Below are 72,089 nucleotides of genomic sequence, written 5' to 3'. Positions count from 1 at the left end.
GTATGATAAGTGTACTGATTTGGTTATCAAACAAACAGAAAAAAGCCCTGCATGTTTTTTGCCCTGCCCCAAGTGTAAAACAAAAAATTCTCTGACAGCATTGAAAATACGTGTTTTTCTGCAGTATTCCGCAGCAAACGGCTTCCTAGGATCCCTGGTGATGTCTATATCACAATTAGACTGTATGGCAGTTTAGTTTACAAAGTGGCCAGAAAAGCAGTGAGGAGGAAGCAAGCCTGTGTGTCTGCAGGTAAAACTTCCTTAGATAATGTCAACACTAGAAAGACAACAATGTCTGGTTTCTGATGAGGTAGAGTGCCCAAAAGGCTACATTATAGAATAATACACAATAGTACTGTGGCGGAGTGTCCCGCTCCTTGGTTTGTTATTTATTTATATTATGATTTATGTTTTATATTACGGTGAAAGCCGATTGTTATTTGTTATTATTTTGTATTTTAAAAACCTTGTGAGGATGCGTGACTGATCAGCTACTGATTATTTAACTAGCTGACAGTCACGCATCCTTACTAAACTTGTGCAGACTATGGCCGAGGGGTAATAATTAATTAATGGCTAGTTAACCCCTCGGCCAGAATATAAAAGCCTCCAGCTGTCTGCGCTAGAGGGGAGAGGGTATTAGGAGTTAGAGCGGAGAGAGAGAAAACGAAACTTAAAAATAACTGCTAAGTGTGCTGGTTTACACCAGCATGATACTTATTTGTTTATTTGTTTGGCCAATGTGCCATTTTGTTTCTGTCTTGTTTGTTTAAATCTTTTGGTTTATCATTTAATAAATATGCTGAGCGCCGTAGCACTCAGTTTCACCCGCCCATTCATTGTTTATGTGTCGTTCCTTCCTGGTCCGTGACGTCATCGCAGCAACAGCTTGGCCACAGTACACAATCACCATAGGAATAATATTGTATTGTAACATTTAACAGAGATTTAAGTTGCCACCTCCAAAGGCATGTTCTACGAAATAATTATTTAATTTATTATAAAATTGGCATGGGCTTTTTGGTATGATTCCTCCAGGTGACCACTAGATGGTTTCTATGTCCAGTACTTTTGTCCATTTCATAACTATTCTGACGTCAACAACAAAAAAATAAACATTGCTGGGCCCAACACTAACCTATTTTTCATGATTGAGCTGTATTTTTCTATTTGTAGTGACACATAGCAAGCCAATGTGCAAATGTTTTTTCCCCAGGTAAAACTATACAAAATAAAGGCAAGAAGGAAACATTTTGGCTAGAGCTTTTCCTCACTGTTACTTTGTCCATCTGGAGCTGGGAGTACTTCTGCAGTGCTTAATTTAGTTCCTGTACACGTGGGAAATTCATAGGCTTGACTTTTTTTTATGAGTGTTCTTACATGAATACAACTATCAGGGTGATCTACCACTGTCTATAAACCGCTAAGACACAACATTAAGTGTGAAGCTAGTCTTGACTTATTGTAACCTTGAAATGTGGTTCAGGGGGCAGGAGCAGGGTTCCTCCTCCCATTCTGTTCCCGTCAAACTATTTGTCAAACTCCCCTATTTAAAAAATAGGTCACATCCTCTTTCCCCGACTCGCTGTTCGTTTGGCCGTGCTTTTCGTTATGCTCCGTGTTTACCCAAACTTTGACTTTAATATAATTTGAACAATAAATCAAACACATCCATCTGTCTGTGAGTATTTTGCTACTTTTGATTTACAGACAAAAACTGTTTGCTGTCTAATAACTGCATTATGTAATTAAAATGTAACAATAAAATGGATACCTGCGTCACCCTTCTCATACAGATCTGAAATCTCAATATCGTTGAACTCCATGATGCAGTTCTTCTAGATCTTAGTTACTGCACTGAACTTTAACAACTATTTTTAACATTCTGTAAACCTAGCTGCTATTAATGAATCTAACCTTTGAAGGTGCTTGAACCACACTGTGGTCTCCTTGACTTACTGACTGTGTGCTACAGAAAGATAGTTAGTAATCAAGAGGTCTGATAAGCTTGCCACGGTAAATTTAACAGATTCATGGTTATACGATGCATTTACCATAGTTTACCATAGCTTGTCATGTTTTTTTTTTATATTCTTTGCCATACTTAGGTGGTCTTTACAGTGCTTATCAATGCTTTACCATGCTTTCACTATGCTTTATTACACTTTGCTATGCTTTTACTATGGGAAACATTTATAAGGGTAAAGGCAACAAATGCCCCATGCTCTAATATTACAAATCAAGCAGGTACCCCAGTATAGCCATATAATAATATACAATTATTGGTTTAACCCAACCACGGCTTACCCTGCATAGACCTATTACATTCAGCTCCTTGCGATGTATCCCCAGGCTTTGTGATAACAGTACATTAGATAGAAGGCCTGACTGTCCTGTTTGTTTGCACAATATATTTTGTGAATAAACAAGAAAGGAACCATTATAACACATAGCTCTTGAGCTAGCTGACTTTTAATACATAAGTTGTGGGTCCCTTATAAAAGTTTCCCATAGTAAAAACATAGCAAAGTGTAATAAAGCATAGTTAAGCATTGCAAATCCCAGAGAGGTGCAGTAAAGCATATTAAACACATGGCAAACCATAGTAAACTATGGTAAATACATAATATACCCAAGGAAAAAGCATGTGAAAATTACATATTTACTGTAGAAAACTTTATAATTATATGTGCGGAATATAAAGATTGGAATAAAAAAAAAGACGAATATAAGGAATTAGCAAATACTTTCAGGAAGTCACCAGTGAAGGTATAAGACAAACTGAAGAACCTCCGAACTCAGTGCTGTGCCTGTTTCTGCGGCACAGACACTCGCTGGTCCAAACTCGAGTTTTTCTACGTCAACGTCTTTTCAAAATTATTCTAATTACTATAGTAGCTGCTGAGACAAGTTTACTGCACACAGGCACCATCTTAACATTGTTTAAATGAATGGTCAATGTTCCAGTGTGCGTGTAGCGCATTAGCAACAGCAATTCAGTGTCAATTTGTTGTTGTCAACTAGAATTGATAATAAAAACTGCATGTGTATTTCTGGCCTAGGGGTTACATCAGTAGTTTTGTTTTAAAATAAATGGTGAGTGGCCACCTATAGAAAAGACATGAACAATGGCTACTAAGAGTAAGGAATTAGCACATGCACACTGATCCAATGAGAACTCCTACTTCATTACATAATCCTTTAATGATAAACTGGAGTGTGATCAAGCGATAGGGGCTAACTACCACCCTTATTAATGGCAGGTAAGTCAACTTGTTTCAACTTTTATTTTAAACTATATAATTATGTTGAGACCTCTCGTGTTTGGTACATTAGGAGTAGGGCTGCAACGAAGGGTACATTTTGACCTTCGAAGGTTTACTACTACTAAAAATATTAATACAGTATTAATACAGTACTAATAATAATATGAACTTACACTTGTCAAGTGACCCCAGAGATTGGTTATGCCTCCATGATACGAGTCGCTTGCACATTTTGCATTCATCTTTTTTTTGGTCGTTTGGGCATTTAACAAAACAATCCCAAACAGCAGAGGGGTTTCGAGACATTTCTTTCAGTACAACTTACGCTATACAACGCTTTGCTGTCGAGATGAAGAATGAAGAAATTAAAGGTTTGCCTCTGAATAACACAAGCTGGAGCGGGGAGGGGCGGACAGTGCTAAGTTTTCAAAATTAAAATTATTAGTGTTAGTGTATATTTTGTATGTTTCAAACATATTCTAACATACAGTAGGCATTCAGTACATATTTTACTGAAGCAATACAGCCACTGCTTTGGATACTATACCCTGCTCCATACACGGCAGCGGTGCTAGAGTTGCTACGTATAACGATTTGGTAGCAGATTTTAATAACAACATTTGTTTATGTAATATGCATGACACAAATCAAAAAGATCACATTTAGCATGTGAGTGACATTTAATGTGTGCTTTATAGTATTCACACATTGTCAAACAGTTTCTGTTAACAGGAAGAAAAAAAAAACAGTGCATGAACCCGTCTGATGAACCTTCGAAGGTTTAAAACAATCTTCGAATCCCTGGCTAGCAAACGAACCTTCGAAGCTTCGAACACAGCCCTAATTAGGAGAGAATAAAACGATAAGACCTCTTGACAAAGGCACTGCAAAGCTTAAGACAGCATAAGATTATTATAATTCATCATATTGTAACTGAAACTTAAACGACTGTCACAAAGCAATATAGCACAGAAACAGTTTGAGGAATAGCTGACAAATTTGGAACCAAATCAAATAGAATTACTAATGTTTATCTTTTAATATTGTCCATTCCACAGTCTTCCTTTTCACTCACCTCTGCTGTGGGCTGTACCATTCAAATGGGGTTGCGAGACAAGAAACTGAATAACATTGAAAATTGCTGAACCGCCTAGCCACCCCACTAAAATCTATCTTCTTTACTTAGCCTTAAAGCTTGTGTTATTGTGTTGCACAAACAAGCTCCTCCATCAGTCTGCCAGATATTGTTGTTACCTTGCTGCCATGATGTATGTGATGCATCCTTTCCCTCTTCCCATTAGGATAGGGGCTTTCAGCACTGATGGCTGCTACCAAATAGTAGCACCAAATAGTTGACTAGTCAAACAGCAAAGTCACAGCCAACCCCAGAAACATAACGAACTGTACATTATTGTGAAGTAATTGTGATGCTCGGGATTCAGATCCCACCATCCCTTCATGTCAAAGTGAGACTAATTTGAATTATTCTCCAGGGTAGCCCCAAATGTGTCAAACTATAGGTTACTTTGGAAAATTGCAAAGTTAAATAAACAAACAAACTTAATACAACAATGCTGAAGTTGGCTTCTTATTTGGCCAGCTTCTTATCCATATGTATTCTTCCCAGTCTAACATTTGCTTTCCTTTGTTATCTTGTCTAATAACCCATTTTTAAGTTTCGTGCTTTCGCCATTTAATATAGCCGTTGTAACAGGGCGAGGAGCCCTGTACGTATTATTTGTTTATTTATTTTTAGAACAGGGTCTCACCTTCCGCCCCTGTGCAATTTATTGTTTTGTATTATGATTTATTTATTTATGTATATATGACGGTATAGTGTGGGTAGCCCCATCCACAGTAATTTAAAAAACTTGTGCATATTGTTGTAATAGAATAATTGCCAGCTAGTTAAACCCCTCGGCCACGGTATAAAAAGCCTGCAGCTCTCTGCAGTCGAAGTGGGTGTTAGGAGCGAGAACGAGAGTGGAGAGTGAGGAGAGAGAAACTTATTTAAAATTAAACCTATAGGGTCAGTGAAGGCGTTTGCTCAGCCTGACCTGGGTTGTGATTATTTGTGTTTAAACTTTTATTTTCGCTCTGTGAGTAAGTCTTTTTGTTAAAACATTTTATTTATTTTTGTTGTATTTAAATAAACGGCGCGCAGCGTCTTTTGAACTGCAGTACTACCTGGTGTCAGAGTTTTTTGGTTCCTGTTTCTGGCCTGACGTCACCACTCGTCCACCTTGTCACAAGCACACACAGAGCTGAACAGGAAAGTCAATTTAACAAACCATTCTGGAGGAAACTATAAGGTCTATAAATATACTACATAACTAAAATGTTATTTAGGGATAGAGATTGACGTTCAACAATGATACAGTGTACACATTGCTTTGCACTTATACGTTGATATAAGTTGGGCTTAGAAATGAAAACTTCAACCAGGAAAAAGTGCTTTCTGTACGGTGCAGAATAAAGTTGTAAACTTGGACACAATGGTTTGATAAATTGACTATTTCCTGCTGCTGTTTAGTTTTAAGGAGGATTTCTAATTGAGTGTTTAGTTGTGGATGAACATACAATAAATACAATACATTCCTTAAAGTAAGTTAGCTTTCATATCTCTTCAGGCTTCAGTTTAACAATACCGTATTCAGTATTTCGATGCATATGTGCTACTTGCTGTACCATTGTGTTTTAGCACTGTTCCTTTTTTTAGTGCATATTTATGATTTTGGTATGTTTTGATATTATGCTTGTTGCAATATTGACAATAATTAAACATTACTTTGCCCTTCTGAAATATATAAAGAAATAAATCAGATGGTTTGATGATTTTATTTAAAAGCATATGTCTGCAGTGCGTTTATTTATTTATCTATCTATTTATTTATTTATGTATTACTTTTAAATTTCCAAAGTATAGTTTGACACATTTGGGGCTACCTTAGAAAATAATTCAGGCTAGTCTCACTTTGACACGAAGGGGTGGTTAGATCTTGTTCTGGTATTCGTTCTTATTCAGGTCAGCTTTGGTAAAGTAAATTGTCTGCACAAGCCAAATAAGATTTCGGCTTTCTAAAAATGTCAATGAATGGCCCTGAAGTCGATGGGGTTGACCCGATCCCGATGGGGTCGCATTTCGACTTGGGATCATAACATAAAAATGCAACAAATAAAAAAACATTTTTATGGATGTACACAAAAGGTTTACATGAATAAAAAAACAATTTATTTCAGGACATATTAGACTAAAGCCCGTCTTCATCTGTGTAGAGAGAAACAATTAAGCGTCCTGAAATAAATGATAAATTATTAATTTAAACCTTTTGTGTACATCCAAAAAAAAAAACTTTTTTATTTATTTTCATTTTTGTACACTACAGTTATACCTCCTTTCAAAACAACTTTGTTTGTTTGTTTTATGTTGTCCTAATTAAACAAGCAATTGGTAAGACTGACTGGAAATAAGAATTTGCCCTTGTGTTTGCATTTGCATTGTCACTGCAAATGCAGTCCACTGGTTTGGTACAATTTTCGATTGTGTTTATGTAGCATTTGCTAACACAATTGAACCGGAAGTGTTATTTTGGCAGATAAAATGGCTTACAGTGCCTTGCATAAGTATTCACCCCCCTTGGACTTTTCCACATTTTGTAGTGTTACAACCTGGAATTAAAATTGATTTAATTAGGATTTTTACCATTTGATTTACACAATTTAACACTTTGAAGGTGCAAAATATTTTTTATTGTGACACAAAAGTTAATTAAACAAAAAAAAAGACATTTGTTGGTTGCAAAAGTATTCACCCCCCTGAGTTAATACTTGGTAGAAGCACCTTTGGCAGCAATTACAGCTGTGAGTCTTTTTGGGTAAGTCTCTACCAGCTTTGCACATCTGGATCCTGCAATTTTTGCCCATTCTTCTTGGCAAAATTGCTCAAACTCTGTAAAGTTGGATGGGGACCGTTGGTGAACAGCAATTTTCAAGTCTTGCCACAGATTCTCAATAGGATTGAGGTCTGGGCTTTGACTGGGCCATTCTAAGACATTCAGGTTCTTGTTTTTAAACCACTCCAGTGTAGCTTTGGCTGTGTGTTTAGGGTCATTGTCCTGATGGAAGGTGAACCTCTGCCGCAGTCCCAGGTCTCTTGCAGACTGAAACAGGTTTTCCTCTAGAATTTCCCTGTATTTGGCTGCATCCATCTTGCCCTCAATCCTGACCAGTTTCCCAGTCCCTGCCGATGAAAAGCATCCCCATAACATGATGCTGCCACCACCATGCTTCACCGTGGGGATGGTGTTCTTAGGGTGATGAGCAGTTGGCTTTGCGCCACACATAGCGTTTTGCGCTAAAGCCATAAAGCTCAATTTTGGTCTCATCAGACCAGAGAACCTTTTTCCACATGTTTGCTGTGTCTCCCACATGCCTTTTGGCAAAATCCAAATGGGATTTGATATGGGTTTTTTTCAGCAATGGCTTTCTTCTCGCCACTCTTCCATAAAGCCCAGCTTTGTGGAGCGTCCGGGTTATAGTTGTCCCATAGATGGTTTCTCCCATCTCAGCTGTGGATCTCTCCAGCTCCTTCAGAGTTACCATTGGCCTCTTGATTGCTTCTCTAACTAATGCCCTCCTTACCTGGTCACTGAGTTTTGGTGGACGGCCTTCTCTAGGCAGAGTCGCGGTTGTGGCATATTCTTTCCATTTTTTAATAATGGATTTAACGGTGCTCCGGGGGATGTTCAAAGTTTGGGATATTTTTTTATAACCCAACCCTGATTGGTGCTTCTCCAGAACTTTATCCCGGACTTGTTTTGATAGCTCCTTGGTCTTCATGATGCTGTTTGTTTAGATATGCTCTCTCTGCCAGCCACAGGGGTCGCTGGTGTGCAGTGAGCCAAGGACTCCCCAGCCGACCTAACCCCTTTCCTGCCCGGCAGCGCTTGGCCAATAGTGCGCGCCCCCTCGGAACTCCCGTCCACGGTCGGCAGTGGCATAGCTTGGATTAGAACTGGCAATCTCCAAGCTATAGGGCGCATCCTGCATCCTGCATTTTACTGGATGTGCCACTCGGGAGCCCCCTCAATTAAAATTATTTAAAATAATCCATAATACATTCAAATGTGTTGCTCTGTTTATTTTTGTTGCACTTTCACATCTAAGTTGAAAAAGTCTGTTTTCTAAATTGAAGTATTTTTTTCAGCTAGTCAGATTAGTCAGTCACGATTTCTTCAAGTGAGTCATAACCCTAAATCCAGCTGTCTCCAGAGTCTACCCTTATTACCTCTCGCTCTGCAGGGCACTAAGAGTTTCAGGATTAGGAGAGAGATTTGGGACGTGCTTGTCACTTTACAGCCTAATCTTGCCTCCCACTCACACCTCATAAAACAATCCATAACATTGTCTTTAAACACTGCAGAAAGATTACAATCCTTCTCTATAAATCCATCAATGGGGCCTCATTTTTTAGACTTTATTTTTTTCAGTCAAAGCCCTTGTGGTGAGTGTATCTATTGATCTAGCTATTGAACCACTGATGGTTTTACATTTATCCATACTTAGTGCTGACTAAAAGCACTGAATCAAACCGAGTGACTAGCTATGTGCTGTAAATATGAATGTTCACTATACATTTTGAATTTATGGCCAATTAATCCCTTTCTCAACTGTACGACTCTTCTTCAGTTTGGCTTTAGTATGCAGCTTTACAAGAGAAAAGCCATCTTAAGTCATAAGCAGCTGGAACATGTGTGATGTATTTCTGAGATAGAATAGATTACAAAAAGACAGGGGCAGTGATACTGCAATTCTCTGACTGATAGTCCTGTGCTTTGTGATGGTGAGTTTTAATTTTTAATTGATCAAAGCTTTTTTTGTGCTATGTTCAAGAAAAAAAATGAGGCAAAATGACAAACAAAAAATGAGGCAAAATGATAAATCGGCCAATCACCGTAAAGGATTTGTCTAAATGACAATAAATATTATCTTGTTTAAATAGGTCACTCCTAACACTTTTTTATGTTTCGTAGCAGGTCCCGAGTTCAGTCTTCGTTTGTGTGGTTTATTAAAGTTAACGCTTAGTGTGTCAGGTGTCACTTCGAACAGAAATCATTGCACACAGTTTGAGCAGTAAGAACTGCACGAGATGACATCTCTTATAATAATCAGAGACACTGACACATTATGATTCTACTGTATGTTAACATGGCAAAAAACCCTAAATTCGAAAAAATAAATCATGGTATTACGTATAAACGTGACTAATACGAATAACCCTACCTTCTCACTTTCTTCAGTGTGGAGTGCCTGCGTGGGTTGCTGTATGTCTACAGCTGCCATATTTATCAGTATTTAAAACAAGCACTGTAAAGTGGACAATAATAGGCTACATTCAAAACAAGGATATGGACAATTTGAAAAAAAAAACCGCGCTTCACACCATTGAAAGAAGAATTTAAATAAATGTTTTTAAAAGAGCAAGAAAATGTAAGAAGAAAAACACTTTGACATACACCTCACAATCAATGCATTTACATGGCCAGTAATACTCCACTAGTAATCGGAATACACGATCTGCATATATATTCTGCAAAGTAAATATTCGGAATTGAAGAGGAATATTCCACGGAATACTAGTGGAATATAAAGCCATGTAAACAACATGTTCCGACTATGAAGCGTAACCCACAACAGACACTTCTATTAAGGATTTTAAAGACTCTGTGTTGTATTCAATGTGTTATTAAGTGTAGCACTGTATAGTACTAGTAAGAAGCAAAAATTACAAAACAAAAAGGGAAAATGTATTTATTATGTAAGGGGTTACCCTGACCAGCTGACTGACAAGACTGAAGGAAAATAATACACATGCGCACACTATTTGCTTTATCTATGTATTTACTTTGGTTATTATTCTACTTTACATGTGTTTACTGTTGGCTCTGTTGATGATGTGCTTGGCTAAATGGGCAACTCATCTTCAATCTGTCTCCTTGTTATATTAATAAAGACATAAGCATGCATGTCTGCGTGAACACAGTGCACTAAATTAAGACCCACAAGCATCTACACAATCTCAAAATATCAGCTTCCATATCTGAAAAAACAAAAAAATAGGAGAAATATATGTCCACACCATCAGCTCTTCACAATAAACAAAAAACTATTCTACTACAATCAGCACTCTTGGTTTGCAGTGGGAAGCAAGGTATTCATGTGTTAATGGCATACAAGGAATATTCCATTTACCATGGAAACACAGAATATGAAAGGAATAAGAGATTTCCGCTATATGTATACAGAGCATTCGGAATGTTCTAGCATTGCAAATACTTCATATTCTGAATACTTGTGCCATGTAAATGTACTGATTGTATTTTGTGTTCAACAGAGGGGGAAATAAGAGAATTTCAGCAGCTACCTGAAAAAGACCTGGACATACACCTTTGAATTGTTATCATCAGTAAAAAAAAGAATAAATGGGGGTGACTTTAAACCAAGTTCTCTAAGAAGCATAGCATAACCTGCACAGACATAACTATGAATGCAGCATTTTCTACAGCAGCACGTCACAGTTTACACAAACAAAATGAAACCAGAATGTAAGAAACATAAAATATATAAAATATTAATGTGGGTCAGAATATATTACCACACAAAAATATCTCATGTTATTTTTGAGCTAGCAATGCACTCGTGGCTATACCACTCGCTGGCTGTACCTCCTCTATGCTCCCCTGCCTCCAGAGCCCGCTCCTTCTCCACCCTCGCTCCGCAGTGGTGGAATGACCTTCCTACAGATGTCAGGACTGCCCAGTCTGTGACCACCTTCCGACGCCTCCTCAAGACTCACCTCTTCAGACAGCACCTGCAGAACTCCTCTTTTCCCTCTGGACACTTATCACTCTTCCTTAAATGCACTTTACTTGCTCTTATCTGCTCCATATTTTACTGCATTTAATCCTGTACTTTAGAGTACTGTAATATGTCACAAGTGTTATTTAATCTGTAGTATTTTGTAGTAATTATATCCTGATGTAACTATCACTGACACTGTTATCTGCTCTGTTATTGAATCGTATTTTGTCATATACTTGTACTTGCTAGAACCAAAGTCATTGTATTTATCTTGCTCTTAATTGTATTAATACTTGTACTGTGATTCTTGAAATGTATTTTTGTTTACGACTGTAAGTCACCCTGGATAAGGGTGTCTGCTAAGAAATAAATAATAATAATTAAGGTTCAAAACCAAATCGAGACATATTATTGTGTGGTAATATAGTCTGACCCATATATTATCCTCTATAAACAAGGATAAAGACATTGGCTGAAAAAATTCTGCATGACGTATTTTCTTATAAGTTTAAAATCTGTTGAATTTAATATTTCATTTATATTTTATTCAGTCAAGCTGCTGATAAATAATCAGAATACCTCCTACATGTCAGAAAATAACACATGCTAAAGAATGTAAGAAGACTCCTGCAGAAAAAGAAATGTCTTGATACTTTATTCCATGTGTCTCCTACTGATTTGCAATTTCAATCTCTTTTACTGTAGGTTTTGCTACGGTTTGCCTGCATTTTGTTTTTTATGGTTTATAGACAGAAATATGAAGCTTAAAAAGTAAGACCTGTTAACTACTATTGACCCTTCAAATCATACACTGTCAAATCGTTCATGTATATAAGAAAGATAACGATAGGTTTCGGATGCAACCCCGGTTCCCTGAAAGAGAAAATAACCATCAAGGTATGGGATATTGCCGTCAGACAGTAGGGATTGGCTTAGCTTTATAGCAAAGCTGCCGATAGTCCTCTGCACGAGCTGCAGTGTAAGCCCGCCCCCCTGGGAGCTTACTACACGCAGCGCGCAGAGACTCTCTTCCTCTTTTGCTCTTCAGGCCGTGAAGGCTTCCGGAGCGACCTCGCGGCTTGATGGTTATTTTCTCTTTCAGGGAACCGGGGTTGCATCCGCAAACCTATCGTTCCCTTTCAAGTCGAAAATAACCATCAAGGTATGGGAACAGTGTACCCAAGCCTTCGCGAGGGAGGATTCTCGGCAGTAGGACAGACTTACGTCATAACACAACTGCGTAGGCAATACATCTACGCATATGCGGAGCTGCGCCTCAGCGTCTATGCTCGCAATGACACCTGTCCTAAGGTGGAATAGTCAACTCCATGTTGTCAACCACTCTATATGTCCGCATCCTGAGGCGTCATAGAGTGTAGCACAGATGTTCCAAATAGTGGATCAGAGGAATCCAGTACGTTCAACCGGTAAAACCTCATGAAAGTATGCGGTGTAGCCCAACTGGCTGCCGCACAAATATCAGACACCAGTACCCCTCTAAAGAGGTCCCAGGATGTCACCATACCCCTAGTGGAATCCGCCTTCAACTGCCCTGGTGGCGGAAGGCCTGCAGATTCATAAGCTAACTTAATAGCATCCACTATCCAATGGGAAAGGCGTTGTTTAGACAACGGCTGACCCAAAGTCCTAGAACCATGGCATATGAACAATTGTTCTGTTTGCCTCACAGTCATTGTACGGTCAATATAACACCTCAATGCCCGCACAGGGCAGAGCATGTGTAACTGTTCTTCCTCTGGGGAAGAAAAAGGAGGAGGATGGAACGCCATCAACTCGACTGATTGGTTCATATGAAACGGGGATATGACCTTGGGTAAAAAGGCCGGATTTGGGCGCATGGAGACCTTAGAATCGTCTCCTGCGAAACGAGTACATGACGAATGCACTGACAGTGCATGTAACTCGCTCACGCATTTGGCTGATACCACAGACAGCAAAAACGCCGTTTTTATAGACACGAGCTTCATATCCACGCTGTGGAGAGGCTCGAACGTTGCCTTGGTAAGGGCTTCTAGCACCACGTCAAGGCTCCATGACGGTAAACTGGTCGTTCTTGGAGGCCGCAAACGTCTTGCGCCCTTCAGGAACTGCGATGCCAGAAAATGGCAACCTGGTGATAAACCGTCAATGCGTACATGGCAAGCCGATACGGCGGCTAAATACACTTTAAGTGTAGAGGGAGATTTCCCTTCATCTAACAGTTTCTGTAGAAACTGTATTATCACTGCCATAGGGCAGGATATTGGGTTGTGGCCCTCTGCCAGACACCAATCCTGAAACAACTGCCATTTGTACGTGTATTGCAACCTAGTAGAGGGTGCTCTGGCACTCTGAATGGTCAAAATCACCACCGTAGAAAGCCCTAGGGCTGACAGGTGCTCCCGCTCAGGGGCCAAGCCCATAGCTGCATGAGCTTGGGGTTTGGGTGCCATAGCCCTCCTTGGGCTTGGGACAACAGGTCCGCTCGCAGAGGGAGCTCCCTCGGGCGACCGTGCAACAACTGCACCACACTCGGGAACCATATTCTCCGAGGCCACCGAGGAGCGATCAGAATCATTGTCGCTTGCTCTACCCTGACCTTCTCCAAGAAGGCGGGAAGCATCGGAATCGGTGGAAATGCATATAGGAGCCCTGACAGCCATTCGTGAGCCAGTGCATCGACTCCTAAGGGGCTGTCGAGGTCCTTCATCGAGAACCATAGGGGACAGTGCGTGGTCTCTCGCGAAGCGAAGAGATCTACTTGCGCTGTGCCGAACCATTCCCAGATGCGCTCTACCAACTGAGGGTGAAGACGCCATTCGCCTGCAAGAGGGCCTCCTCTGGATAGGAGATCCGCTGCGTAATTGACTCTGCCCGGTAGGTGAACTGCACGCAGAGAGGTTAAACGCGGTTGTGCCCATAGCAACATCTGTGCTACCATCCGGTGAAGACCGGGGGGCCGCAAGCCGCCCCGGCGGTTGATGTACACCACAACTGTGGTGTTGTCTGACCGCACTAACACGTGCTTGCCTAGAAGGGCGAGGTCCACCGCTCTGAGTTCCAGAGCATTGATGTGGGCCGACCTCCAGGGTCCTGACCACACTCCGCGAGTCCCCAACCCGTTCCAGACTGCTCCCCAACCCTGGTTGGATGCGTCGGTCGTAATTACCTCCCTTCGGAAGATGGGACCCAAGCGTACGCCCTGGCGGATATTCGACGGAACTTTCCAACAGCGCAGTGCTTCCCAGCAGGTTCGGGATACCCTCAACCTGCGGTGTTTGTCTCGCCGCGGATGCAACGTGAAGGCATTGAACCAGGTCTGCAGAGGTCTCTGGTGTAGTAAGCCCAAAGGAAGGGCTTGCGAGGCGGCAGCCATCAACCCCAGCACGCGCTGACACAGCTCCATGCTGACTGTTTCTCTCAACCTGAGCAGGGAGAGACATCGCTCCAGCGAGGCAACTCTTTGTGTCGACAGGGTCGCTTCCATGGACACTGAGTCCAGATGCAGACCCAAGAATTCGGTCTGTTGGCTCGGCACGAGGCGGCTCTTTTCTGAATTGATCTTCAGACCTAGCCGCTGAAGATGGTCTGTAACCATCACTGTGTGCTGTGCCAACTGCTCCTTCGACTGCGCACAGATGAGCCAGTCATCCAGATAGTTCAGCAGTCGGACGCCTTGAGCCCGCAAGGGAGCTAGAATGGCATCCATACATTTCGAAAAGGTTCGAGGAGCTAGTGACAGACCGAATGGAAGGACACAAAACTCGTATACCCTGCTCTGAAATGCCAAACGCAGATACTTCCTGTGACCCGGGCAGATGGGAACGTGAAAGTACGCCTATGTCAGGTCCACGGTGGTGCACCAGTCGCCGTGTCGGACTAACTGGATGATTTGCCTGTGCGTAAGCATCCTGAACAATAACACCCACAGGTATTTGTTCAGTACTCGCAGATCTAAAATAGGACGGAGCCCGACACTCTTTTTGGGCACTAGGAAGTATTTGGAATAGAACCCCTGGTCGATCAGAGCAGGTCTACTTGTTGAATGGCACGCTTCTTGAGCAATGCCTTTATTTCCACATTCAGAGCTGAGGGCTGAACCGAGTCCTTCACTGCAGTTACGACCACTCCCTGGAAGGGGGAGGCTTTAACCGGAACTGAAGGGTGAGCCCGGTGGATATAGTTTTGCGCACCCAGATGTCGTTGGTGCATTGTTGCCAGAACTGGAGCTGTGGGACAGTGTAGGGGTGGGTTAACAGCTGCCTGGAGATTTCAGGGCTGTTTCGGCTGCGCTCGTTCGCGAGGGGCCTGGCCAGAACCATGAGGGCGTGGCCTGCCACCTCCTCTAGGGCGCCACCCTCCACGCTGCGGTCTTGCAAATGGAGGTTGACCGCACACTGCTGTACTTGAGGGAGAGGTCTTAGCACCCCGTGGCCGCGGCTGGTGCTGCGGTGGTGTTCTACGCCACTGGTGCTCCTGTTGGCGCTTAGGCTGGAAGGGCTTATGTGGCCACATCTTCGCCATCTGCTGAGATGCCTCCCGGGCTTTAGCAGAGCATTGTAGCATCTCCTCAACCACTGGGCCAAACATGTGTCCTGGTGTAATAGGAACATCTAATAATGGGGCCTTGTCAGGCTCTTGAACTCTCACCTGCGAGAGCCAGAGCTGCCTTCTGGCAACTACCAGGGATGCAATACTCCTGCCTTGAGCCTGTGCATTTAGCTAGGAGTTGAGCGACCAAAGCCAATTCCGCCCTCAGAGACACCGACAGGTGCTCCGGGAGATCTTTCACCAGCGACGCCTGGTAAACTGAAAGGAGGCTGGCCATGTTGGACAACCTAATTGCCTCTGTAGCCGCTGAATAGCCTTTCTTTAAATGAACCTCCGTGGTCCTGCACTGTCTGTTAGGACATGCAGGGTCTTTAGCTAGACCAGAGAGCGTCAGTGTTCTAACCAGGGCTGCAAAGGCAGCATCAACTGGTGGAAAGGACGCCAGTCCAGCCTCACTCGCTCCCTGCATGGCAAACGCGGAAGCCTTCCGCGAAGTTGCCGGTGAAGAAGCTGGGGCCCCCCAGGTGGACTGTACCTCTTTAATAAAATCAGGGAAGGCTGGGAGCGTCCTGGGCTGTGGAGACCGTACAGACGGTGACTCAAACAGTGACCGCCGAGGTAATTCTACGGCTGGCCACTCAATCCCCAGGTGGCGAGTTGCTCACTCCACCAGTGACAACAAGGGATCATTGGTGTCCAGCACCTCCAACTCAGTGTCTTGCTCTGAGTGCTGGGAGGTTAGTTCAGCTTCCACACTGTCCTCCTCAAGGAGAGGCTCCCCTTCTGAAGCATTCCTTGAGATGGCATCTATGTCCCACACCCCTTGGGGTTGTTGGACGACCGGGGCGGCCAGAGGCTGTGGCGGAAACGCCGGCTGATTGGCAGTCGGCCCGACCTGTGCGTCAGTGGCTCGTGGTGCCATGTTTGTCAAAGACATGAGCAACGATTGCTGACCCATCATCACGTCCATAAACTGGGCCATCTTTGATGTGATCTCTGCCACGCCTGACTTGTCCCTATAACGCCTGTCCTGACGAGGGGAACGAGAGCGTCCCCTATGACGGGGTGACACGGAGCGAGACCGTGACCGACGAGGGCGTTCCCTGCGAGGGGAGGGGCCTCGGGGTCGGATAGACGGGCTACGAGAGCCTTCCCGAGCACGTCTATGGTCTGGGGATCTCTGGCCAGCTGTAAGCTGGGAGGGGCTCCTGGATATCTGCAGTTTGATGGGCGGAGTCGCTGTAGACGACGGCGGGACAGACAGGGTGTAAGACGACCCCGAGGAGGGGGAGTGGCTCCCAACCAAGCGTCGAGGTGCGTGCACCGAGCATCGAGGCGTCGATGCACCGAGCGTCGAGCGCCGAAGCTTCGAGCGTCGAGGTGCGTGTGCCGAGCGTCGACGCGCCAAGCGTCGAGGTGCGTGCACCGAGTGTCGAGGCGTTGATGCACCGAGCGCCGAAGCGTCGAGGTGCGTGTGCCGAGCGTCGATGCACCGAGCGTCGAGGTGCGTGCGCCGAGCGTCGAGGCGTCGATGCGGCGAGCTTCGAGGTGCGTGCACCGAGCGTCGAGGTGCGTGCGCCGAGCTTCAAGGCGTCGATGCTCCGAGCGTCGAGTGCCGAAGCGTCGAGGTGCGTGCGCCAAGCGTCGATGTGCATGCACCGAGCATCGAGGCGTTGATGCACCAAGCGTCGAGCGCCGAAGCGTCGAGAGTCGAGGTGCGTACGCCGAGCGTCGAGGCGTCGATGCGCCGAAGCGTCGAGGTGCGTGCACCAAGTGTCGAGGTGCGTGCACCAAGCGTCGAGCACCGATGCGCCGAGCGTCGAGGTGCCTGCACCGAGCCCCAAGTGCCGAGGCACTAAGCACAATGCACCGAAGCACTACACCAAAGAGCCAAAGCACTGACACCGAAAAACACCGAAGCGCTATGCGCCGGAGCGCGTGTACTGAGCGTGAAGACGCTATGCACTAGACGCCGAAACGTCAGCTGACCCGCAGAGCGGAGACGCTAAGTGCTAGTACAGTGTCTCAGTCTAAATTTTTTTTAATTTTTTTAATTTTTTATTTTAGAGTAACTGCAGCCACACTAAAGTGCAGATTATATTTGTAGCGTAGCGACAGTTGTACAGCAAAAACCCAATAACAAAAAATTTTAAACAATATTAATAAAATATTAATATGTGAGAAAGACGGAGAGCCAACGCGGAAAGAACGCAATGCCGAAGCAAAGCGTGAAAGTGAAAACAATATATAAATATATATACATATATATATAAACATATATATATATATATAATGCTTAGTAGAGCGAACACTGAAATCAACTCAGAGAAGGGGCGGTAGCCAGCTTCTCAATCTCAAGGCTGACGAGTACAATCAGTGATGTAAATCTCTCAGAAAGAAAACTTACCAGCTCAATGTCCTACATAGGCTGAAGGCAAAAGAGGAAGAGAGTCTCTGCGCGCTGCGTGTAGTAAGCTCCCAGGGAGGCGAGCTTACACTGCAGCTCGCGCAGAGGCCTATCGGCAGCTTTGCTATAAAGCTCAGCCAATCCCTACTGCCTGACGGCAATATCCCATACCTTGATGGTTATTTTCGACTTGAAAGGGAACCATTCTAGGGTTACTATTCTACTATGAAATCATTTGCAATTATTGAATTTGATGGTTGTGAGCTCAGGATCTGGTTTGGTGCAGGTACTGTACACTTATTGTGTTGAAGGCAGCTGCAGGTCATGTGTTATTGGAAACGTAATGGTTGGCCAGAAGCACTGAAACATTGTATTTATTTGCTATAGCAGGGTATAATTTTAGTTATTAACTGGCATTTATAAAATGGCTTGGATAAATTAAGTGCTGTGATTGGCTAAACAAGATCACATGACCGTGCGGTAATTATTGTCTTACCGCACGGCTATGACATCATAGACTAACTTACTTACCTGGTCTATTAATATTACTACGCCTTAATAGTAACAATTATCTAAACAGTGTTTCTGTAGGTAAAATTTTTCAACATACAACTGAAACAGCATTTAAATCCCTCAACACAATCTTTTCATCTCTGTCACTAAGAATTACAGAAAAATTGGCAAATATACTGTGGTATTTATTTAGTCAGAGAACAGAACAAAGAAAACGCTGAGGCAAGCAGTAGCAGTAACACCATCTGATAAATCACCACGCAAGTCTAGCGAGTATGCAATATTTAAACTCGACACATACATCTCACCACTACCCTCCGATTTCAGAAACATATTTAAAACAAAATTAAAATCTCTCCTGCTCTCTTCTGACACAACCGTTGGGCTTTTAAACAAGGTCAGGTTCGGCATAGAATTCTATTGTGCCGTGGACGGGAAGGACTGCGCAAACTGACACAGAAGTCGTTTAGTCCACATATCATCTGATACTGGTTTACAATCTAGTGAAATTATGCCATTGGTGTGAAAACATCCTCAGAAATGATTGGGCAGCTTCTCTTGAAGACCGCATACCCTGAGTAGGATCATTTCCTACAAAATAAAATAAATAATAATAAAAAAACACTCTGAAGCCCCTCCCTCGATGTCAAGTGCAGTGTTTGGCTGTTACATGAATCCTCCCTCAGATGTGGGAAATCAGTCTGCTTTCAATTCCCAAATGCCATTTCATCTCGAAAATTTTACTATAAATGGCATTGTTCAAAGTAAGGGATAAATAATATATTTCTTATAGCGTCTGTGTTCTAGTGTAGATAGATGTCTTTTTAATGGCATTTCCAAATGAAGCAGGAAAGGAGAGACCAGCAGAGGAATGGAAGTCAGTGGAATAAGCTATCACAATGCACTGTGAAAATGTATTGATTCTATCCAGCCAAGCAGGCCCTGATAGCCTGTCACAGGAGCGGTGAGCCCAAATTATCCCCTGCTGCACAGCGAGAAAAATCAATCATCGGCTCAAAAACGAAATCTTATGCACTACTTTTCATGAACTGACTCCATTTTCACAGAATTCAATTATCCCTTTTTATCTCAGTTGATTCTCTTTTTTTGTATAAAGTCTTTTCAATTACAGCAAAGAAACCAAATTGAAAATGGAAGAATAAATGCATATTATTAAACAGGGATGCTGTCAATATGTCTCCTTCTTGGATGGTTGGTCTGCCGGTTTTCATTTGAATTTGTCTTTAATAATTTTATCAGCAAGTGTATCCAACACTGTATGCCCTATTGATAATAACAGCAGCATATGTAATTTAATTTCATTTAGTAAAACTGTAAGAGAGTCTCCTTGGTGTGTTTTTGTCTGCAAAAAAATCACCAGGCAGTGTCCTAATAATTTAAACAACATTAATATTTAGATCTAATGAACATTAATAAGCAAAATATTACTGTATTAATTGAAAATAGGTTACTTTAAAGCTTGACCACTTTCCTTTGATGTAAAACGTTTGGGTAGTATTGTATTGAACCTGTATGTCATATAGAACAGAGAAATATTTCAGTGCTAATCGTTGTCTAGGATTTTCCCGTGCCTAAAAGGTTTCTAGGGAATGTGTATGTATTTCAGTGTCTGTAGCTTCACTGTCATGCTCTATGCTCTATTGACTGGTTGGATGTTAACTGTAAGGAAATAAAGGGATTGTGATTCATACAACTGGGACTTTCACCATTACTTGAATACCAACCTCACAAACCTAGTCTGGTAAAATCCAATCAAAGCAACGTTAAATACTACATCTAGCCACAGGAGGCACTGTAATAAATAAAAGCAATGGTGCAATCTGAAGCATTTATAGTACATGGAAAAAATGGTTTGTAAACTAGAAACTTACAGTTAAGTCATCAATAACTTCAAAAGGCTCAATCAAAATATAAGGTTATCAGAAACATTGACAAGCAGACAAACTGGTGTACACGGGTGAAGGCACTAAAACATGATTTGCTTGAGAATTTGAATGTCATTGTTTTTAACATACTAGTTAAAGCATCTTGATCACAGGACTAATTAGCTTGTGTTATGGCAGGCTTGACGCCTCCAGCCTACAGGTCCATGACCGTTTCAAACAGCACATATATACAGTACTTTACTTAGCCTGGCAGGTGCACCATTTGACCTCTGTAGTTTCAGATGGGTTGTTTCTTGAATGGACAGTACATGTTCTTTTGCAATCGACCTGCTCTCTTTAACCTTTCAGTGCAGAGTTAGCTTACACTTCAGGTCTAAAGACCGATTCAGACAAATTAATTCCAGTACAGTATATATCACATTTACAAGTATAATGCTGTGACAGGATGACGTCACTGGCAAGCTGTTTCTAACCAGCAAGAGACTCAGACAGAACCTCCATAACACATACCTTTACCACGAGCACCGACATAAATTCTCATAACTAAATCTACATTAGCACCTGTGGCTGGAGCCTTAATTAATAATTTAAATATTTATTCAATTGACAGCTTCAGCCACATTCCCACAAGTTTTTGTAGCTTTCACCCTGCAATGTAAACCACACACCTACACTAATAATACACACACAATACACACAAACAATAACCATAATAACACCAACAATGCAGAAAATAATATAAATATACACAGGGGTGGGGGTACCCTGTCACAAATGCATATATTTTATAGATCGCCTTTATTACAATAAAATATATCCAAAGGCTTCTGCTGCTGATATACAGTTGTAGTCAAAAGTTTACATTCCCCAATTGAAATTTATAATTTCTAGAAATTTCTCGAAAACAAAGATTTTTAGGAAAATTCTTTTGTAGCAAAAATGTTGCTTTTGTGGATGAGGAAAAAAAAAGTTACAAGAAATAGATGTTATTTCAGCATTTTTTTTTTGCAAAAATCAAAAAATGCTAAATCAAAAGTATTCATACCCTTTGATGCTATGATACTATTGTCTACAAGGTGCTAGAAATTTCAATATGATAATACAGAACCTAATTCTAGAAAAGTCTACAAAATGCTGGATTGTAGGTAAACATTCTTAGAAAGTATAAAAGGGTTAGGCATAAGATTTTGTGGAGTGGTGAAACAAAAAAAAACATCTATTTTGGTTACACTGATCATCGTTACATTTGGCGAAAGTATTGTATTTTTTTTTTACGACTGTAAGTCGCCCTGGGTAAGGACGTCAGCTAAGAAATAAATAATAATAATAATAATAATAATAATAATAATAATAATAATAATAATAATAACAATAACAATAACAATAATAATAATAATAATAATAATAATAATAATAAAGTCTGGTGAGGCATACAAAAAAAGAATACCATGACAGGCATGGAGGTTGTAATATCCTTCTATGAGGCTGTTTTTCCACTAACGGCACAGGAAATTTAGTTCCAGTACATGGTAAAACGGATTCCATGGCATACCATAGATACTTGCCAATCATCTGAAACCCTCCGCTACAAAACTTGGCTTAAAGTGCAACTGGGCATTCCAACACTACAATGATCCAAAGCACAAAATCTTCTTCAGAATGGTTAAAGAAAAATACAATCAAGGTTCTGGTATGGCCTAGTCAAAGTCCCTCAACAGGTGCCTCAACTAGCTATTAATTTCATTTTCCTTGTATGAAACTTTTTTTCCTCATCCACTAAAGCAAAACATTTGTTACAAAAGATTTTTCATGTAGTGATGTTTTTTGAGAAAATTCTAGAAATTATAAATTTCCATTGGGGTATGTAAACTTTTGACTTTTGACTACAACTATACAGTATATAATATGTTCTTGTTATTGATGAACCAGTTTCGTTAATCCATATGAGTTCAACACATTTCCCAGAGCTGTCCACCGGGACTTTCTGGAACTTCGTTATGTAAATCTTGCAGCAAGCTGATGTTAGCCCTGTATTTGTATTTTTGAACAAATTCGTGGAACCAACATTTTTTTTTTCCATTTTCAAATTTTCATTTTTTTAAAACAGATTTTGCTCAGTGAATTAGGTTTAAGAGATCACTCCTGGTGTTGTCGCTATCCCACAGCAATGTACGTCTTTTTAACATGAAAAGGGGATTTCCCCCCCTGTTAAAGTCGTACAATGTTTTAGACGGGCACTTCCTGTAACGTGTGGAATGTGTATGGCATGTGCTGCTACACCACATAGATCATGACGACAGAGAGAGAGTAACGACTTTCTAAGCTGCGTGGATGATGGCAGGGAAGGATAAGCCTCAATTGTTCCTTGTTTAACAAAGCTATTTAATACAGGTTTATTCTTTAATTTGTTCCTTTCTATGCATGTTTAAATAGCTGCTACTTTTTCAAACTTGGCTATTTGTAAGTTTAATATTTTGATCACATAGTATACAAAGAAGCCCTGCTGCTTTGATCACAGCCTGCATCAAGTAAATACCCATAATAGTAATTCTTACATAACTTTCTACAGCACATTTGGCAAAAATAAAACCATTCTCCACCCCAATAACAATGGTAAGTCCTGTCAGGTGTGGCAGAAATGCCTGGGTTATGCTTTTTCAAGTGCTGGGCTGAACAGTGACTGTATTCTGGATTGTTGTTTCATTGATTAAATGTGTACTAATATTTTCTTAAATGAACACATTTTCATGAAAAGGCACACAGTGAAACAGGCAGAAATGTACCTGCAGACTTCATTTTCTCATTTTTCTTACTTGGAAAATGGATAATATATGAAAATATATAGAGATTTGTATAAAACATTCACCAAATGAAGGGCATATATTTATAACCAATCTGCATACAATTTACATATGAACATATATGTATACACATACAAAACAAATAAAGAAAAATAAGAGGCATATAAGTGTAACATGTATTGCTTGTAATATATGTCAAATATAAGTTATTTCTGTATGGTGTCTGACAATGGACTTAACCACTGGACGCTGAGAAATCCACAGAGCGGGATACCATAGTGGCCCAATGCCCTATTAAGTGACTTTACATTGGTGTTTCCATTTTTTGGTCCACTACCTGTATATTTATTTGGTAAAAAGCTCTTGATTAGCATGTCTACTTTCAAGTAGTTTGTTACATTTGCACTTCCTTGGTCATTTTACCATATCTGTCTCTTTGGGGTCAAAGCATGTCAAGGGGGAAGCATCTGGTTGGTTTAAGACAGAAAATAAGGTGTTGCAGGGTTCGAGAGAATGTCATTCTCCAGGTGAAATGACATGCAGTGCAGTGCAGCAGATTATCTGAAAATAAGTCAGGCAAAGTGGCAGCTTTCCTGCTATAGTACCATATGTTATTTTTTTAAGTGGAAAAAATCCACAGTGGATGGGAATTCATGACAGGTAATATTTGTTGAAATTATTTTATTAGCTACAACCTCTTTACTCTCCCGATACATAAGTCTGTGTGTGCACTCTTAAGATTTGACATCTGTCTGCATTTGTCAATTGCAGACTGCCGTCACTTTGCAAAACATATGCAGAGCAATTGTGCTGGCAATTCCATTTTCTACACATTTGCGATTTAGTTCCAATTTGTTTTGAGTAATACTTTCTGCAAATGGTTTCTGCAAACAGATTGGCTCTAGGTCACTGTAATCTAAGGGATCAGTAATTTTAGTCACCTTATTATACAACTCTGCACATTTTCTCTTTTTCACCAGAAAGCAGAGCATGAATAAAATTGCTTCTTTTAATAAAGGCTGTGTGGGGGAGTGTCCCGCCCCTATGTATTATTATTTGTATTTTTGTTTGCGGCGCGGGTAAAAGCACCGCGTCTTTTATTGTTATATTTAAAAACCCCGTGAGGATGCATGGCTGATCAGCTACTGATTATTTAACTATCTGACAGTCATGCATCCTTACCAAACGCGTGCAGACTCTGGCCAAGGGATAATAAGATAATTAACAACTAGTTAATCCCTCGGCCAGAGTATATAAACCTGCAGCTCTCTGCACTCGAGGTTGGGTGTATAGAGGAGAGTACAGGGAGCAGAGAGAGCGAGGAGCGGAGAGAGCGAGCAACATTAAAAAAAAATTGCTAAAACGTGCTGGAATAATCCAGCACGACACTTACTTGTTTGTTTATTCGTTTGGCCCTCGTGCCCTTTTGTTTTGTTTTTTGTGAAAATCATTTGTTTGTTTATTAAATACGCTGAATGCAATTGCATTCAGCTTCACCCGCCCATCCACTGTTTTGGTTTGAGTTACTTCCTGGTCCGTGACGTCATCAACCTCACCACTGCGAGCCAGACTGCCACAGGCTGTCTCAAGGTGCCTGCAAAATGTTTGAAATAATCACATAGAGGAAACTTTTTAGACGCTTTCTGAATTGTTTTGAAAATGCAAAGGTGTTTAATGTCTCTTCATTGTTGCCATTACTGTGCCTCAATCCTGGTAGCAAATGCAGGTAACACTTTAGTTTAGGTATCCATTACAGGTGGTTATGAACAATCTATAAATATATGCTATTAATATGCTGATAATATGTTATTAACCATTATAAAGTAGGATTAGAAATAATAAGACTGTAATAATACACTTAATGTCACCAGTGTGGTGAAGGCTAAACAAACTGCTTTAAGGGTATTTATAAACATTTAAGATCACAACATAAGGTACATTTTGAAGAATCTATAAATGTGTGATTACGAATTTGAGTGATATTAGCAAGGCTGGATGGTTAATTGGAAAATAACTTAAAATATTAGAAGTGGAAAGCTTTGTGTTGTATAAAAAAGTAAAAATGTTTCTTGCCATGGCATATGTTCTAAGGGTTGCTAAAACTGGTCATTGTCATTCTGAGATTATGTTCTGGTAAACACAATTATTATAATGGCAATGCTTAATTTACATCAACACACACCAAATCAGAAAACAAGTATGAAAACAGGCAAAATAAGGCTGTATTTATTCATAGATATCATCAATCGGTCATTATTTTAAGCATACTTTTCAAATTGGCAGCTATGGGAACAAATTATATATAAAGGTAGGGAACCAAAGTGCATTGTGGCATGCTTTAAAATAGTGAATGAAAGGTTCTTGGGGTGATTCATATATTTATATATAGTTGTAATAAAGTAATTTATAAAACATACAATAACCTACATAATAGGATACTTATATGTAATTAACATGTCTTATACAATACTTTATAATAGCTTTATAAATTGACCTTGACATTTTCACAAGATATTGTTATTAGTGGGAAATGACATGTTATATATTACATTATAAATACTGTTCTCTGCTTAGGGTTCATTTTGTCCTTTTAAAATGTAAAGACTTCAATCAAGTCCCCCTAATTGTTCTTTGTGTTGATAAATAGTTATTTCAGCCTAACCTTCTATAGGGCCAGAACTTGTCTGTAACCCTTGTGGCAATGTGCTCCGCCCCTGTGTGCATTTCTGTGTTGTATGTTGCGTGTGTTAATGTTGGTGTATAAAGATTGGTACACGGGATATAAACGGGTCTGTGTTTCACGTGGTATTTAAATTGTATAATTGTATTTAGGCACGGGATTGCACATCACTGCACGTGCATTTAAAGTAAGTAATATGCGCGCACGAGGTTGCACATAATTAATTCACGTGCTGGGATTCAAGTGAATAATTAATTAGCAATTGAATCCCAGCACAACAGTATAAATAGATGCACGTTTCATTCAATCGGGGTTGGGTGTTCGAGAGTGGAGAACGGGAAAGAGAGAAAGGAGAAATACAGTTAAGGAAAAATAACAATTGCTACAGCGTGCTGGAAGTGCCAGCACGGTACTTGTTTAATGTTCGTCCACTTGTTTTGTGTGTTAGTGCGTTTTGTTCGTCTATTTATTTTGGCCTCAAGTGCCGTGTTGTGTTTTTGTGTGCTCTTATTTTGTTTATTAAATGCTGAGCACAACCAAGTGCTCAGCTTCACCAACCTCGCTGTCTCTGTCTGTCTGTTTCTTCCGGGTCTGACGTGTCACCACTCAGCCAGCCTTGTGACACCCTACAGATGTTTTTCTTAATAGATCACAAAGATATTGTTTTGAACAGTATGCAAACTATTCAATTGTTCACTTCATTTTAAAAGAAAACATTTGTTTTATACAAGCAACAACGTTTCTGCCCCATATAGATTTGCATATGTGTTTTTTGTGAGTCATTTATCCCTGAAAATGACATGTCAGTGTAATTTGAAATGTACGACTGAAAACACTCAGCACAGGCTAAGCCTAGCGCTTGCTCTTGAGCATGTACTAAAGACCATAATCAGAGTGTGAATGTGTAGATCTTGAGGTAATGAGGAGCTCATTGAATAAGCTGTTTCATTACAGATTGTCCTCTCAGATGGGCTGTAGGGTGATTGCGTTGCTGTTTCGTCACAGATTCTCCCCTCAGATGGGTTGTAAGATAATTGTGTTGCTGTTTCGTCACAGATTCTCCTCTCAAATGGGTTGTAAGGTGATTGCGTTGCTGTTTTGTCACAGATTCTCCTCTCAGATGGGTTGTAAGGTGATTGCATTGCTGTTTCGTCACAGATTCTCCTCTCAGATGGGTTGTAAGGTGATTGCGTTGCTGTTTTGTCACAGATTCTCCTCTCAGATGGGTTGTAAGGTGATTGCATTGCTGTTTCGTCACAGATTCTCCTCTCAGATGGGTTGTAAGGTGATTGCATTGCTGTTTTGTCACAGATTCTCCTCTCAAATGGATTGTAAGGTGATTGCATTGCTGTTTCGTCATATTCTTCTCTCAGATGGGTTGTAAGGTGATTGTATTGCTGTTCCTGTGGATGCTGAAATGGAAATTTCCAGACAGATAAATTTTTATTGCACCATCAGAAACCTTAATTTACGTCAAGTTTCAGATGAATCATTAAGTTATCTCAATGTACTGTTACTGTTAAATAAACACTTTGAGTGATTTCAGCTAACATAATACTTCCATACATCTTACCTGTTATGCATTGTGGCAGGGCTGAGGTGTTTTTTTGTTATAAATAACACTGTTTATGTTGAATGTAAATGTGGCAAATGAATGTACCATAGTTATTATTAGTACTTCATGAAAAGTTTTTTTTAACTCGATGGTAGGAGGAAACCTTAGGGAATGCATGGCTGAAGGTAGCCCTTCCTCCAGGCTCTAAAGATGTCCGTCTCCCTGTGACTGCAAGTCACACTTGAGTTTTGATGGCGCTTGGATATGATGTGTTGATTAGTGGGCGGATTCTCCTTCCAGAAATACAACCAAGTTTTCCATAAAATCTAGCTGTATCTTTGAGTTTATTATAATGAGAGTTTACATTAATAATATTTTCTATATGTTTAACACAAAAAGCAATGTAAAGAAAAAAAAAAGATAAATTCAAGGCTATTTTAATTAGTTTGAAATTGCACCTGGTCAATATGACCGGAAACACAACAGACATATCTACATTCTGAACATAAGAGGAGGATTAACATTCATATTCTTTTTTAGATTCAGACAGAAAAGCTCAATTTGCAGGTAAAAGACTTAGCAATGACACTATTGATCCATATTTTAGAGGGCATGTATAGCCATTTAATACCTGGGTAATTACGAATTGTTTATCCTCTTGCAGGGTAACTACTGTGCAATTTCATCAAATCTGTATTTACATGGTATTTACAAATATGTATTTACATAGCAGGACAATGGCACAGGTTGTTTCAATGTAATTACACCTCATTCCTCCAGCAGTTACAGTGGAAGAGCAGTAACCATGGGTAGTTACCCAGCTATTACCATGCTTATGTATGGTATTAGCTTGTTATAGTGCTACTGTGCAAAGAGCTATCATCTGATTTGGTACTACTCAGGAACCAGCTGCAGGATCTACTTTGCAACACAAACAGACTCATCGAAGTGCAATGGCTCACGACTACTGCTAGTCGCTTGACTCCCTTAAATGTTACTGACAATATCCAGCAAAGGTTGGTAGTCTGTACAGTGCTTCATTATATTGCAGTGAGCATTGAAAAGCAGAAAAGGAGAATGTGAAACTGGCACTAAAACTGGAAAAAAAAAGAATATTGTATGAATAAGGTTAAGCAGAAGAAAGAAAAGTACACAACATAATCAAAATAGAGGAATGAAGAATCTTTATAATCTAGACTAACTTCATTTTGATTTTATAACTGTCTCTTACTTATTTATATTATGGATTTAATCTTGGTAGCTGTCAACAACACCAAATTCACAACAACAAATACATATTTACTACCGGTATTCATGTATTCATTTAAAAGATTTTGTAATAGTGTCTTAAGAGCCAAAAACAAAATAGAACAAAGATACAAATCACAAAACGATTACCAGTTGTCAAAATGAAGCTTTACTATATACAACTCTTTTAATGTACATTTTGCAATCTTTTTTTGGTTTAAAGAGAAAAAAAAATACTGTAAGCCATCTGTGTATATTGGTTGGAATTCATTTTCTTATGTCTGTATTTTAGTATGTACGATTGTAGGCTATAAATAAATACATTTGAAGTGTCATTTGTGTTTGTAGTTGTTAGCTATATTATACATGTATGCCATGTATTTAACACTTAATTATTTATTTTTTAAGCTTTTAAAATTACGATATAACTCCCTACCCATACATAATTTGTTTATAATTAATAGTTTGTTGAATCTTCTAATCATGCATTTTCTCTAGTACTCTTTGCTTGCCTCCATGAAACGCAACATGATTAGAACTAAGTAGCCACTGAACACTTACAGTATTATAAGAACATTTTATATGCATACAAATGTGTGAAAGTGAAAGTGTACATTGTACATAAAGTGTGGGGGGAGTCATATAATGTACATATGCAGAATTAAAATAGGATACAATTGCATTGATAATTTCTTGGTACTAACATTACACTTTGTGCAAATAACAGTATATCATTTTAGCAATACAACAAATGTTCTGTAAGGTTACAAATGGTTAAAACAAGTGAATAGATCTTCTTCATAACCACAAGTATAGAAAAGGCTAAAATATTTTCATAACTACAAAATATTGAATTATCTAGGTTGTCTGTATGAAATTAACTTTGGCCTTATACACTCTCTCTCTCTCTGTATAGTCAGCCGCGATCTGTTAAATTTTTGTTTCAAGGTGAGTTATATCCTGTTTCGTTAATTAAAACCCTTCTTTTCCAAGTGCAAATTAACTCCTGATAAATTATGACAATTAGCACAGATTTAAATGTGCTTTTAAATTCCCAAGAAAACAAAATAAATTGTTGCAAGAAGCACAGCTCATTAAGATATTAACATTATTTCGGACGATTATTTAATAACGAAATAGGCATAACAACCGCTTGAAAATGCCAAAATCAATGCTACATACCGATTTCATGATTAACACTGGAGTTATCATTTACAAACTTTTGAAAATCCTGCCCATGGGCTCGTAGTGTGCCACTGCAAGAACTTCCAATTAGACAACTTTATTAAAAAGAAAACTGCTGTTTCAGAAGTTACAGTGTCACAAACATGGTTTATACGAGCGAGGGAGACCGGTTCCTCCAATTAAACTAGATGAGCCTTGTTGTTCTAGCTATTATATGACAGGTATTTTGCTTTCTTAAGGTTCTAGGTTTGTAAGAAAGTTGCACTGCTTCCACTCTGAGTCTGACTTCAACCAAATTAGTCGTTATGTTCAAAAACAGGCTGTCATTGCTTTAACCCCTTTTTAAGCTTTGTTTATCCAAACTGTACTATGCAGTTATTGCAGTATTGCAGAAAATCATGGTGCACTACAAGTTTACTCATTATTTCAATACGTCTTAACCTAACTTTGTACACGTTCTTAAATGTAGTAGTCATCATCATAACACATATCCAACAATCACAGCTTTGGAGCTAGTGAGTTAAAAAGTTATCAATAACATAAGAACCCTGAGGTTGAGAGACAATACAAATACAGCAACATGGGAAACTGTAAGAAATAGCTGGAGCTGCAACACAATTGAGGAGGTAGCTATGAGGGGCCGTTCAATTCAAAATTTCAACTTTTTGGCTATAACATATATCAGAACGGGTGTAACATATGTTAGAATGGGTATAGCATATATCAGAACGGGTATAGCATATATCAGAATGGATATAGCATATGTTAGAATGTGTATTACATATATCAGAATGGATATAGCATATATCAGAATGGGTATAACATATATCAGAATGGATATAGCACATATCAGAATGGGTATAACATATATCAGAATGGATATAGCACATATCAGAATGGGTATAACATATATCAGAATGGATATAGCATATATCAGAATGGGTATAACATATATCAGAATGGATATAGCACATATCAGAATGGGTATAACATATATCAGAATGGATATAGCATATATCAGAATGGATATAACATATATCAGAATGGATATAGCATATATCAGAATGGGTATAACATATATCAAACTTGTGTGGATATACAGCAAACTGGATACATCAAACTTGTGTGGATATACAGCAAACTGAATACATCAAACTTGTGTGGATATACAGCAAACTGAATACATCAAACTTGTGTGGATATACAGCAAACTGAATACATCAAACTTTTTTTTTTTAAGAATTGACACGTGACACAGCAACAAATGCACGTGCTTCTGTGACCGTCATTTCATAATTATCTTCAGTAATGGCAGAGTCCGCGAAATCTGTAATTGATTTAGTCGACAAACTGGCAGGTGATAGGAGCCTGTTAACAACTTTAGCAAATGTTTTAGAAAACGGGGGTCGCAGGATGCACAAAGTCGTAAATGAAAATAATGTGGAAAAAGAATTAAAAACTATTTTTTTGAGACCAGCTTCATCAGTTGCCGCCGGGCCTACACATTCCGAAATCAGTAACACGTCAAGTCTTGCATCATCTTATTTCACGAGGTCAACGATACGACCACCATAAAGATTAACCCAACCAACCAAAAAGTAAGCATTACCTAGTTATATTTATTATTTTCAAGTGTGTTTTAAATTTTAATAACACGCATTTTGTGTGTAGGCCACACGGTAGTGTCCTATACACCTAGGCACGATAAACCAAATACGTGCATGCACGCCAAAAGAAGTGGTAATTCATAAATTCGTAACAGGCTTTTGTAACGGGAAAAAAAGTTAAGTTTAGTTTATGTGTGAGCTATGTTGTTATATTATTGTTATTATTTTAAGTAATTTATATTTGTATACATTAATGGATGCTTGAAACAGCCATACTGAAATGTAACTTGAACGAGTACTACATTTTCACAAAAGTAAGCCTATATACATGAATGAATAAATGCACATGTTATGAAAATAATGTGATATATTTCTTTGTTTAAGAAGGCGACCAACTTTCAAAGGTCCTGCTACTTTTACAAAGGAGGTAGTATTGCTGGGCGGACCTCACAACAATGTAGTTGTAAAACACGGAACCAAGCAATTACTCTATGAAAGTGGGCATGTGATGAATGCCTTTGAATTCCACAAGGAGTGGTCGGCTGAAGAACTTCTAGAGAATATTAGATCAGCTTTCAGCAGTCATCTTCCTCCAGGAGCTAAGTATGCATGTTTATTATTACTAATGCTACAGGGCAGATATACGTTAAGATGTACTATAGATGTTCTGCAGTTTAGTGCTATATAGGTAAAGTGTTGTGCTGTGGATTTTTACAATAGTTATACTATTAATATTAAAATCCACTGTGTATTTGTTACACTTGTATTATGTGTGAAAAATAAATACAAAAAGTGCCACACTGCTTGCACTTTACAAGTGTTTTAAAACATGTTTTGCTTTAATTATTTATTGGTGGTTGTTGAAAAACGTTTTGCAAGATCGCTATCCAAATATCTTAGATTTAATGCAAGAAAAACCTTATTTAATTACAGTTTGGAAATACTCATGGCTTGCCACAATAAACTGATAGCTCCTTCTCTAATGAGGAACCAAACACTCAATGGTTGGATGATGAACAAAATATTTAAGCAACGCTCTGTCTATATTCGCCCCTCGGTTGAAATCTTGGATCTGCAAAGGCTGGACCAACAACCTGTAAGTTTTATTTTTCATGTTTTGTGAAATATTTGCCTCATGTCTATTTTAGGATTAAGTTACTAGGGTTTAGAAGTTTTGCTGTGTTACTTCTAGGTAGATGACATGCAAATCATATATTATACTTTTCTATAATTTGTCAGGGACAGTAATAAGTTATCTGTTCATCTGAAATTGTGTATTTGAGGAATTGTCAGAGAAACAGTATCCATCTTTATTAATAAATTAAGCATTCTTTGGCATCATCTGTCATCGTAATGCAGTTACACAATTCTGTTTCAGGAATAATTTTTATCCTGTTTAAAGAAAATAATACCACAGATTTTTTACTTTTAAAAATAAGTATGCTTTTGATGTAATGTATAATAAAACAAATAGATTTTCTATTTTGAATATTCATACATTATTAAGTTTTTATTCATTTATTTCATTACTTTGCCATTTTAGGAAGACTGGGATAAAACTAATGTGCCAGATAATTCTCAGGATCCTAACTGTATTCGTGAAGAGACACTAGTTGCAGATGAAATACTTGGGTGTTCCTCTGAACCTGTGACATCCAATCCAGATGGTCTGCATAATGCTGGAATCACATTTCCAAACTATCTAGGCTTGGACAGTAATGATCTTCATGCAGTACAGGATGTTTGTGTTTCTGCAGACTCTGTACTAACACAGACACCAGTGTCATTTGGTGTAGAGGCATCTAAAATACACACTACACTGTTTCAGTCTACATCTGCCATGACTTTGGAAAGTAATGTTCTGGAGAAAAAAGGATCAGATTGTTACAAGTAAGATATTGCTTCATTTTTCTCAGTTTGTCACCATAAATGTAACACCAGTGTAACACCAGCTTTGTTACCATTGAATTTAGGAGGAACGTGTATGTAAGCAGAAGAGTTTCAATAAAATATATTTTTATTTATTTTTATTTTAGGCAGTATACATCGCTTATCTATGATTGTATTGAGCTTAATTCTTCAAGTGATGAAGAAGGAGTACAGTTTGCTGAGAATTCATCTGTCCGCTTACATGATGGGTATTTTTTTCAAAATATTTATAATGTGTCAAAATGATTGCATTTCTCCCACTAATATTTTTGCAATGCTCAAGTGAACCCTATCGTATACAGACAAAAAATATAGTGTTTTATATTTTTAGCAAAAACTACCTAAATGTTCTTTTCTTTTAGAGATCAAGTAACTCTTCATGATGTTATCACAAATCTTGCCCTACAAATAGATGAAGATGCAGTTTCAAAGTTCAATATTGATAGAATAAATATATGGGATGGTGCACTTCGTGGATTTAAGCGCAAAACATACAAGCCAGAAAATAGAATGTCTGTAATGTTTACTGACTCAGATGGCAACTCGGAAGGAGCTGTGGACAGAGGTGGTCCTACAAGGGAATTTCTAACTTTATTAATGCAGACACTACATAACAGTAAAATATATGAAGGTTCAGAAGACTGGAAAAATTTGACCTGCGATTCCCAAGGTAATTGCAGTTTTAGGTATTTAATTTGTTTTTTAATCTTAATTTTCTTGCAATACACCCATCTATAATTTTTTCACATGCTTCATTCTTTTATGTATTTCAATAGCATTACGTGATGATGATTACTTTCTGGCTGGAAGAATTATAGCCATATCTTTGGTGCATGGCGGACCATCCCCCAACTTTTTTTCTCGGACATTATATGACAGTCTAGCCTATGACCCTCAGCAGGTCACACCTTCTGTGAAAGACATCTGTGATTGTGATATTGCAGAGATAATTTTGGAGGTGCGTTCAAAGTTTTAACTTGAATACATTTAATGAGAATCTGTGTACCACTATTAATAATAATACTAATGTATTATTGGAAAATATTCCTCTTTACATAGATTTGTTGTGTGTTAGCAGTTTGTGACTATTGCCATGCTTCATGTTATTCTCATACACTCCCCCCACACACTAGTTTTTATAAAGGTTTGGCTGGTATGATGTTGTCATACCAATTCTGAGTTAAGTTTTATACTTATGTTTTGACTTTTTCAGATGGAGAATGTGTCAACACTAGAGGGGCTTAAAGATGTTGCAGCCAAGCACTGCAACCTTCTGCATGTGGCAGGATGTTACCGCTATTTACAAAATCTGCAAGACAGAGATGTACTTGTACAAGACTTCATGAAGTGGTATGTTTGTGGCCGAACAAGAAATTCCCTGGAAAGGTACATTTATTTTGTCATGCATTTCAGTAGATTACTATATTTATACTTGTCAGTTGAAAACATGAGTATATTAAATATGGAGTGAGAGTGTAGCAAATACCTGTTCAACCATTTAATTAATGCTTACATTAGCAATATTCACATTGAACTGTGAGTAATAGTTTGTTTAGATTTATAAAACATGTTAAGTACACTGTCACAGTAAATGTAGAAAATATTCTGTGTAGTTTTGTAAGAAATATCTGAACTGATGTCCAACTTTATTTATTAGTACGGTATGTGTTGACTGGTCACTAACATGAAGAAAGAAGCAGGCATTCTGTTTTTCATGTACTTTATATATGTTTCCTAGGTTAAAAGAGGGATTGAAGACGCTTGGTGTGCTTGACGCCATTGTTGCACATCCTGTTCTTTTTGCCAATTCATTTTGCTGGAGGGAGGAAGTGCTCACATCTGAACAGTTTTCAGAATTGTTCAAAATATCATTCAGCACTGCTGGAAGTAATAAAAGACGTGAGGAACAAAGAATTGTGGGCTATTGGAGAGATTACCTACAGGATGTGGAAGGTAAAGATAATGTACTTGCAGCAATGTGGAAGGGCTGCTGGGTCATTGCAGCTGACAAAGTGGATATGGTTTAAATGTAATATGTACTTTTTCTGCAAGAAAGTGTAAGGTTACCTTCACCCAAAATCCCTGTATACAGCTAGGTTGAGTCACTTGTCACCTGAAGCTGTCCTAGGAACCAAATTTTCATACCAAAATCGTAATCCCCAAAACTGTAATAAGCCAAACACTCTAAAATGCTTGCAGTCAAACATGCAGCCCAATAATATACACCTGCTAATAAGCAAGTAATTACTTTCATATTGAAGGGATCAAGTTTGTTGCACCTAAGGTGACTAGCCATGGCCATCAATTGCAGACTTGCCATTCTGAGATATATACTTTGGCTCAGACCTATATGAAAGACATTTACTATATTATGGTATTCATAAAGGTGACAGTCGCGGGGCTGGGACAAGACCTAAAGCATCGTCAATTTTCACTACATTAATTGTTTTCTGTACCACAGCCACCAGCAAGCTTTGGGGGGAAAAAATGTAGGAATATTTAACGTTTAAAAAAATAAATACACATTTTTCATATTTAGATAAAGTGTTGGAATATAAAAATACCACAAATGCCTTAATATCCCTTTTTACAGTGTGGTAATTGTTTGAATGTAAAATGATTTTAAAGAATATGATGTAATCCATGTGTATAATTTTGCAAAAGAAAGTTTAACTTTGATGCACAACACTTGTTTATGCATTTATATAATTATTTACTTTTATTTTTCACTATTTTTATTTTCAGATGCGGATTCCAGCGTGTCATTAAGACAGATTCTAGCATTCATTACAGGAGCAGACAAAGAGCCACCTCTTGGTTTTCAACCACAACCGTCTGTTGAGTTCCTGCATGAGAATAATGAAGGATATATCTCCAACTTTCCACAAGCTAACACATGCTGCAATATTTTAAAGCTACCAATTTTGAAGTCCTTTGATGAATTTAAGAAGCAGATGGATTTTGCTATTCTCAACTCTCCAGGCTTTGGTCACCCCTGAGGCAGTCCTTCATACTCTTACCAACTCCATGTTCAGTTGGACAGTTTGGGACAGTTCAGGCTTTTTAACTCGCATCTCAATGCATTTAGGTATGTTTTACTCGGGTACCTCATTACTTGTTTAAGAGAAGTAGTACTGCACTTAACAGAATGCAATGAAGTGTGAGTTAAAAAGCCTGAACTGTCCCACTGAACATGGAGTCATATGGTCACCTTAAGTATAAAACAGTTCAGTGCAAATGTTTGGGACAACCACACTATTGTACAATTATTTTTGTTTTGGTTAATTTAACAAGATGTGGTTGTAAACCAGTTTTTGAACACATGGTTGTTTAGTCTAAATGCAAGTTAATAAGCGTCTTCATTGATTTTATAAGGCACCTGCAGCCAGAAAGCAGTTGCATATTTATAGAAAGGGTTGCCATTGTTCTCATGTCCTCAGTGAGCCACCATAGAAATGTTTGTGTAGTAGCAGCTATTTGTTTGCAAAATGTAATTGTGTCAACAATGTAATTCACACATTTTTAGTTAATGAAAGATACGTTTTCATAATTATAGATGTGGGTATGCAAACTTTTCTTAACAAAAAGGAATGTAATGTGACTGTTTGCCAAATTTGCTTATAGACAAATGGTCTCAAAAGACAAATTCATTTTATTACAATTTCTTCATAGATAGTCAATATCAATCATATTATTTACCTTTTCTGCAAATGGATTTCAAATGTTTGCCCGCGATTGCAGTTTAACAAAAACAGGAAGTGCACAGAAATGTATTGTTTTATTTTAAAATAATTGTTTCACACTGAATTTAGTTACCTAAACAATTTGCTCATACTCCAGAAGTTTACATGTGTATACATGGTGTCCTGCTATAATAATTTGGCCATCCCGATAAATTGTTAGTTAATGTTAGTTTGGTTCTGAAATTGACTAATAAAAACAAAAGCGATATACTTTATTGTAGCGCTTGGTTGAGCCACCTTTTGCAGTGCAAAGAGCCTCTAACCTGCATTGAATCTACTAGGTGTTGCGTCATTCTTTGGTCCAGGTTTCTCCAGATCGGTGCGAGTCTCCTTTAGTTCCAACATATTGGTGTGTGGGATGTGGATGGGTTTATCTCCGCTGACGAGCCAGGCACTTACACAGGTGCTCAATTGGATTTGTGTCTGGGCTGTGGGGCACCCATGGAAGTTCAATGCCTTCATTCCTTTTCAGACTGTGGCCACACAAGACACACTACTAGATGTTTATTGAAGGATATCTCAATTCTGCACGGTGCATTAACATTTGAAAGAAAAATCTATTGCTGTGCCAAGATTTGATGCCCATACTCTTCAGAAGGATAGCGCTACATACCACTCCTTACATGTGACCAGTCCGGAAGAGAAATCAAATCAAAGCATTCCACTTTTTTCCCCTCGGTGCTCCAAAGCCCAGACATCAGTCCGATTGAGCACCTGTGGCAGTATCTGGATTGTGAGCAGCGAGCTACCAATCCCAAGCCCCCCCCCCCCCCCCCCAATCTATTGCAACTAAAGGAAACTCAAACATGGATATGGAGAAACCTGAAGCACAGCATGGAACACTAGGTACTGTAGATTACAAAAACAGTAGAAATAACTGGTAAAATGTTGTGTTTTAACTTGTCAACACAGTTATAGTTATTATAAAGAGGTTACTTGATTATTACAAAAACTGGAAAGTATAATAATTGTAGATGTTGAATGAGAATTAAAAGCAACAATTTTGATCACATACTTTGACAGGTTCTTTTGTTAAGTGCATGAATATTTGAAAATTAATAATTTGAAATAAAATGACAAGTTGATTTATTATATTTTTAAAGTAAATGTTTTTGCATTACAATATATGTTTTCTATCATTTTATTTAGCAATTCACTTTGTAGGTATTACTGAGCCCATTGGCATCTTATAAGTAAGATGTGAATGTTATTACATTTAAAAATAATGCATGTCTGTTTCTGAAGAAAATGTGTAATATTTAAAATTAAATGGTTACAGTGGAAATAAACACGCAAACTGAAGATAAAAAGCAAGGTATAGAGGATTACATGGAAATTTTTAACATGGCACAAAAATAAAACCAAGGCATATTTTATTCTATGATATAGATGACTTAGAAAAGAAAAAAGCATGTTTTCAAAAAATAATTTTATTTCTCTTCCATACTTACATTGTCTCTGGCTAGATTTGCACCTTTAAACTTTTACAATTACTTTCAGAAAATCTGGAGAAGCTTTTGCTGTGGAGCAAAAAGCTTTAAAAATCACCCTGAAAATCTCCCATCTATCTGAGGTGCATTCTGTGTGACCATATACAGTTCAATTTGATGAACAGTCTTACACTCAGGAATCCTGAGTGTGTGACTGTTGGGCCACTCTTTAAATGTAATATTTGATGAGCAGTAGAAAGATTTTTTTGTACTTCTATGTGACGTCAAACATCACGCTTCATAACCAAAAACGCTCTGTAAAATATGACACATGAACATATAATGATCTATTCCATAATTTAAATCATCAGTGCTCGGATCTACCATTGACTGGAGGTAGTTTATTTGCTCTTCAGACAGCAGTGTATTTTCATGCAATATATGGTCATTGGTATCATAGTCTGGATTTTGAGCACCATCGATATCATATTCTGATACAGGCACATCATGAAGAACAGTACTGTTCTGCAACATTCCTTCAGTCCACAACTGGTAAGGAGAACGATGTCCTTCAGTACTCAAGGTGTGGTTATTCCACTGGTGCATGAATTCTGTGACAGATCTATTGATCTTGCCCAAATAAACATAATGAAGAGCATAAATGTGGTACCCTCTTATAGATTCTAATATTCCCTGATTTTCCATCCAGTGAAACAAGTCACTGTAGTAGTGTATGACTACTCTGTTGAGCTCTGCCCACAGCCGCTCAATTCGTTGGTTATGAACACTCCTTCCCACTATGAAGCTACCTCTATTTACACCCCTCATAGTAATCATAAAGCGGGCAACTCGAATATTCTCTCCCCCTAGATCCCCCCTAACTCGGTATGGTAGTCCAAATTTAGATACTCCATCTTCAAACAGTGTTAAAACTGTTTGGGACAAATTATTTGTGCAACATTTTAAGTAGATGAGAAGTCGACTGAAGCCATCCACACATCCATGGAAAATAAATCTCCATGACACTAGCTTGTGGTTACCATCAATGTGCCTGTGGAAACAATAGAAACTCAATTTAATTACAAATACAAGCTTCAACGTGGATATTTATAATTATGCATGCATGCTGCTGAGATCGGTATTTTCCATCTCTTGTGGCTCCAATAATACAAATGTCCTCCTTGGGTTGTGCTATATTGTAAAATAATAAAATGCCAACTTGAATTATAACTGACAACTGAAAGGAAAACAATTATGAAGTTATTTTTCGTAAGGATAAGGTAGTCAGTAACAAACTTCTTACATGTAAACTACTGTACGTCTATGCAGATATTTGTGGCATTTTTAACCTGTCCTTGACCATTAGGTGGTCTTTTATCACATACAAGCTTGCAGAGGTGGGCCAAAATAAATAATCTACATAAAAAGATATGAATTTAAATAACTATGCAGCACAGGTTGTGTTACATATCTTGTTTGGTAGTATTTGATTAAACTCCTGCGAGCAGCAAGCTTTCTATATGACATATTAGGGCGAGACAATGTCAGGAAATGGTTTGAAAAGAATATGCATACCATAAGTGATTTGGCCCGGGCACATTGTAAACTCTGCGTCTAATTGCTCTTCGTTTTCTTACAGCTCTTCCAACTGGATCTAAAATAGAAAGCCGCTCCCGAACCCTCCACCTTTGCACTCTCACTCCTCTCTGCACATAGCTTTCTCCAGCATTGGGAGTAAGAGACAAAACGTGCTGTATTTCATCATCAAGACTGTGATTACTCATGTCAGAAAATCTGTTGTGATGGGAGGTATCCATTCCCATTTCTTTTCTTCTGCGATACACAGTAGAAACGGAGACTCCCAGGCATTTTGCAATTGCTTTCCATGAAAATCCCATTTTCCGAAGAAAATCGATCTGGTTACTTCTGATTGAAAATCTAAACACACAATAGGAATTCAATATTGTTAGCGGGTCGCTGTACTAATGTTAGTGTGGCATTATAACACATGGCCATTAAGATCAAAGTGTATGGATAATTTGTATGTAGTCTGTATAGGCAGGTCTACTTAGGCATTCATACAGGAAAGATAACAAACATACTTATCTTAATACATACGTCCTTATTACACCTACGTAATGTATTACAAGAAAACCTGTAGCCTATAAGAGTATTTTTATGTTTTACAGAAATAAGTAGTGTTCAGATTAGAGTGATATGTCTACAAAAGATAGATTTGTGAGGAAATACATTCGGATTAAAAAAAATGCAATATTGAGACAATACAATACAAATCGGGGCAGGGACAAAACCTACCACACGCTGGTCTATATAGTAAAGTAAAGTGTAAGGGTAAGGGCAAGTGCACATTGGCCCTAATCTTAAAAATGATGCCGATGGATATATTTATATTTTCCCATCCCAATACATTCGTATTTATATAATGGCTTGTACTATTCAAAAAGTGTATGTGAATTCTGAACACGATAGAATTATAAAGAGTTAAAAAAAACAACTTTTTGAAATGTCCCGATAACCCTAAACACGAATACCGGGCATTGTCAACATGTAACTCCACAGCACTTCATTGTTTAAATAAGTACATTCATATATGTGTGCATTTCCTTGTAAAGAAAGCTGTACTTTTTACCTTGGTATTCCCACGTGTCCTTGTCTCGCTGCCACGGTTCTGTAGGTAGAGTCGCAAGTATTTACTTGCATAGAGTCAATATTAATGCGTAAAGATTCAACTGCACATTTCAGATCTGTGTGAATTTGTTCAAATATGGAAATCAAACTTGGATGTTGAATATCAGCGTAGAAAAAATAAATAAGAATTGCTGCTATAATTTCGAGATGACTCTCTAGTTTAAGAAACAAAACTTCCATCAGTATTATGTCTCTACGAAGTTCCGCTTGCTCTAGGCGTCTCAAACACGACTTCAAAGAAAGTAAAAACTCCTCAATATCGATTATTGATGCTACACATGTGTTAATCGGCAAACAGAAAAGAAAACAGCAAAACATAAAATTAATAAACGCCATGATAGGATTACCTTCGCCGCTGCACTTCACTTTTCCGACCCCTTTAATTGTATGTGTATATATATATATATATATATATATATATATATATATATATATATATATATATATTTTTTTTTTTAATATCTATGGTATGTTTATACATCATGTATTAATCATTACATGGCTCCTATCACCTGCCAGTTTGTCGACTAAATCAATTACAGATTTCGCGGTCACAGAAGCACATGCATTTGTTGCTGTGTCACGTGTCAATTCTTAAAAAAAAAAAAAAAAGTTTGATGTATTCAGTTTGCTGTATATCCACACAAGTTTGATGTATTCAGTTTGCTGTATATCCACACAAGTTTGATGTATCCAGTTTGCTGTATATCCACACAAGTTTGATATATGTTATACCCATTCTGATATATGCTATATCCATTCTGATATATGTTATATCCATTCTGATATATGCTATATCCATTCTGATATGTGCTATATACATTCTGATATATGTTATACCCATTCTGATATATGCTATATCCATTCTGATATATGCTATATCCATTCTGATATATGCTATACCCATTCTGATATATGCTATACCCATTCTGATATATGCTATACCCATTCTGATATATGTTATATCCATTCTGATATATGCTATATCCATTCTGATATATGTTATAGCCAAAAAGTTGAAATTTTGAATTGAACGGCCCCTCATAGGTAGCTACTGAAGATGAACAATGGACTCCAGTTTCAGTGTCAAATGTCCTGTTTTCTATGGACACTATTTGCCAAGCAATTTTTGTTTTACTCAACTATGTCTACCACCGGAGAAAATACATGATATTGTCTCCAAACTTTAACAAAGTTCGTTCTGAAGTGCACATACACTTCCCACAGGCTTGGAGAGGTTCAGCATCAGGACTTCAATGCTTTCAGTCCGTGGTACTGAGGAGTTTGCTGGACTTCAGTACCATGGAGAGCACCCAGTGCTGAATCAGATGCATAGCTGGAAAGGTGCTGCCGGGTTGATAGAAAGCACAGCTGCCTCTCATTATGACAGGGATTACTGTGTTAGGAGAATTGGGTTGTAATCTATGGAAACAGGTGTGGCTGTCTGTTGTTGTAATATATAAATGTGGCATGAATACCTATGTGCTGTATGTCTGCTTGTTGTCTAAATCTGTAGGCAGCCTAAGTCTGAACAGAGAACAGTGGGGAACTATAGATAATGACAAGATGACTGGATGGTAGCTGCAATCACACACACTAAGAGTCTGTTCAACCCCAGTGGTCTATACAAGGTATATTTAGAAAGATTGTTTTGTATTATTTGAGCGAGACCACATGCATTAGGTACACAAATGCAACAGAAAAAAAGAAAATAATGTGCCTAAACTCCATGTCACTCAGGTCTGTATATCTTTATACAAATGATCAATTCTGGAATCTGATGTATTTTAAAATGTGTTGGGCAAAGGCCACTTGTCTAAAAGGAATACAATAATACATTTATTATTACTTGTTTATTTGCTTTAACTGTGTTAAACTTTTAGAAGGGCCGTCCTGCAACTACGTTGTATCTTGCTAGTTTTATACTATTATGCATTTGTTTTACTCCTTTTAAAATAAGGCCTACGGTCTAGAGTTTTACAATGTTCTGTAAATGAGGATCCACCTGAGTGACTTTTATGTTCTTTTGGCTTCATGATTATCTGTCAGCACAGATTTTGATGGTTCCCTAGTCTGGTGCCAGACCCTTGAGCCACATGGTCCCCACAAAAAACAAAAGAAAGCTGGAATGTTCCTGCACAGAGGCCCTTTATAATTCCATCTGTAGCCTGATACGTTTTGATTTGGTGCACCAGGGGAGCAGATGCCTGTCTCCATGATGCTGAGCTATTTAATGAGTCTTCTTAATAAATTATGGTTAAATATCCCTGATAACCTTGAAAGAATTGGGGGGTAGCTAAAAGAGACAGTAATTCGACTCGCCTTGCTAGTTCTTTAACTGGTTTGTCAGTGATCACATTTCCTGAACACCGCAGTCCTTTGCTACGATTCCCTTTTATTTTGGGAAGAAGGATGAAGGGTGAGAGCAGAGGGGAGACTGGAGAATGGACTTTTCAAAGTTGTTATTCAAATGTTTCATTTAAGGATCCCTGAGTGGCTCTCTGTGAACAAGTGTGAGTGGTGTGGTAACAAAGACAATGTCCAGACAGTAGTCCTCCCAAAAATGTCAGTGTTTTATTAAATAATAGCAAAAAGGGCCGTCCCTCTACCAGCGATGGTATTGGGGGGTACACGGCGAGCGTTCAAGCTCAAAACAAAACAACAATTCACAATTGTAATCCCATGTGCTCGAAAGTGTGCTCTCCAAAGTCGGGTCTGTGCTGGTGCTGTGCGGTGAGGGAAGTGCTCAATGGTGTGGACTGGCTCCGTGGCTGCAGCTCAAATGCTCTTAATCCTCCTCTGCAACAACAAAACATGTAACAAAACAATAAACAAAGCTCCGGCTGTCAGTTACGTTTTCAGCACATGGGGTTGTGCTCACGTAGCTGCATCCCCTTTTTACTGCCCAGCTCCTCCCTGCAATCAGCTCAGTGCCCCGATGTAACCAATCGCTGCCTGGCCTGCAGCTGATCGCATGGGAATTGTTTCGAGTACATGCAGCTACGTGCTTCCTCCAAGATGGCTGACTTCCTGTTTCTGCTCACTGTCGAGTCGACCTGACTATGGGGAAGTGTACTACCAACCTTACACAGCATTGATTCTTTCTCTCTTTGTCACACTCACCTAGTAAAGGGATGGCCGCTTGGTGTTCAGGGTGAGTCACATGGAAAGAACATTATAAATTATAAATATATGTAATGTAACCATTTCATATGTTACATTTACGAATCACAGATCGATATATTGATGTACATATATTCTTAATATGTTTTTAAATATAAGCAAAATAGGAACATGCATGACCAAATTTAATGATATCATGCAACTTGATTAGTATGCCATATAAAGATAGATGAATGTGTGTGTGTATGTGTATATATAATGTATACATATATATATATATATATGAGAGAGAGAGCGAGAGAGAGAGAGAGAGAGAGAGAGCAGCAGCCCCAGAGCCAAGCAGAGCATTGAAATACAATACTCTGAGGAACTGCGCTCTGCTCTGGCAAAGAAACAGTATAAAAAAGTGCTGAAGGAGTCCCCAGAGATCCTTATCGCAGACTATACTGTGCTGGGGGACAGCAGGACCAAGAGCAACCTGCTGTTCTACACACTCGGACAGCCAGACAGCTACGCTACAGCAGCCTCCAGAGCAGAAAACTCCTCAATCTTATCTACACAAAAATAATGAGGTAATCTGCCCCTACATTAAAACAAATGTAAACCACAAATTGATCTCATTTAAATGTGAACTGTATCTTACAAAAGGACCCTTCAAAATAAGTAGCTGGAATATTCAGGGTCTGTATGCTTCAGCCTTTGGAATTAAACCCACAGACCCTGAGTTTGTAAATAACGTAAATAACATAGACATAATCATTCTCCATGAAACAGCTACAGGAGCTGATAGTGCCCTCCCTGAAAAAAACCCAAATCAAGTGTGAGACTCAGGAGGCATCATCGTATGGTACAAAAGGGAACTCACAAACTCCCCAGCAAAGAGAGGTAAGACATACCTATAGCTCAAATTTAAAGGAGACATTTTATCAACTAATCTAGATACCTATCTGTGCGCAGTTTACATGCCACCCTCAGACCCCCGACCAAAGGGAGGAGAGGTTTCAAAATCTCCAATCAGAGATTGTTATTTTCAGAGTCTGGGCTCTATGCTGCTGTGGAGATCTCAATGCCACAACAGGCAGAGATGGACTACATCAGCACAGAGGGGAACAGCCACCTATTTGTAAACAGCCCTTTGTACCATACACACCAGCCCACAGAGGAATAGCCATGATAGTGTGGTGAATAAGAGTGGGAAACAGTTACTACACCTGTGTAAAGGCCTGGTAGGACCAGGGGGGACTCTGGGTAGATTCACATACAGATCAGCTCTGGGTAGTAGTGTGGTAGACTATGCCAAATAACCCTGTACCTGAAACTGGACACAGAGAAGCACTGAAGACTACAAGAAAACTATCATCAGCGCTGAAATTGAAAGCATGCTATACAGCTTTCAATCAACACAATATCAAAACAACCAAAAAGGAATACATTTGTCTATAAAAAATATATATATTTGAGTCCTTAGTAATAAAATCAAATCTCCAGAAAAAATAAACACAAAAAAAAACACAAAAAACAAACATAGAGAGAAATGGTTTGATAGTAAGTGTAAATCAGCCAGAAAACATCTGAGACAACAAACCAGAAACACAGGGAACCCAATCATAGGGAATTACGCCTCAGCTACTGGAAAAAATATTTTGAAAAACTTAAAATCTAAAACAATAATCTAAATTCAGAACAAACTATAATACTTAAACAACTAAATGAGTTAGAAACCTTACAAATAAAAATAATCAAAACCAATTAGACAATCCAATCACAATAGAGGAGCTGAGAGACACAATCCAGGCGCTCAAGCCCCGGAGAGCCTGTGGGCCTGACAGCATCAGCAACGAGATGCTGAAGCACAGCAGCCCGGCAGAGCCTGTGGGCCTGACAGCATCAGCAACCAGATGCTGAAGCACAGCAGCCCCAGAGAGCCTGTGGGCCTGACAGCATCAGCAACCAGATGCTGAAGCACAGCAGCCCGGGAGAGCCTGTGGGCCCGACAGCATCAGCAACGAGATGCTGAAGCACAGCAGCCCGGCAGAGCCTGTGGGCCTGACAGCATCAGCAACCAGATGCTGAAGCACAGCAGCCCCAGAGAGCCTGTGGGCCTGACAGCATCAGCAACCAGATGCTGAAGCACAGCAGCCCGGGAGAGCCTGTGGGCCCGACAGCATCAGCAACGAGATGCTGAAGCACAGCAGCCCGGGAGAGCCTGTGGGCCCGACAGCATCAGCAACCAGATGCTGAAGCACAGCAGCCCGGGAGAGCCTGTGGGCCCGACAGCATCAGCAACGAGATGCTGAAGCACAGCAGCCCGGGAGAGCCTGTGGGCCTGACAGCATCAGCAACGAGATGCTGAAGCACAGCAGCCCGGGAGAGCCTGTGGGCCTGACAGCATCAGCAACGAGATGCTGAAGCACAGCAGCCCCGGAGAGCCTGTGGGCCCGACAGCATCAGCAACGAGATGCTGAAGCACAGCAGCCCCGGAGAGCCTGTGGGCCTGACAGCATCAGCAACCAGATGCTGAAGCACAGCAGCCCGGGAGAGCCTGTGGGCCCAACAGCATCAGCAACGAGATGCTGAAGCACAGCAGCTCTGGAGAGCCTGTGGGCCCGACAGCATCAGCAACGAGATGCTGAAGCACAGCAGCCCGGGAGAGCCTGTGATCCCGACAGCATCAGCAACGAGATGCTGAAGCACAGCAGCCCCGGAGAGCCTGTGGGCCCAACAGCATCAGCAACGAGATGCTGAAGCACAGCAGCCCCGGAGAGCCTGTGGGCCCGACAGCATCAGCAACGAGATGCTGAAGCACAGCAGCCCGGGAGAGCCTGTGGGCCTGACAGCATCAGCAACGAGATGCTGAAGCACAGCAGCCCGGGAGAGCCTGTGGGCCTGACAGCATCAGCAACGAGATGCTGAAGCACAGCAGCCCGGGAGAGCCTGTGGGCCCGACAGCATCAGCAACGAGATGCTGAAGCACAGCAGCCCCGGAGAGCCTGTGGGCCCGACAGCATCAGCAACGAGATGCTGAAGCACAGCAGCCCGGGAGAGCCTGTGGGCCTGACAGCATCAGCAACGAGATGCTGAAGCACAGCAGCCCGGGAGAGCCTGTGGGCCTGACAGCATCAGCAACGAGATGCTGAAGCACAGCAGCCCCGGAGAGCCTGTGGGCCCGACAGCATCAGCAACGAGATGCTGAAGCACAGCAGCCCCGGAGAGCCTGTGGGCCTGACAGCATCAGCAACCAGATGCTGAAGCACAGCAGCCCGGGAGAGCCTGTGGGCCCAACAGCATCAGCAACGAGATGCTGAAGCACAGCAGCTCCGGAGAGCCTGTGGGCCCGACAGCATCAGCAACGAGATGCTGAAGCACAGCAGCCCGGGAGAGCCTGTGATCCCGACAGCATCAGCAACGAGATGCTGAAGCACAGCAGCCCCGGAGAGCCTGTGGGCCCAACAGCATCAGCAACGAGATGCTGAAGCACAGCAGCCCCGGAGAGCCTGTGGGCCCAACAGCATCAGCAACGAGATGCTGAAGCACAGCAGCCCCAGAGAGCCTGTGGGCCCGACAGCATCAGCAACGAGATGCTGAAGCACAGCAGCCCCAGGCTTCAACTTAGTACTCAGCCCAGGGGTTTTTCCTGAGATCTGGAACCAAGGACTCAACCCCGATCTGTAAAAGCTGAGATAAATTATACCCCAAAAACTACCAAGATATCTGTGTGAGCAGATATTTTCAATAAATCAAACAATATTTGCATGTTTCATCGACTTTAAAAAAGCATTTGATTCAATTTGGCATGAAGGACTATTCTTCAAACTTCTCCCAAAGTGGTGCAGGGGGTAAAGTATATGGCATAATAAAGTAAATGTATTCAGAAAATAAGTGCGATGTGAAAATTGGTAAGAAAAGAATCTATCCAGTCTAGCCCTAACAGTGCCTTGTGAAAGATTATGTGGCCAGGTGTATTGTTTTGTATTAAGGTGCAGATTCCTCCAGATGTCAAGCAGGCCACCATCATTTAAAACTTTAGCCAGCTCTCTAGAAGAAGCGGGATGCGATGTGGGAAGTTCAGCAGCATTTCTATCTTTGTTAAAATCAACAGTATAATTAAAATTCTCACCTAAAATTCAAATATATTTAAATGTGTCTGTTTTAAACTCTTGAAAAATAAAACCCTATTGCTTCCTATATTCTCACATATTTATGTGGGGAATCAATATTTATAAAAGTAAAAACTTCATCTTTAATTCAAGCTTTAACTTTTAAAAGACGTCCTTTTTCAATCTCTTCAATCAATACAATGTCTGCTTCTAAACTCAGTTAACCCCTCTGCACTGCAGCTGCCACTCATTGCCAGGGTCTGAGTTCATCTCTGAAGGAACTCACCCCTATTATTATTATTGTTATTTATTTCTTAGCAGACGCCCTTATCCAGGGCGACTTACAATTGTAAGCAAAAACATTTCAAGCGTTACAATACAAGTAATACAATAAGAGCAAGAAATACAATAACTTTAGTTCAAGTAAAGTACAAGTTTGACAAACCACAATTCAATAATACAGCAGGTAATAGTGATAGTTACATCAGGATATGATTAAATAGTGATAGTTACATCAGGATGTGATTAAATACAAAGTACTACAGGTTAAACACTTGGCAGATTACAGTATTCTGAAGTATAGGATTAAATGCAGTAAAATAGGGGCTGATAAGAGCAAAATAAAGCACATTTACATGAAGGGTGATAGTGTCCCAGGATACAAACAGAGGAGTTCTACAGGTGCTCTTTGAAGAGGTGAGTCTTAAGGAGGCGCCGGAATGTGGTCAGGGACTGGGCAGTCCTGACATCTGTAGGAAGGTCATTCCACCACTGCGGAGCAAGGGTGGAGAAGGAGCGGGCTTTGGAGGCAGGGGAGCGTAGCGGTGGTAGACCCCTACCTGCTTCTGCTTAAAAAGTTAAAAACGTGTGCTCTCTTAAAACTTTGTCTGTAGCCATTAACATTAAAAGTGATAAAATGTTTTTTTAGATGCCATTAAAAAAGTTCAAACTAAACAATATGCAAAGATATAAAAACGATAGGTTGCGGATGCAACCCCGGTTCCCTGAAAGAGAAAATAACCATCAAGGTATGGGATATTGCCGTCAGGCAGTAGCGATTGGCTGAGCTTTTATAGCAAAGCTGCCGATAGGCCTCTGCGCGAGCTGCCACGTAAGCCCGCCCCCTTGGGAGCTTACTATACGCAGCGTGCAGAGACTCACTTCCTCTTTTGCTCTTCAGGCCGTGAAGGCTTCTGGAGCGACCACGCGGCTTGATGGTTATTTTCTCTTTCAGGGAACCGGGGTTGCATCCGCAACCTATCGTTCCCTTTCAAGTCGAAAATAACCATCAAGGTATGGGAACAGTGTACCCAAGCCGTCGCGAGGGAGGATTCTCGGCAGTAGGACAGACTTACGTCATAACGCAACTGCGTAGGCAGTACATCTACGCATATGCAGAGCTGCGCCTCAGCATCTATGCTCACAATGACACCTGTCCTAAGGTGGAATAGTCACACCATATTGTCAACCACTCTACACGTCCGCAACCTGAGGCGTCATAGAGTGTAACACAGATGCTCCAAATGACGGAGCAGAGGATTCCAGTACATTTAACCGGTAGAACCTCATAAATGTATGCGGTGTAACCCAACTGGCTGCAGCGCAAATGTCAGACATCGGCACCCCTCTAAAGAGGGCCCAGGATGTTGCCATACCCCTAGTGGAATGTGCCTTCAACTGCCCTGGTGGCGGAAGGCCCATAGAATCATATGCTAATTGAATAGCATCCACTATCCAATGAGAAAGGCGTTGCTTAGACAACGGCTGACCCAAAGTCTTAGAACCATGGCATATGAATAGCTGTTCTGTTTGCCTCACAGTCCTTGTGCGGTCAATATAACACCTCAATGCCCGCACGGGGCAGAGCATGTGTAACCGCTCTTCCTCTGGGGAAGAAAAAGGAGGAGGATGGAACGCCATCAACTCGACTGGTTGGTTCATGTGAAACGGGGATATGACCTTGGGTAAAAAGGCCGGATTTTGAAGCATGGAGACCTTAGAACCGTCTCCTGCGAAACGAGTACATGATGAATGCACCGAAAGTGCATGTAACTCGCCCACGCGTTTTGCTGATACCACTGATAGCAAAAACGCAGTCTTTATAGACACGAACTTCATCTCCACACTGTGCAGAGGCTCGAACGGTGCCTTGGTAAGGGCTTCTAGCACCACATCAAGGCTCCATGACGGTAAACTGGTCGACCTTGGAGGCCGCAAGCGTCTTGCGCCCTTTAGGAACTGAGATGCCAGAAAATGGCAACCAGGTGATAACCCGTCAATGCGTACATGGCAAGCCGAAATAGCGGCTAAATACACTTTAAGCGTAGAGGGAGATTTCCCCTCATCTAGCAGCTTCTGCAGAAACTGTAATATCACTGCCATAGGGCAGGAGACCGGGTCATGGCTCTCAGCCAGACACCAACTCTGAAACAATTGCCACTTATACGCATACTGCGACCGAGTAGAGGGCGCTCTCGCACTCGGAATGGTCGATATAACCGCCGTCGGAAGCCCTAAGGCTGACAGGCGTTCCCGTTCAGGGGCCAAGCCCATAACTGCATGAGTTTGGGGTTTGGGTGCCATAGCCCTCCTTGGGCTTGGGACAACAGGTCCGCTCGCAGAGGGAGCTCCCTCGGGCGACCGTGCAACAACTGCACCAGACTCGGGAACCATATCCTCCGAGGCCATCGAGGAGCGATTAGAATCACTGTCGCTTGCTCTACCCTGACCTTCTCTAAGAAGGCGGGGAGCATCGGAATCGGTGGAAATGCATATAGGAGCCCTGGCGGCCCTGAGAACCATAGGGGGCAGTGCGTGGTCTCTTGCGAAGCAAAGAGATCTACCTGGGCTGTGCCGAACCATTCCCAGATGCGCTCTACCACTTGAGGGGGGAGACGCCATTCGCCGGCAAGAGGGCCTCCTCTGGATAGGAGATCTGCTGCGTAATTGACTCTGCCCGGTAGGTGAACCGCACGCAGAGAGGTTAAACGCGGTTGTGCCCATAGCAACATCCGTGCTACCATCCGGTGAAGACCGGGGGACCGCAAGCCGCCCTGGTGGTTGATGTACGCCATAACTGTGGTGTTGTCTGACCGCACTAACACATGCTTGCCTAGAAGCACTGGCAAGAAGTGCCGGAGGGCGAGGTCCACCGCTCTGAGCTCCAGAGCATTGATGTGGGCTGACCTCCAGGGTCCTGACCACCCTCCACGGGTCCCTGTCCCGTTCCAGACTGCTCCCCAACCGTGGTTGGAAGCGTCGGTCGTGATGACCTGCCTTCTGAAAATGGGACCCAAGCGTACGCCTTGGCGGAGGTTTGACGGAACTTTCCACCAGCGTAGCGCTTCCCAGCAGGCTCGGGATACCCTTAGCCTGCGGTGTTTGTCTCTCCGCGGATGCAACGCGAAGGCATTGAACCAGGCCTGCAGAGGTCTCTGGTGTAGTAAGCCCAAAGGAAGGGCTTGTGAGGCGGCAGCCATCAACCCCAGCATGCGCTGACACAGCTCCATGCTGACTGTTTGTCTCAACCTGAATAGGGAAAGACACCGCTCTATTGAGGCAACTCTTTGTGTCGACAGGGTCGCTTCCATGGACACTGAGTCCAGATGCAGACCCAAGAATTCGGTCTGTTGGCTCGGCACGTGGCGGCTCTTTTCTGAATTGATCTTCAGACCTAGCCGCCGAAGATGGTCTGTAACCATCACTGTGTTCTGTGCCACCTGCTCCTTCGACTGCGCGCAGACGAGCCAGTCGTCCAGATAGTTCAGCAGTCGGACACCTTGAGCCCGCAAGGGAGCTAGAATGGCATCCATACATTTTGAAAAGGTTCGAGGAACTAGTGACAGGCCGAATGGAAGGACACAAAACTCGTATACCCTGCTCTGAAATGCGAAACGCAGATACTTCCTGTGACCCGGGCAGATGGGAACGTGAAAGTACGCATCTGTCAGGTCCACGGTGGTGAACCAGTCGCCGTGTCGGACTGACTGGATGATGTGCCTGTGCGTAAGCATCCTGAACGATAACACCCGCAGGTATTTGTTCAGTACTCGCAGATCTAAAATAGGACGGAGCCCGCCGTCCTTCTTGGGCACCAGGAAGTATTTGGAATAGAACCCCTGGTCGATCAGAGCAGGGTCTACTTGTTGAATGGCACGCTTGCTGAGCAATGCCTGTATTTCCACATTCAGAGCTGAGGACTGAACCGAGTCCTTCACTGCAGTTACAACCACTCCCCTAAAGGGGGGAGGTTTTAACTGGAACTGAAGGGTGTACCCGGTGGATATAGTTTTGTGCACCCAGATGTCGTTGGTGCATTGTTGCCAGAACTGGAGCTGGGAGACAGTGTAGGGGCGGGTTAACAGCTGCCTGGTGTTCTCAGGGCTGTTTAGGCTGGGCTCGTTCGCGAGGGGCCTGGCCAGAGCCCCGAGGGCGTGGCCTGGCACCACCTCTAGGGCGCCACCCTCCGCGCTGCAGTCTTGAAAAAGGAGGTTGACCACGCGCTGCTGTGCTTGAGGGAGAGGTCTGAGTACCACCTGGCCGTGTCTGGTGCTGCGGTGGTGTCCTGCGCCACTGATGTTCCTGAGGCCGCTTTGGCTGGAACAGCGGTTTTGGCCACATTTTCGCCATTTGCTGCGACGCCTCCCGCGCCTTGGCGGAGCGTTGCAGCATCTCCTCCACCGCTGGACCAAATGTGTGTCCCGGTGTAATTGGGGCATCCAGCAACGGGGCCTTATCAGGTTCCTGCACTCTCGCCTGTGAGAGCCAGAGCTGCCTTCTGTCCACCACCAGAGACGCGATGCTCCTGCCCTGAGCCCGCGCGTTGAGCTGGGCCAGCTTCACCAGCAGTTGACTGACGGTCCCCAACTCGCTTCTGAGGGCCGCCGAAGGGCACTCAGTTAGGTCTTTAATTAGTGCCGCTTGGTAGACCGTCAGCAAGCTGGCCACATTAGAGAGCTTGACCGCCTCTGTGGCCGCAGCGTACCCCTTTTTGAGGTGTACCTCAGTGGTCCTGCACTGCTTATTGGGGCATGCAGGATCTTTCGTCAGCCCCGATAATGTTGGCATCTTCACCAACGCGGCGAACGCAGCGTCCACAGGTGGGAAGGACGCCAACCCAGCCTCATTTGTCCCCTGCATGTTAAAGGCCGAGGCCTTGCGAGAAGTCGCAGGGGCAGAGGCCGGAGCCCCCCAGGTGGACTGCACCTCCTTAATAAAGTCTGGGAATGCCGGAAGCATCCTGGACTGATGGGACTGGGCTGAAGGCGACTCAAACAAGGAGCGCCGAGGTGGTTCCGCCATAGGCCACTCGACGCCCAAGTGGCGGGTTGCTCTGTCCACCACAGACCACGTTTGGTCATTGGTGTCTAGCACGTGGAGCTCGGTGTCTTCCTCAGAGTGCTGGGAGGCTACCTCAGCCTCTGTACTGTCCCCCTCTAGGATGTCAGATGCGTCTCTAGACAGTGCATCGATATCCCACTCCCCTTGAGACTGCACTGGAAGAGCGACGACCGGTGCAGGTTGTGGAGGGGCCACTGGATGACTAGCAATGGGCCCAGTCGGTTATTCTGGGACTGGAGGCACCACATTTGCTAGGGACATGAGGATGGACTGCTGCCCCATCATAACCTCCATAAATTGAGAAATTTTGGAGGTTAGCTCCGCCACCCCCGACCTGTCTCTGTATCGCCTGTCCCGACGAGGGGAATGAGAGCGTGCTCTCCGTCGAGGCGATCTGGAGTGCGACCTAGACTCCCGACGGGGGCGTACCATACGAGGGGAGGGGCTACGCTCCCGAGCGCGTCCGGTGGGGGACCTCTGACCAGCCGTTAGCTGGGAGGATGGGCTCCTAGAGAGCTGCAGCCGCCCTGGCGGCGTCGCCGTAGACGACGGCGGGGCAGAAATGGTGTGGGACGATCCAGAGGAAGGAGAGTGCCCACCCACTGCTTTCTTCACCCTTTGGCGGAGGGTGCGTGTCTGGAAACCAGCACAAAGATGGCAAAAAGCCCTATCCGCCAACGCGGATGCGGCGTGCTCTGGCCCCAGACACGCCACACAGTCCTCATGGGGATCGCTTGCTGGCAATTTTGCCTGGCAGGTGACGCAACGGTGGAACCCGGACATGGTTGCCGAAGCGTCGAGTGCGTGCACTGATCGTTAAGGCGTCGATGCGCCGAGCGTCGAGCGCCGAAGCATCGAGCGTCGAGGTGCGTGCACCGAGCGTCAAGGCGTCGAAGCGCCGAGCGTCGAGGTGCGTGAACCGAGTGTCAAGGCGTCGAAGCGCCAAGCGTCGAGGTGCGTGCACCGAGCGTCAAGGCATCGATGCGCCGAGCGTCGAGGTGCGTGCACCGAGCGTCGAGGTGCGTGCACCGAGCGTCGAGGCGTCGAAGCGCCCGAACGTCGAGGTGCGTGCACCGAGCGTCAAGGCGTCGATGCGCCGAGCGTCGAGCGTCGAGGTGCGTGCACCGAGCGTCGAGGCGTCGATGCGCCGAGCGTCGAGCGCCGAACCGTCGAGCGTCGAGGTGCGTGCACTGAGCGTCGAGCGCCGAAGCGTCGAGCGTCGAGGCGTTGACGCGCCGAGCGTCAAGCGCCGAAGCGTCGAGGTGCATGCACCGAGCATCGAGGCGTCGATGCGCCGAAGTCCCCAAGCGCAGACGCGCTAGCACCAAGCGCTGATGCGCTGCACAAAGCGCCGAAGCGCTGCACCAAGTGGCAAAGCGCCGACACCAAGCGCCTAAGCGCAGCACGCTGGAGCGTGAGTACCGAGCGTAGAACGCTAGCACAGACGCCTAAGCGTCAGCTGACCCGCAGAGCGGAGACGCTAAGTGCTGGTACAGTGTCCTGGATGCTGTGCACTACTTACCTGTTGGTGCTGGGGATTGGGCTTAGTGGTCGTCTTCCTCTGTGTAGTGAATGGGATTTTTTTTTTTTTTTTTTTTTAACGCTGCAGCAGTACTAATGGTAGTGATTATGTGACTGGGGCACAATATATGTGGGCACAGTACAACTACCACGCGGTGGTTTTTTTTTTTTTTACACACCGCAGGCAGTACGTGGGAGACAGCAGAGCAGGCTCCATACACGCGGTCTAGCCAAGGCAAGACCGGGGCTGCAGACACGCGCGCGGCCAAGGCCAACGCAACGTGCGTCACAAAATATATAATACACACAGAATATATATAATTTTAATTACAAAACCCAAAACACAACACTAATAATCAAAAATAATTATTAACAGGAAAGACGGGAGACCACGAGACAACGCGATGCAAAGCAAAGCGTGAAGGAAATATATAAAAATATATACACAATTTATATAATCCTAAACAAATAATAACGACTCCGAAGAGTGTAACTGAAATCAACTCAGAGAAGGGGCAATAACCAGCTTCTCAAGCTTAAGCTTATTGAGTACAATCAGCTACGGGCTCTAATACCTACCGCTACCAATGCTGAAGACAAAAGAGGAAGTGAGTCAGCGCCAATCGCTACTGCCTGACGGCAATATCCCATACCTTGATGGTTATTTTCGACTTGAAAGGGAACTATACACTATAAAAAATTAATCTTTGTCTCAATGAGTCGCGTACAGTGCACAGTATCTTTTTAAGCCTGTATCGTTTTGGCATGTCTAGCTCTTTCACTGCTGCCTTCTTAAATGCTAGTTTTGTGGTCTGAATAAAAGATCTTAGATCAGAAAAGAAGTGTGCTACATCCACACCACGTTTCATTTTATCAAAGAAATCATTTATCATTTTAAGCGGATTTAAAATGCTACTCGAGTGGTTTGTCACTCAGGGATGTCGGAGAACAACGAGGAGTCAGAGATTTCTCTACCATCCATGTCATCCCCTTCCTCACATCTCTCACCCCGTTTCCTCCTCTGCTGTCAGCGGCTGCTGCGACTGGGAGTCGGGTTGGGCAGGATCTCCTACAGTGTTGGGGCTCCACACTGCACAGCGTCTCAAAGCCCTGCTCTATCTTACCTATATAATTTATATTATTATTTTTTTCTTTTTTGAAGTGATAAACACTTCCTCACCTTCACTTTCGGGAATTCTGCCTCTCCCCCCAGAATGTGCCTTTTCATGCCGCTCTGCATCTCTCTCTAGCTTATCTGTCTCTTATGAATACCATAAATACACATGTTTAAACTGTATCCAGAGAACTATTTACACTGTAAAAAATTAAGAATTAAACATAAAATGAAATTCCTACAGGCAACAGATAATAAACATGTCTTGATGTTTATTTTCTAAACACAAATGAAACTATATAGTGATTAGAATTTAAACATGCTGAAGTATTGAAAAGCTAAGCACTTTGTGTAAATAGGTGAAGAAAAACTAATCATGTGTTTTATTTATAAACCTGTGTCAGTATTTAACATATATACATTTGTGACGTGTTTATTCAAGTTTAAATATAGCCACTTTTACTTTTAGTGCTCTATAATAGAATGTACAGGCTTTCTAGCTACAAATATATTCTCAAAACAAGGACATTCTTTGCAAAAAAACTTTATTAATGCATCAGTTAGGGTTGACATTAAAATGACAAAAGTAGGGAAATGCGATGCTAGGGTTTTTAGGGTAAATAATATAAACATGACTGATTTTCAAGAACACACTTAATTGTAAGGTGGCATTTGTATTCAGGTAGCAGTTAAGTTTGTGCATAATGGGGCAGCTACCATTTGATCACCTCCAAGGATACACAGTTTTATTACAGGAATTGGTATGTTTTGTGAAGAGTTGTTGAAAGAGAGTGAGATTTAAAAATGGATCTACCAGTTACATCAGAAATAATGCAGTGACAGTAATAATCTTGGGAAAAAGCATGAAGAAATGTTATTAATGTGTGTGGATATCCAATTGATGGTTTGCTGTTTCAATGTTGTGTTTATGGCAAATTAGATGCAGAAACCTGCTGAACACAAATTATTTAGTCATTTCAACTCCACTGAGCTAATGATAATTAATCCCCAAACTGGCTGAATAAACATAAAAATGCTGTTTGTTATCACAGTGTGTGTCACTCCTTCATTTCTAAAATAGACCTTGCAGCAGAAAAGGGTTTGCAGCATATGCTGTGGCTGGCTGGGGATGCAATAATACACTGCATTTAGAATATGTTAACCCTCCACTGAGACAGAAATGGGGTTTAAAAATAAAAGCAACAACAAAAAAGAAGCATGCCCACAAACAGAAACTGCTTTGGAGGGCAGTGATGTTGTGAAAAGAAATCTTGTTTCAGCTTTTTAACGGTACACTAATTATATGAATCGATCGCATTCTTATTCTGTTTTATGTGAACTTAGTGACAGCCAGCATGTGAAGCTGCATTCCCAAACGCACCTCCGGGTCTGCAGCAATACCCCTCTCATCTTCTCTGGTGCCTGGTTTTTATATGCAACTGAATCCATTCTCATGTGCATTGATCGTTCCCATCTGCACTGTTCAGTATAGCAGCATGTGGAAATGACACTTGCCAGAGGGCATCGTATCTTAGAGTCAGATATGAAAGGTTCTTTTGGATTGTATTTATAGTGTGGATTCTGCTTATTTGGGATTCATTTACCTGCACAATTCCTAACTATTTCAGGGGTTCTGGGAGCATCCACTGTCAACAATTCAAAATGTTTTAAAAACCCCAAAGTAACTGGTTTACACTATTGCATGAAATCAAAACAATTTAAATGTCAAAAAGCTCTGTGGGGCTAGGGTTGCCACTTGGGCACAACATTCCAGGACACTTTAAGTATGCAGTAAGGCCCAACAGAGTGTCCATATACGTCAAATATACAGACGCCTCGGGGACATTGTGCGGTACCCTGCAGGGCTGGGCAAAACATGACTTGTTTTTTTATTAAATATCCTTACGCCAATAAAGTAGTCCCAAGTATAACTTTGAACGAACACTAAGGGGGCGGAGTTGAGACAACACTGAGTTAAACATTTTAAAAATTCTGTTAGTTTTTTGTTTCATCCTGTTAATTTTGTTTCCCATTTTGCTATCTTACAGTTCATTTAATGTTTTTCATCCAAATCATCATGTCTAGTTCCTACATTTGGGATAATTGGTCACTCAGTTTTATAGTTACTGTACATCTGTAACTGTAAACAAGATGGCTACCGGTACTTTAAATTCTGTGAGGAAGCGCAGTGATTTTGAATATGTGACAAAGCTCCAACTGTCCATATCCATGCAATATACGGACAGCTGGAACCTTGCTCAACAAAGCACATTCCTTGTTTCACGCATTGCCAGACCTGGAAAGATGTTTTAACTCACTTGTAAACCACAAATACATTGATTTTATTCAACATGTAATGTGATTGTAAATTGTGTGAGCTGCTTCATTAAATGGATTTAATTATTTACTGGGGGCGGCAATTCCATCCTGCGAACATCGTAACAACATGGAGTAAAATCGTAATGTTTGAAATTGTATCAGCTTACTTTGTGATTTAACCTGCCATACCTTTCTTTTTTCTCTGAATAAATGGTGTCAGTGTAATTATACGTGTAGTGTAAGAAAGTTATTTTTTTATTTTTAATCAGAACCCATCTATCTCGTTCCAGACTCTGCTTTGATGAGTAGGACACATCTGGGACATGCTGCAATCTATGTTTTGACAGGCTGGTAAGAAAGTGAGCTTACAGCAGTAATTTAATACAATCCACTGGAGCATCCAATGTATGATATAAGATCTCACAAACTGAACTCTGTTCACACATTTTCTCACAACAGATATTTTTTAAGTAGTGTAAACCCAACTGCATGAGGGTCTAAATTCAAACCACTGGCTCAAGAATGGATTTGAGCCAAGTTGGCATGACTGTAAAAGCAAGAATAGAGGCCATATGAGACACCTCCTTGAACCAGAATAATCAAGGAGACTATATAAATAGAAAATTGTGCTTCCAAAATCTATTTAAAATACAAATTGAAAATAGGTTGACAGTAATGTATTTTAAATAGAAAATAATACATACAGTCTACTCTACTTCAGGGTATATACCATATTCCTTCAAATTTAAGACACATTTTTTAAACCAATTTTTTCTTCAAAAAAATGCCCTGCATCTTAAATTCGAGTATAGTGATGTGTGTGTTAAAATTTGCAACAAAAGCCGTGAATACCCGAGTACAAAAACAGCAACGTGGCTGGCGCTTGAGAAAAGACGAACAGTTAGAAAAATGTTTTCTTTTCAGGGCATACTATATCAGCTGTTGTAAGCATGCATCTTTTAACAAACTTGCCATCTGAAAAAGGTTTGGCAGTACATGCAATCTCTTTGCTAACAATAAAACTGGCCTCCACAGCACTTTCATTTGCTCTTCTCATTTTCAGAAAAACCTTTTGTTGAGACTCCATAGCTTCTTTCATCTTTGTGACATTGTCATCACAAGCCTTTCCAGTAAACTCAATACTTTGTTTTGTGCATCGTGTCATAATGCCATTGTACTGTGCTTCCCCTTTATAACGCTGTAGTCGGGGGCCATAATTAAGAGGCCCTGCTATTTGTGTTCTGCCTTATAACAAGAATACTAGTGTTAGTGTAATGGCATTATGGGACAAATGGGAGCCATGACCGTACCGCCTTATAACCTGTTCCACAGTATAAAGGGACACCTTCTAAAGGGGGAGCACAGTATGTAAAACCATTGCACTGCAAATAAGACATGTTGCCTTGCCATCATATTCAGTGAAAAAATAATCACCTGTCCAGCTATTTTGGAATCTTTTGTGTTCCACCTCTACCTTTCGATTCCATGACAAACTACTTTTGAGCAACTGATTTTAAATTTTACACAAAGTTAAATAAAATTATCCTAATCAAAATTATGTGTGCTGTGCTGATACACTTGTACAAGAGGAAACGGATCCTGTGCAACATTTGATTGGCTATTTTACTACCTCTGTGAGCTGTAATTGGCTTAATGGGAATGTCACTCATACAATGCAGATTGCAAAGATGCAGGTTGTTTTAAAGAAGAATTCTGAAAGTACATCAATGCAATTTTAGAAACTAATTATTATTCTTATTATTCTTATTTGTTTCTTTGCAGACACCCGTGCCCAGGGTGACTTACAATTGTTACAAAATATCACAGCACAAAATACAACCTTACAAAATATGACATTATAAAAGTTTTACAGTACAGAGTATTACATTGCAGAGTATCACATTACAGATAAGAGCAGTTATAATGTACAATAAAAACAGAGGCAAATAAGATTAAATTCAAATAAGAGTGAGGTAAAGAATAAAGAGCGGGGCTGAAGCGAAGCTGAAGCGTCTCCCGGAGAAAGCCGCAGCTCCTCTCGCAGCAAAAAAGTAAATACATTAGGAAAGATGGCCACGTAATAGGCCTAATATTTATTTAGTTATAAAACGAATGCTGAATAAGATGTCTGTGTTATAAAGTGCCAGGGCAGCTTTTCTTCAGTTCAGATACTGTATCAAAAGGGAGAGACAGAAACGGAAGTTAGACTGAGAAGTTGTTCACAGTTTGAACAACACCAGTACTGTATTTACTGTAGAACTATTGTATGAATCACTAGTATAGGGAACTGGGGGACTTGCTGTAGAAGCGTTATATCCGAGGCGCGTTATAATTGAGAGCCTTATAGCGTGGGAGCACTGTATATATATATACGTTGCAAAAAAACTTTGTAATTGGCTGCCGACCACGCATTTGTTAAAAGTCTCATGCAGAACGTGGCCATCTCCAGATTAATTTAGTGCTGATTTGGAGACGGTCACATGTATAAAAACCTGACTGAATGGGGTGGATGTTGAGAGAGAAGGAACAGGTGAGAGAGAGATGAGAGAAATGAAAGGAAAAGAAGAATTGTTAACTCGTGCTGGAAGGAGCAGCTCGGTAGTTGTTTTGATAAAGGTAGTTTGTGTTCATGATTTTTTTTATTTTTTTCTCTGTAAGCAGTGTTTTGTGTAAAAGTGTTTTTGTTTATTTAATTCAATGAATGCGCTTCAACCCGCAGTACTTGTGTGTCTGTCAGCTTCCTGGTCTAGGGACGTCACCACCAAGCCATCCTGCCACAGCATCAGTTAGAATGAGGGTAACTTCAGTGCAAATTATGGCCTTTTTCCATTCCCTTCCCATATAGAAATAACTATTGAAAGCAGTATATGTTACACTTATATGCCTCTTGTTTTTTCTTCATTTGGTTTTTATGTGTATACATATATGTTCATATATAAATTATATGCAGATTGGTAATAAAATTGGCTTGATTTTATAGTATTTTTTATATAAGGATTGTATCTCTTAGTATATGTAACATACAGTGCTCGCCATATGTTTTTTTATAATCTGAATATATGTTTTTTTTATAATATAAATATATGACCTTCATTTGGTGAATGTTTTATACAAACGACTAAATAGGAACATTTTGGAAATTAAACTCTGCAGATAAGCTTCTGCCAGTTTCACTGTGTGTCCTTTCATGAAAATGTGTTCAAACTGGACATTTAATAACATACGAGTACACATTTAGACCAATGAAACAATAGCAATCCAAAATACAGTGACTGTTCAGCCCATCACTGGAGAATGCATAACCCAGACATGTCTACCACACCTGACAGGATGTACCGTTGCTATTGGGGTGGGGAATGGTTTTTTTTGGCCAAATGTGCTGTAGAAAGGTATGTGCAGCATTTTATTTTTTTAAGGGTGACTATTATGGGTATTTACTTGATGCAGGCTGTGGTCAAATCAGCAGGGCTTCTTTCGTATAGTATCTGATCAAAATATTAATCATACAAAAAGCCAAGTTTGAAAAAGTAACAGCCCTTAAAACATGAAAAAGGGACAAATTACAGAATATACCTCACGGGCTGACACAGCAAGTGTGCGGCTAATACACTTGACTTGTATATACATTCATACTGATTAGAGAGCCACTTAACACTTATACAACAGAATAGATACAGAATAGAGAGCAGATAGAGGGATTCAGTCTTTGATAAAATAATTGACCACTCTGATCTTTTTTTATAGTATGGGATGTTGACCTGTAGTTAAAACCATACACAGATTAAATACGTTTGTACGGCAGAGTAAGGGGAGGAAAATGTAGTCCCAGTAGGATATATACTATACCCCCCCCCCCCCCCCCCCAATGCCCCAGAGCCAGGATGGTATAATGAGCAGGTCTTAATGTTTGTCTAGGACAGGGGTCTCCAGCCCTGTTTCCTGGAGAGCAACAGGGTCTTCTGATTTTTGTTTCAGTTACTTAATTGAACAAGTCCAAAAAAATGAACATGTGTTCCCGATCTTTAGCCATTGATAATGTAAATGCATTTTTAAAGGTGTTTTCTGACATGCATGTTTAAAATGTCTATTTCTTACAGTACTGACACGCCTCTTAGAAAACACATCCTTTCTTGCAGCTGATTTAACTAGCAATGGAAATAATTAAAAGATAAAGATTCTGGCCAGCAGAATGGCATTTTAGATATTCGGTCAGAGGGAATTGCCTGGTGATTAACAAAACTGCTGTGAGATTCAGAGGAAATGAAAGCATTGCTTAGCAACCAAAGGTGGGAAATATAATTGAGAGTGGAAGCTGCTGGTTATAAAGTCAGTGAAATAGATCATCGTACTTAGTTCAGCTGACACTCAATCAATGTGACGTTGACTGCGTAGGGGTATGCTAATACAGTCAGGAAAACACTTTTTGTAAGGGTAGTGCTAAAAGGAGAATAACAAAGGAAGCAATCTCATTTGTTAACAAGAGTTCCAACCTATGAAGATATGTCACCATACGAGCACAGCTTGGAATAGTAGAACCATTCTGCCTGATTCACTTGACAACCAAATCATTTTGGAAAGGGAGGGGTGTTCACTCCATGGTGTTCAAACAGGTTCCAACATCTGCAGGCCCACGCTTCCCTTCATGCTGACCAACACCATAAATGTCCTGTTCTGTGTTGTTGTTTTGCTAGCACTCCTATCATGAAGTGTAATCCCCATTGTTATTTACCATTATTTTGTTATTTTCCTGACAAAATGTTTTATAAATCTTAATCACTTTCATTCACTATAGATCTCAAGATATGCAGTTTAAAAAGAAACGTGTTTTTTTTATTTTAAGACATGTATAGTAAACATATCTTTATTTTCAGACATGTAAAGTAAGCATGCCTTTTTATTTTAAGACATATTAAGACATGTGGTTCTATACTAGGTTAAAGAAGTTCTCAGTTTGCTTGCCTTGCCTTACAGGAAGTCTGTTGCTGATTTACTTCCTTGGTCATACGGCAGTTTCTGAGTCTGGGTTTACTATTCCTGCCGTTGACCAGCCTTGACTGGTGGGGAATTATTTTGTTAGCTACAATTGCTTCAGTGTGCCCCTTGAATATATTTAATGCATATATTAAAACTAGAACAAGGTGACTGCCAAACTCATCCAAAATAGCTTTCAACAAATTGGAGCGAAACCACAGCAACATACAGTTTACACTGCCTGGCCACTTTATGAGGGACCAGTACCTAATACTGCATTGGACTACCCAGATCATGGCTTAAAGGTGCCTTGACGGATGTTAATCCATTCAGTCATTAATGTTTCACACAATTGGTGCAGAGAGGTAGGCAGAGGATAGTGGTGATGAATGTGTGGTTAAAGTTCCATGGTCATGGTCACTTTCATTATCGTCTTGAATGTCAACATCAGGGTACAAGTGCAGCTTTGTTCTTTCTTTCCATTGAAATGGTTAAAAGCTTTCATTTTTGACTTGTTCTCTGCCCTACGGAAAGAACACATATTTTCAATATATTATAAATATATGCAATGCAAACGTTTCATATGTTACATATATGCATCACATATCCATATATTGATGTACATATATTCTTAATATGTTTTGAAATATAAGCAAAATAGGAACATGCATGACCAAAATGAATGATATCATGCAACTTGATTAGTATGCTATATAAAGATAGATGAATGTGTGTGTGTATCTATATATATAAACTGGATTCTGTTGAGTCAATGCCCCAGTATGAACGATCGCCCCCCCCCCCCCAGCTTTTAGCTGAAAGTAACATTTTCACCATTAATTTACATTTTTTTAATAACCATGCGCAAATAATGCCTGAGGGGAAATATCGCGGCTCACGTGAATAGAAAAAACTGCCTAGAAGTAGTTGATCTGTGCATTAATGATTCAGACAATTGCATGCATCTTCAATGATGAAGGTTCAGATGACGAAGATGTGGAGTTTGGCGGTTTCGAATCAGATGATACATACTCCGCAGTCCATATTTTGTGTGTGTATATCTATCTATCTATCTATCTATCTATCTATAGATCGATCGATAGATAGATAGATGCACTAAAGGAATAAGTTAAAATGTACACAAAAATGTAGAACACATTTATATACAAAATGTGTGTTAATGGACTGATTCCAAACATAAAAACAATAAGAATTATAAATTACAAGATTTTTTTTTCTTTATTAAAAAGTATAAAAATGTATAATAATCTGCACATAATAACTACAAAAACACCTCCAAGTCTACTTTTGAATCCGTAGGGGACACGGCTCATTTGTATACCTCTGACAATTGGTTAGATAAAATCTGTGACAGAAAATCACATCTAAACCCATTACTGGGCGATACAATAACTGGTGCACTGCCACATTCATATTGAAACGTAGCTGCAGTTTACTTCACTATCCAGTGTGTTGTTTAAAAATGCCCAAAACGAACAAAATCACCCCTAAAGATCAGGTCAATGAGTTTGGCAATATCCATCCAGATGACAAACACTTGGAGATAAACTATGGTAATATTAATACTATTTTTTTGTTTTTTATTATTATTACACATAAGTATTTGTAATGTTTAAATAAAGTAAAATTGTAATATTATTATTTATATTACTGATTGATGCCACTGGTGTAACTGTTAACTGTTCATTTATTCAATAGTACTGTTTGTGTATCTTATAATGTGATGGGGGGGGGGGGGGTGATGACGTAGGAAGGGGTCTAATAAGAAAAAATATTAGTCATGTTCATTATGTATATACCAGGATTTATTTTTTCCAGTTTAGGGGTCTGTTACCATGGTAACAGAATATATGAAAATATGTAGTCATTTGTATAAAACATTCACCAAATAAAGGGCATATATTTAGATGATAAAAACCACATATTTAGATTATTAAAAAAAAAAACCAAAAAACATGTGTGTTGCATATACTAACACATAAAATCCTTATATGAAAAATACTATTAAAAATTGGGTCAATTTTAAACATATATGTCAGTAACTGTGGTTAATAATATTTGAATGTGATGTGAGAAATAACATTTTGGTTAAGATTGACATTGCTGCTCTAATCTGAATTTGACTGGCTTATATACGATGACATATACACTGCCTGGACATTTTAATAGGCCATCTACCTAATATCGCACTGGGCCACCATTTGCCCTGATCTAAGCCTTGGCACTACATGGCATCTATTCGATCAGTAATCTTTCATGCAATTGGTACAGAGAGGTAGACAGATGATTGTGATACTGAATGTGTTGTTTAAGTTCATCCTAAACATGCTCAACTGGATTGAGATCTGGGATTTGTGGGGGCCATGGTCTCTGCCATGTTTCTCAAAACATTCATGCATTATCATCTTGAAAGTAGCAATCACTTTCAGGGTACAAATGCAGCATTGCTGGGTGGACTTGATGCACAATGATGCTTAAGTAAACTATGGCAGCTTTATAGTGCTTTAGGGATCGCATGTCACATCACATGATCAACCTAATATGCATCTCAAATTCATGACAATTCCAAAACCAGTCGGGTGAAGAGGCCGGTCAGTGTAAATCCAGCTTGATGTAGAAAAAAAGGGTCAACTGATTGCATTAATTTGCCTGGCCAGGGTGGGGAACACTAACAATTACACTCAGTGCTCCAGATAAGGTTTGGGGTCTTGAGTAATTTACTCTCCAGTTTAGATGCTATGGGGGTTATTTTCAAAGGAGGATAGCGCTATACGCCATTATTTCGACCGTTTTTTTCTGCACCTCATTATAAGATACACAAACGTCGGGAATCTATCCGCTAGTTTGGTTCATTAGTTATTCTTAAAAAGATAAGTTTATAGCCACGTGTCCAGAAAAACCTGGTCCTTTAACTCAATCTCTCATTTCCAAAAAATATAATGAGACAAACAAATGCCGTTGTGGTAGAAACTCATTTAGGCAACCTTGGCATTGTCGCTTGACAGAAGCCAACATTCAGTAGAGGAGAGTGTGCTGCACGACTACTGCACTAAACACAAACATTGAGGGAAGCTGGAAATGTTTTCCAATGGAGAACGCCTTCACTGAAATATCACAATACATTTCTATTTTGTAAGGAACCAGTTGTCACATCAAATCATTATCTTCATGGATGATGGTGCTCATCACTGACAGTAGAAAGAAAGAGAGATACACAAGAACACATCTGGTATTTAATAGACATGCACCCAAGAATGAAGTCGTAATGATTTGGTCATCTTTATTTTAGAAGGCACCTGTCATGGATTGCCTTACCTTTTTCTGACCAGCACTGCATGTGTTTCCAAAGTTGTTACATAATAGTGAAAGTAATTGGAAAAAAATATGTCAGCATGAAAAGAGCTGGTTGAGAAAAGAGACAGATGCTGCTGACAGACTGATCATGTTCCATCAAGCACCAAACCCAGAACTAGCAAGACACCTGTTTGTTTCCATGCAGCTGACTGGTATCAACTCTAAGAGCTAGGCTAGCACAAGCCTGCCCAAGGAAGTCTGTCCAAGCATGTATACTGCTGAGTAACAAGCTAAATAATGCAATTAAGTCAAGCTCAGGGAGCGCAGTACATTTAATTTGAAGATAATATTTGTGTTTTTAATATTGAAGCAGAAGGAAAGAAATCCCACCACCCCTCGCCTAAGTCCTAATTATAGCCTTCCCAGCTAATGCCTGACATTGAGAGTTGATTCCCTAATAGTACTTATCATCATCTTGGCTTGAAATGAATTTGGACTCCTAGTTCAGAAATGATTAAGAAATGCACACCGCCGTAAGCATGCTTGTTGATCTGTTCAAACTCCAGCACAAGATTAATTGCGGTGCGATGCTGCCACATAGATGACTGCCTTTAAGTTGTTACAGGGAGCCATCAGAAGGCAAAGATGGCCTGACACACAGCTGTCATGAATCTACACAGGGAAGAAATAACTAATTTACAATGAACGCTACAGTAATACTGTAGTACACTGGGAAATCATAATTTACGCATTGCACTTTTTCTTCCACATCTTGCCAAAGGCATGTTCATATTGCCTCCATTCATTCAAACTCCATGCATTGAAGTGCATTGAAGTGTTTAATGCTTGGGTTTTTTAAAGGATATACTTAATTCAGATTACGTACTGTATTTATGTATGGATATGGGCAGATGCAAAAATGTTCACATCACTTTGTATGTTTCTGCCCTAATCAAATTAAATGCTTTTAAATATTTAACTGGGGATTATCAGACTCCCAACAAGTCCTGTCTCTTGTAGGTTAGAGTCAATATGTTCTCAGAATGGATTGCAGCATATGGGGGTGACTTGTTAATGTAATGATAATGATGAGAAATTAAATGTGCTGAGGGCAAGGTCATTTAACATGACGAGAAGTGCTTTACCAGATGGCGATTATGCTGTGATTATGCAGCACTACCTTTATTTACCGTGGTATTTTTGCACTGTATTTCTGCTCTTTCACCATGCTTTTTCCATGGTAATAGCATGTATTAAGCATAATTTAGCCTGGTTTACCATACCTCACTGTTATTTACATTGTTTTCCTATTTTACCATGCTTTCACTATGCTTTACTATGCTTGTGCTATGCTTTTACTATGGTAAACTTTTATAGGGGTATTTTTTGTTGATAATGAATACAGATGTTATCAATAATCAATAATAATAATAAAAGCTACTTACATGGAGCAGTTCTTCAGTTCAGGTACCTTGTATAAAACATGCAAAAATTAAAGTTTATTCTTTAAGTGCAGTTTTGTGTATTTATGTAAGTTTCACTATTTAAGTCACCTTTAGGTCGTAAAATGTATTTAAAAAAATAAAATACATTGTAATTAAAAAATATCGTGTTAATGCTGATGGTGCTGTTTGTTCAGTAACTTGTTTAGAGTGTGTCCATAAAGTTTATTCAAAGCCTCCTGACTTTGTTAGATAAGAGAGCACAGGGCTTGTGTTGTTATTATGATATATGGTAGAGAGTCAATTACCCGATCTTTGATCAACCGTGCTGTCTAGTCAACCGAACGCACCTGTAATCACGTGATGAATTACGTGTGGTGTATTACGCACACAGCTTCTGCTGCTAAAATGGCTACTAGATTTAGCTGCCAAAAAAAGGACCAGCTGACTGAAGCAAATGAAAGTTACAGAATTATTCAGACCACTGAAACCTTAGCTGGAGCATTGTGTGCTTTATATTGTTGCAGTTAAGCAAATTAAAACAGTCACCTCATTCTTGATTTTTCTTCTATTTCATCAGTAAGGGCTGGAGATCCTGTCTATGTTATTGAGCAGCTAGAACTTTTATTGTATTCATTTCAATTCCACGTTATTACAATACCTTAACAACAAATATCAAAGTATAGAAACATTTTACTGAATTTTTGAGGTTTAATGATTCCTAAAGTTCTGTAATGTGTCAAAGTTGTACTGAATTGTATTCTTTGATGATGTGGTATATGGTATGCTTAATTACAGATTTATTTATCTTACCTGTAGGTGTTAAAGTTTAACTGAATTGCATAATATAATGATTTGTAAAGCTTTGTAATTCTGACCTCGAGAGCGCTGAGGTAGGCGTCCCAGCTGCCCTCAGCTGCTGTGTAGCTGGCAGGGCTGTAGGGTATTCCCGCAGTGGCGACGGTGGCTCCTCCCTCTTTGGCTCTGGAGCTGGCACCGGCTTCTTTGCTCGCCTTCGGGGACGAACCCCCCCCCCCCCTTCTTCTGCACTCAAGCTGGTAGCTGTTCCTCCTCCTCTTCCTCCTCTGGGAGGGGGCAGTTGAGCACAAAGTGCCTCCACTCCCCGCAGATGAGGCACCAGCTTGAGGCCTCGAAAGTGCTGATGTAGGTGTCCCCGCTGCCCTCCTCCTATGACACTTGGGCAGGCAGCACCTCCCTCGCTTGTCCCCAGGGCTGGCTACTCCTCCCCTTCTTAATTTTCCTCTATATATATATATATATATATATATATATATATTGTGAGACAGCAGGGAGGGGGTTAAATCCTCCCTATAGGAAAACATGTGCGTAAGGAACATTTTGGTTTATATTGTTTAATTGATTTGTTAATTGTTTTATTATTAATCATCCCCTGCACCTGGTGCTTATTATTAAATTAGAGCCAGGTGCAGGGTAGAAAAAGAGAGCAGTCAGTTTGCTCGGGGCTGCTGAGGAAAAGGAGGCAGAAAGAGGTGCTCTGCTTCCTGGCAGTCGTGAGGTAAAAAGTGTCTTGTGTTAAACCTGGGTGGTTTTTGTTTATTGTTTGGTGGGGAAACGGCCTAGCTGTCCCACTTGTAGTCAGGGTGTTCCTGTGTGTTAGTTAGTGCTCGTAAAGGAGCTAGGTGTTTATTTTGTTTATTTTGTTTTGTGTTTTTATTAAAAATTGAGCAACCACGCTTAAAAAAATTCAATTTGTGTGTGTTGGGTCGGTATTTTTAAAGGGGCAACGAACCGAGGAGAGGGCGAGTCTTTTACAATATATATATATATATATATAAGTGGGTGCTATATAAGTGGGTGCTATCCCACTTCTCTGACACCACTTGTGACAGAACAGCCTTACTGGTAAGGCTGTTATTTAACAGGAAGGGAGACTCAGACACAGATGTTACAGTTAAGCGCTAATGTGCATGTTTAATAATAACAATTAATAAACAAAACACTGGACATTAAACAAAGCAAAACACATTAAAAAATAAAACGACACAAGGGCCAAAATAAAATGTCTACAAAACACTCACAGAAACGTAAACAAACAGACGGGATGAGACAGCATTGAACATGAAAAAACCTCTACCTCTCACCAAAATCAACTCTTATCACTCCTAATTAACACACCCGTGATCACCTTATTTATACATCTGTGGCTGGAGCCTTAATCATTTATTCAATTGTCGGCTCCAGCCACATTCCCACGTGTTTTGACTGTGAGAAATGTAACTCCCTCCCTGCCAACCCATTATTCCCCACACCAGCACATACACAGATGCACACACAGGGTTTTCGTCCTGCCACACTTACCTAAATCTTTAATATCCTCGCTTCTTGTCCTGGGTAGTCCCTGGTGCAAAGTTACCTCTTTGATGTGTAAATAAAAAAAAGTCAGTTTCAGCCTTTTTTCTCGTTGTTCTTTCTTTTAGTCCCAAATTAATTCTTCGGAATTGTCTTCTGCATTCTTTGGGTGAAAGAATCATGTAAAAATGTGTTTTAATGCACCAAATTCAGCTACTGTTTCTGCCCGGTGGCCATCTTGGATTTGAGTTATGCCCTGACTTTGAGCCTTCATAATTAAAAAATAATATATATATATGTTTACAAAGTGATGAACACTTCACCAATAAGAAAAACATTCCAAGCTAGATGGTGGTTTTAAATTGAAAGATCAAACGTTTTAAGTGTATAAGCAAGCCGCCCAAAAACACACCTCTCACTGTGGGCAGACTGTCAAGAACTTTTCTCTGGATTAACAAATTACCATAGGTAATTACAACACAGACGTAACTCAATGTATTCAAAAGATGTTCACACTGAACGGTATGCTGAGATCTTCTGCTGTCTTGGAGAGCTTTGAAACCATTTCCACACATGTGCACATTACAGAATCTGTAAGCCTTTTTAAAACAAATCTAAGGAATCATCTCGCTGACGTTTAGATGTTTATTTGAACCTGCTTTACGCTTCTTTATAAGTGTGTATATATATATATATATATATATATATATATATATATATATATATACATATTCAAACTTACTGACATTCATTCAAGATGATTTATGATTTATTTTGCCTCATGTGTCTGTCTTGGTGCATAGCCAGAATCTGCTTTACTGTGCCCATTCTGCTTCACTTTGGTAAGCAAGTTGTTTGGTTGCTCAGAAAGATGGATCACTTTTTAATTCTGTCTTTGGTGTGAATGAACCATATTAAAATACTGTATTTAAAAATGGAATATTCTGAGTCATTTTAAATGTCATGGCTAATTAACATCTTATCACACCAGTAATGCGTAAAAAAGATAATTTATCACAGCTTATGATTAATGTCCCCATTGCTATTAAAGTACAGGGTGCTAACAACATAACTCCCGTAAATATTACGTTATATGTGTTCATTTTGTATCACATGTTGTTGTAT

At 40.6% G+C, this 72,089-nt stretch overlaps 1 protein-coding gene and 1 long non-coding RNA gene across 3 annotated transcripts; both read left to right on the top strand.

Annotated features, from left to right (window-relative positions):
* Positions 1-31,820: 31,820 nt before the first annotated feature.
* Positions 31,821-33,211, top strand: LOC131728236 (uncharacterized). The gene is made up of 3 exons (XR_009322597.1): positions 31,821-32,183; positions 32,514-32,676; positions 33,124-33,211. It is a non-coding gene; the product is annotated as an uncharacterized LOC131728236 (long non-coding RNA).
* A 77-nt stretch (positions 33,212-33,288) lies between these two features.
* On the top strand, positions 33,289-38,011 carry LOC117963823 (G2/M phase-specific E3 ubiquitin-protein ligase-like). 2 transcript variants are annotated; one of them, XM_059019335.1, is made up of 8 exons: positions 33,289-33,470; positions 33,617-33,718; positions 33,872-34,179; positions 34,286-34,467; positions 34,723-34,895; positions 35,248-35,462; positions 36,255-36,543; positions 36,683-38,011. In XM_059019335.1, the coding sequence occupies exons 1-7, from the start codon at positions 33,421-33,423 to the stop codon at positions 36,506-36,508; spliced, it is 1,284 nt and encodes a 427-aa protein (XP_058875318.1). In that variant the 5' UTR covers positions 33,289-33,420; the 3' UTR covers positions 36,509-36,543; positions 36,683-38,011. The 2 variants fall into 2 exon arrangements, with proteins under 2 accessions (XP_058875318.1, XP_058875317.1); XM_059019334.1 differs by having other exon boundaries at positions 36,255-38,011.
* The last annotated feature ends 34,078 nt before the right edge of the window (positions 38,012-72,089 follow it).

This window comes from Acipenser ruthenus, unplaced genomic scaffold (genome assembly GCF_902713425.1).
Source record: "Acipenser ruthenus unplaced genomic scaffold, fAciRut3.2 maternal haplotype, whole genome shotgun sequence".
Classification (NCBI taxonomy): Eukaryota; Metazoa; Chordata; class Actinopteri; order Acipenseriformes; family Acipenseridae; genus Acipenser; species Acipenser ruthenus.
This window is presented reverse-complemented; position numbering and strand designations above follow the sequence as displayed.

What these genes read in the sequence shown, in the direction of transcription:
- LOC117963823 (XM_059019335.1), top strand. Translation starts at nt 33,421, where the DNA reads ATGACTTTGGAAAGTAATGTTCTGGAGAAAAAAGGATCAGATTGTTAC. An exon ending in AAAGGATCAGATTGTTACAA is followed by an intron (nt 33,471 to 33,616) that starts GTAAGATATTGC and finishes TTTTTATTTTAG; the next exon opens with GCAGTATACATCGCTTATCT. An exon ending in TTTGACCTGCGATTCCCAAG is followed by an intron (nt 34,180 to 34,285) that starts GTAATTGCAGTT and finishes GTATTTCAATAG; the next exon opens with CATTACGTGATGATGATTAC.